Genomic DNA, 70294 nt, shown 5'->3' with positions numbered 1-70294 from the left:
GGCAGAAACAAGTTAAAGGAAAAGTCTGATGGAGATGAAGTCCCTCACGTCAATGGAATGTTAGGAACTCGTTCGTTAGGAACTCGTTCGTTAAGGAACTCGTTAGTTAAGGAACTCGTTCGTTAGGAACTCGTTCGTTAGGAGGAACTCGTTCGTTTGGAACTCGTTCGTTTGGAACTCGTTCGTTAGGAACTCGTTCGTTAGGAACTCGTTCGTTAGGAACTTGTTCGCCAGACTCTTCCCATTACGATCTGTGCACAATTAGCAGATCAACCCACAAAATAACATTGCAATTCCTCAGGAATAATTGTAACAATTCATTTCTTGAAAATTGGGGGCATGAAAAAAAAACAACAACACTTCAGTCTAATACAATGCTCCTATGTCCAATACCAATCCAGAAAATAATGAATATTACAGTACAAATCAAAGTTTATTTGTCACGTGTGCAGAATACAACAGGTGTAGTAGACCTTACTGTGAAATGCCAAATACAACAGGTGTAGTAGACCTTACAGTGAAATGCTGAATACAACATGCTTCTACACCTGCATTGCTTGCTGTTTGGGGTTTTAGGCTGGGTTTCTGTACAGCACTTTGAGATATCAGCTGATGTACGAAGGGCTATATAAATAAATTTGATTTGATTTGATTTGAACAGGTGTAGTAGACCTAACAGTGAAATGCTGAATACAACAGGTGTAGTAGACCTAACAGTGAAATGCTGAATACAACAGGTGTAGTAGACCTTACAGTGAAATGCTGAATACAACAGGTGTAGTAGACCTTACAGTGAAATGCTGAATACAACAGGTGTAGTAGACCTAACAGTGAAATGCCAAATACAACAGGTGTATTAGACCTTACAGTGAAATACTGAATACAACAGGTGTAGTAGACCTCACAGTGAAATGCCAAATACAACAGGTGTAGTAGACCTTACAGTGAAATGCTGAATACAACAGGTGTATTAGACCTTACAGTGAAATGCTGAATACAACAGGTGTATTAGACCTTACAGTGAAATGCCAAATACAACAGGTGTATTAGACCTTACAGTGAAATGCTTACTTACAGCCTCTAACCAATAGTGCAAAAAAGGTGAACAATAGGTAGGTAAAGAAATAAAACAACAGCTAAAAGACTAGGCTATAAAAGTAGCGAGGCCACATACAGACACTGGCTAGTCAGGCTGATTGAGGTAGTATGTACATATAGATATGGTTAAAGTGACTATGCATATATGATGAACAGAGAGTAGCAGTAGTGTAAAAGAGGGGTTGGCGGGTGGTGGGACACAATGCAGATAGCCCGGTTAGCCAATGTGCGGGAGCACTGGTTGGTCGGCCCAATTGAGATAGTATGTACATGGATGTATAGTTAAAGTGACTATGCATATAAGATAAACAGAGAGTAGCAGCAGCGTAAAAGAGGGGTTGGGGGGCACACAATGCAAATAAACCGGGTACCCATTTGATTACCTGTTCAGGAGTCTTATTGCTTGGGGGTAAAAACTGTTGAGAAGCCTTTTTGTCCTAGACTTGACACTCCGGTACCACTTGCCATGCAGTAGTACAGAGAACAGTCTATGACTGGGGTGGCTGAGGTCTTTGACAATGTTTAGGGCCTTCCTCTGACACTGCCTGGTTTAGAGGTCCTGGATGGCAGGCAGCTTAGCCCCAGTGATGTACTGGGCCGTACGCACTACCCTCTGAAGTGCCTTGCGGTCAGAAGCAGAACAATTGCCTTACCAGGCAGTGATGCAACCAGTCAGGATGCTCTCGATGGTGCAGCTGTCGAACCTTTTGAGGATCTCAGGACCCATGCCAAATCTTTTTAGTTTCCTGGGGGAGAATAGGCTTTGTCGTGCCCTCTTTACGACTGTCTTGGTGTGTTTGGACCATTCTAGTTTGTTGTTGATGTGGACACCAAGGAACTTGAAGCTCTCAACCTGCTCCACTACAACCTCGTCGATGAGAATGGGGGCGTGCTCGGTCCTCCTTTTCCTGTAGTCCACAATCATCTTCTTAGTCTTGGTTACGTTGAGGGATAGGTTGTTGTCCTGGCACCACACAGCCAGGTCTCTAACCTCCTCCCTATAGGCTGCCTCGTCGTTGTCGGTGATCAGGCCTACCACTGTTGTGTTGTCTGCACACTTAATGATGGTGTTGGAGTCGTGCCTAGCCATGCAGTCTTGGGTGAACAGGGAGTACAGGAGGGGACTGAGCACACACCCCTGGGGAGCTCCAGTGTTGAGGATCAGCGTGGCAGATGTGTTGCTACCTACCCTCACCACCTGGGGGTGGCCCATCAGGAAGTCCAGGATCCAGTTGCAGAGGGAGGTGTTTAGTCCCAGGATCCTTAGCTTAGTGATGAGCTTTGAGGGTACTATGGTGTTGAACACTGAGCTGTAGCCAATGAATAGCATTCTCACATAAGTGTTCCTTTTGTCCAGGTGGGAAAGGGCAGTGTGGAGTGCAATAGAGATTGTATCATCTGTGGATCTGTTTGGGCGGTATGCAAATTGGAGTGGGTCTAAGGTTTCTGGGATAATGGTGTTGATGTGAAAAATGTGGAGAAAGTCAAGGTGTCTGAATACTTTCCGAATGCACTGTAAGTACGCAAACATATTCCTGAGTGTGTACCCAACATTTTCATAGCAATGTGGCTTTTCTCAAGTGATTTATGCTCCAGGTCTTATTTGGACATTTTCTCCTGCAAATGCTATTGTTGCATTTACACAGGCAGCCCAATTCTGATGTTTTCCCACCAAATTGGTCTTTTGACCAATCACATCAGATATTTTCACATCAAATCTGTTCTGATTGCTCAAAAGACCAATTAGTTAAAACAAATATCAGAATTGGGCTGACGGTGTAAACACAGTCGATGTGATCTCTACTCAAGGATAAATATCGTGGAATATGGGATAAGCAAACTGACATTTGAAGACCTATATTCTTCACAATAAAAAAAATGTTGCTCATATTATTGAACGCCAGTAGCTATTAAAATACATATAATATTGAATGATGCTGGAGACAAATATAGTCAATCTCATTTGCATAGAATACCACATTTATTTTCCTTCTACTTTCAGTCGTCAAACAGTAACAATTCATTTTGTTGACACGTTTATTTTAAAGATAAAATTGAATTCATTGTAGATTTGGAAAAAACGAAGTATGCTGGTAAAACATTTTGGAACTCAGAATATTCTTACAGTGAAGAGAACTCAAGGATCAGTTTCTTGTCTTATTGATCAGTTTCGAGGAATCGTCGAAGGAATCCTAACGAGGAGAAAAAAAAAACATATCGAGATCAGATGTTCGTGTTCTTCGTCAAACCAGTCAACACTTCTTTCAGAATCTTCTTTGTGTGCAGCGGGCAACACAAGGGTGGTTTTCATTGGATGGCTTTGGGCAGTAGAATAGGTCATAGGTCATGCTCCGTGGTGGATGAATCGAGCAGAGCTGAGAGGGAATGGGAAGGACAGTGGATGTCCCCAATATAAGGGCACTACTTGAACAGGTCGCCGTTTGAGACTCAGCAGTCGGTTGGTGTCACATGAAGTCCTCGTAGTCTTGTGCGTAACCTCCATCGAACTCTCCGTAGTCCGCTAGGTCATCCTTCATCTTGGCCTTCATCCCTCCGGCAGCAACCACGCCTTTCTTTTTCTTCTTTCCTTTATTCAGCTGCTGTTGGAAATAAAGAGGGGATGATTAGCATTGACTTATATCACAGGGTTACAAATTTAATTAGGGTCGTGTTCATTTGGGCAAGCAATAGAAAACGTAACAAAACATTTTGCAATGGAGAAAAAAAAAGAAGAAAAATGAGTAGTAGCTCTTTCACTGTTCCAGTCCGTTTTCTTCTGTTTGATGCCTAATGAACAGGACCCAGATAAGACTGATTACAAGCCCAAAAAAAAGTGTACTTTTCTGTCATTTGAAAAGACCACCTACCTTTTCCTGTTTCTGTTTCTCACTTAGTAATACTGTAAGGGAGTTGCTGACCTTTTTAGGTCTTCTACCTCCACTGTAACATAAGAGGTGCACAGTTCAAAAAAATAATCATATTTCATATAATACAGTACCACTGACAGTTGATATGATTGACAAATAACATTGGTTAATTTCTAAATTTATATTATTACAATGGATTATAAAATGAATACTCACATGAGAGACAGAGGTCTCGAAACAAGGACTCTAGGAAACCGGAATAGTGTATGGAACTCTCAAAAGGTGTTATCTTGTCTTTTAGCAACTTTTCAAAATCTGTAAAGTCATCTTTAGAAGAGGGGCTTACAGCGTCAATTCCTTTTACATTGTTGACGACACCTGATTTGGGAAGAAAAAAATAATATTTCAGCACTATGATATTAAAAGTTTCCACTGACAACTTGTGTTGACAATATAAAAAAATTTTTTTTTTTTATACTTCTAGCAAAATGGCTGGTTTTAATCACAGATTCTCTGTAAAGCTTTTTATGGATCTGTAATGTGTAACCTGTCAACTTTAAAATGTTTAAAATGTTTATAATACATACAGAAAGTATTCACACCCCTTGACTTTTCCCATATTTTGTTGTGTTACAGCAAGAATTTAAAACAGATACCTCCATGTCAAAGTGAAATCATGTTTTTAAAAATGTTTACAAATATTTATTGTCACTACAAATATACAGGTATCCTTCCTAACTCAGTTGCCAGAGAGGAAGGAAACTGCTCAGGGATTTCACCATGAGGCAAATGGTGACTTTAAAACAGATAGAGTTTAATGGCTGTGATAGGAGAAAACTGAGGATGGATCAACAACATTGTAGTTACCCCACAATACTAACCTAATTGACAGAGTGAAAAGAAGGAAGCCTGTACAGAATAAAAATATTCCTAAACATGTATCCTGTTTGCAACAAGGCACTAAAGTAATAATGCAAAAAATTGTCAAAACAATTAACTTTTTGTCCTGAACACAGTCTTATGTTTGGGGCAAATCCAATACAACACAATGCTTTAAAAAAAAATGGAGCTAAGCACAGGCAAAATCCTAGAGGAAAACAAGGTTCAATCTGCTTTCCACCAGACACTAGGCAGGTTTCCATTGACCCAGGTCAATTCGACAAAAGCAATGGTGCAAAAAATATTTGGGATGTCTAACGGAAATTAGATTTTTTATTTTACCTTTATTTAACTAGGCAAGACTGTTAAGAACAAATTCTTATTTTCAATGTCGGCCTACTGGGGAACAGTGGGTTAACTGCCTTGTTCAGGGGCAGAACGACATATTTTTACCTTGTCAGCTCGGGGATTTGATATAAACAGACAAACAGGTTTTTATATAAAAGAGACAAGGCCAAACTTTTCCTTTTCCTGTAATACTGGGACCAGTTTCCCAAAGTCATCTTAAGGCTAAATTCATCATTGGAACTATAGGATCTATGGTTCAAATCATGAACTTAGCCTTAAGATGCTTTTGGGAAACCTGGCCCTGATCTCTTACCAAAAGCATCCTGAGCCAGTAGAAGACCAGTCTCTTCCTGTAGTTTCTCTGCTAGCTCTTCCTCTGGTGTGAGTTCCGTTTCCTCTTCCTGTAGTTTCTCTGCTAGCTCCTCCTCTGGTGTGAGTTCCTTTTTCTCTTCCTGTAGTTTCTCTGCTAGCTCCTCCTCTGGTGTGAGTTCTGTCTCATTAGATTCCTCTAACTACCAAGCAATAAATTAGAAATAGTATACTTTCAAATCCAGCAGACAATGACTTGTCAGTCATGGACACTTTAGGCTATACACTGAGTGTACAAAACATTAAGGACACCTTTCTAATACTAAGTTGCGCACGTCCCTTGGGTGGTGGACGATTCTTGATACACACGGGAAACTGTTGAGCATGAAACAACCAGCAGCGTTGCAGTTCTTGACACAAAACGGTGCTCCTGGTACCTACTACCATACCCCGTTCAAAGGCACTTAAATATTTTGTCTTGCCCATTCACCCTCTGAATGGCACACAATCCATGGCTCAATGGTCAAGGCTTAAAAATCCTTCTTTAACCTGTGACATCAACAAGGGATCATAGCTTTCACCTGGATTCACCTAGTCAGTCTATGTCATGGAAAGAGCAGGTGTCCTTAATGTTTTGTATACTCAGTGTATATATACACACACACACACACACACACACACACACACACACACACACACACACACACACACACACACACTGAAGCCCTTTGGGAGGATTTGAGGAAAACACTATTTTTTTTTTGTCTCTGGGAATACCGGATGTACAGTGTAATAATTTGTACCCAATCCAAATGATAAAGACAATTAAAATCATCAAGGCATCCCAAATTTGCTAATATTTATGGAAGCAAAGGTCAAGTTTCTGCTGAATGTTGAGAAGCAAACCAGCAGTCGCAGTAGCTGGATTGGTTACCGTGGCTACTATCATGTACTCCATAGCAACGACAAGCAGAAATCCCAGTATGCAAGGCACTTACCCTCTTTCTCAACTCTTCTTGTTTTTTTCGTTGTAAACTTTCTTTTTCTTTGATTTTTTCCGCTAATTTCTTCTTTTCTGAACGTTTTGTCTCTGCTACAAAAGAAAAGAAAAAACGGAAAAGAATATATGACTTAATTTGAACTTGTATTAATATAATAGGAACTCACTGGTTCAAGTCATGTGGTTTAAATACCTGCTTTTTTCTCTTCTGCGTTCTTCAATTCCTCCTCTTCATCATCCCAGTTATCCTACAAAGAGAACACAGGGTTATGGGAAAAATGGAATGTATGCTTCAGAATGTTGCGTCCAGTCATGGATCTAGCTTTTAGTTACAACCAAAGCCATAACTATTTAGCTTATTCATTGTTCACCATTGGTAAATGCAGTCTGAAACCGAATGACTGCAAAATCATGTAAAAAATGTTTCCTTTACAAGCAAGGAATGTTGACTAAAATTACATTTGAACTTACTCTTTCGGTTAGTCCTTCCGGATGGTCAATTTTAGACAGAATATCCATAGGAAAGTATTGTTAAACCAACTTTTTAAGAGTGCTGAAATTTAAACTGAAAGTTAAATGATCAGCAAACACCTGCTGACGTCAGTCTCGTGCACGTGCCTTCGGTCATGCGCAAACACACGTGTGTACGAGATGCACGCATAGTAAAACTGAAGTCAGTCGGTGTTTACATGGTTTTGAGCATTGTGACAGTTGATAGAAAATGTCAACTTCAGTACTGATGATCAAAAAAGTTGGGTAAACAAATACTGCAGTGGTTAAGGGCGCTGTACTGCAGCGCCAGCTGTGCCACCAGAGACTCTGGGTTCGCGCCCAGGCTCTGTCGCAACCGGCCGCGACCGGGAGGTCCGTGGGGCGACGCACAATTGGCCTAGCGTCGTCCGGGTTAGAGAGGGTTTGGCCGGTAGGGATATCCTTGTCTCATCGTGCACCAGCGACTCCTGTGGTGCTTGTAACCAGCGACAACCTTCTGGCTTGTAACTAACATTTACACGATTTTGCAGTCAGGACGTATATACCAACTCATTTTGTTATTGATTCAATCAGACTGATATGCTAGCACCATTTGGGCTATCTACTGATGTTAACCAGTACAGTAAATCAAAATTCACAAGGCACTCACACATGCGGCTTCCTTCTCTTTTTTCTTACCAGGACACTAATCTACCTACCTCATCCCCATTTTGTTTCTATTTACTTTTCTGCTCTTTTGCACACAAGTTTCACTACTTGCACATCATCATCTGCTCATTTATCACTCCGGTGTTAATCTGCTAAACTGTAATTAATCCGCTACTATGGTCTACTTATTGCCTTACCTCCTCACGCCATTTGCGCACACTGTATATAGACTTTCTTTTACCCCCTATTGCTTCATTGACTGTAAGCTTGTTTATTCCATGTGTAACTCTCTGTTGTTGTTTGTGTCTCACTGCTTTGCTTTATCTTTGCCAGGCAGCAGGGTAGGCTGGTGGTTAGAGCATTGAACTAGTAACCGGAAGGTTGCAAGTTCAAACCCCCGAGCTGACAAGGTACAAATCTGTCGTTCTGCCCCTGAACAGGCAGTTAACCCACTGTTCCTAGGCTGTCATTAAAAATAAGAATTTGTTCTAAACTAACTTGCCTGGTTAAATAAAGGTTTTTAAAAAAATGTAAATGAGAACTTGTTCTCAACTTGCCTATTTGGTAAAATTAAAAACGTGAACCTCAGTAACAGGTGTCACATACGGTGCTTATTCCTGACAAGCCAAAGCTAAATTACATAACTAGATAGCTTCTAAACTAGCAATAGAATGATAGACAGATGTAGCTAATCATTAGCAGGCCAATAGTGCATAGCTGTTGAGTAACGGTAGCCAACGGACTCATCAAGACCATCTAATCTACCTTGCTGTCATCCTAGGGTGGGTGGCTAGCTAGCTAACGCTGTCACAAGTAGAGCAACATTGTTAGCAAAGTCAGCGGGCCTGTCATGCCAAATAGAGTCCCCCCCTATTGGCACAGATAGAACAATGAGACATAGACACGGTTATTAACATGGGCTGCCAGTCTGTGGTATTCATATATTAGTGGATGATGGGTCGAGGTCACACCAGTCATTTATTATGGACAACGAGTCGAGGTCACACCAGTCATTTATTAGTGGATGACGGGTCGAGGTCACACCAGTCATTTATTAGTGGACGACGGGTCGAGGTCACACCAGTCATTTATTATGGATGAGGCCACACCGGTCATTTATTATAGACGAGGGTCGAGGCCACACCGGTCATTTATTATAGACGACGGGTCGAGGTCACACCAGTCATTTATTAGTGGATGACGGGTCGAGGTCACACCAGTCATTTATTGGTGGATGACGGGTCGAGGTCACACCAGTCATTTATTAGTGGACGACGGGTCGAGGTCACACCAGTCATTTATTATAGACGACGGGTCGAGGTCACACCGGTCATTTATTATGGACAACAGGTCAACCTAGTCTGAGACACCTACCTTCCCCAGACCTGGATCCCCATGATGTCCTCTAGGGGTTCTGCCATGCTCTGAGACACCTACCTTCCCCAGACCTGGGTCCCCGTGATGTCCTCTAGGGGTTCTGCCATGCTCTGAGACACCTACCGTATCCCTTCCCCAGACCTGGGTCCCCATGATGTCCTCCATGATCAACCACCCTCCAATATCCCACTTTTCATTACAATTACCTACAGCTACTGTTAATGTCATGTTGTATAATGTAATCTGCTAAGGGACCTGTGCTCGACATATCATCCTGGACACAGTGAGATGCACTACATACACTAGCACTGTAAACACTCCAAGAGGGAAGAGAACAGCTGTGCCTGGATTACAATCTCCCTCTTCAAGTCCACCTCCTGAGACTGGCTGCCTGTCGAGGGAAAGTGACCGGCAGAACAACCTGTAGCATCCACCTCTCCTCCGTCCCACACACCAGAACTGAGATAAAACCCATGCCCTACTTCTGCCAAGACCATCCCCCCAATTATATTATGTACATGTCATTCATACTTCTGTTTTTTCAACGAAATGGTATTGTATTGTTTGTGTTGATGTTAGCCTATATTTATTTATTTCAGTCTATAGCTGTATAATGGTATTGTATTGTTTGTGTTGATGTTAGCCTATATTTATTTATTTCAGTCTATAGCTGTATAATGGTATTGTATTGTTTGTGTTGATGTTAGCCTATATTTATTTATTTCAGTCTATAGCTGTATAATGGTATTGTATTGTTTGTGTTGATGTTAGCCTATATTTATTTATTTCAGTCTATAGCTGTATAATGGTATTGTATTGTTTGTTCTTTAGCTATTTTATTTATTTCAGTCTATAGCTGTATAATGGTATTGTATTGTTTGTGTTGATGTTAGCCTATATTTATTTATTTCAGTCTTACTTTTAATGTTGTTGAAATGTTAAGTTGTTGAAATGTTAAGGTACCCAAAAGTAGTTCAAAGTAATGTTTTCATTAAATAAGCTTTGTTTACATAGTAGGGATGAAAATAAAATCATTTTGGCTGGAATGCTCTCCAAAATTCGACACATTAGCGCATGCCTGGGCAATACCAGTCCTCTGGCCTGATTGGCGTCACCCCCCCACCTAGCAAACACACCTGATTTAAACTAATTGCATTTTTAAAAACTAAAGATCATGATTAGTTAATTATTGGAGTTAGGTGTGTTAGCTGGGGCTGGCGCAAAAGTGTGACACCAATCAGGCCCCACCCTAGAGGACTGGAGTTGCCCAGACCTGGATTCTCTCATCACGCCGTTGATATAGCAACGGAAGCGAATAGCTTCTCGAATGTCATTGTGACGCAGAGGGGGAACACTATTTGGCATGACAGGCCGAATGTTCTGGACACTTTTTCCGAGTCTGTCCTACTCCTGACTTGTCACTTTAGGCAAACTTTGGTTAGATAGCCACTGTTAGGTAGTTAACACTGCTATCATCATATGTACTGATCTAGTTTAGGATGCGAAGAGGTGATTAGATGCTCTTGAAATCAACTACGGTGTATGTGGTTGCTAGCTAACGTTAGCCTGCTATCGTTACCTTGATATCCTCATCCTCATCCTCGCCTTCCCATTTGTCTGCCACAACAGCCTTCTTGGCCCCGATTGCGGGCTCGTCCGGATCGAAAGTGTCAGCATCTAAGACAACAACAAAAAATACACATGTTACAAATGTCAACTATCATCTCTTGTATTTTTAATTGGCAATGTTTCGGTAAACTTGAAGAATGCTCCATTCCGACACAAGTGGATTGGATTCTTACCCCATGAATCTCCCTCCGCCATATTTGCCTGTGTATCTGATCAGAACGAATTCCGTGGGTGTACAATCGGTAACTGGCTCTTTGGTTCCGAGAGAGAACGACGCACACACCGATGTGCGCTGTCATGCTCCCATTATTATTCTTCAGTCATTGCTTTCCCATATTTAGTGGCAACATAGCATCATTCGTTCAAGCCAAAACATAATGTCAGTTATATCATTTCAGAATATCCATTAAAATAGTAATTTTTAGACCATTGAATATAGATGTCACCAATTAGCAGTGGTGTAAAGTACTTAAGTAAAAATAATTTAAAGTACTACTTAAGTAGTGTTTTGGGGTATCTGTACTTTACTATTTATATTTTTTGACAACTTTTATGTTTACTTCACCACATTCCTAAAGAAAATGGTGTAATTTTTACTCCATACATTTTCTCTGACACAAAAATTCTGGTTACATTTTGACAGGAAAATGGTCCAATTCACACACTTATCAAGAGAACATCCCTGGCCATCCCTTCTGCCTCTGATCTGACGGACTCACTAAACACGTGCTTTGTTTTTAAATTATGTCTGAGTGTTGGAGTGTGACCCAGGCTATCCATAAATAAATAAAAATACAAGATAATTGTGCCTTCTGGTTTGCTTAATATAAGGAGTTTTTTTTTAAATTATTCACACGTTTCCTTTTGAGACTTAAGTATATTTAAAACTAAATACTTTTCGACTTTTACTCAAGTAGTATTTTACTGGGTGACTTTCACTTTTAGTTGAGTCATTTTCTATTGACATCTTTACTTTTACTCAAGTATGAGATTGGAGTACTTTTTTCTGCCACTGCAAGTGAGGATGCTTGTAGTTTGTTCAGTTCAGTGTTTTGAATAGCAGGATATTGTAGTAGGCTACACATTACCGGTTGGCATGGCCAAGTTCATTTAAATTGTATGGTGTGCAGTGATGTAGAAATACATTAAGGTACCACTTAATTAGTTGTTTTTTTGGTATCTGTACTTTGCTATTTTTATATTTGACATTTACTTCACTACATTCCTAAAGAAAATAATATACTTCTTACTCCATACATTTTCCCTGACACCCAAAAGTACTTGTTATATTTTGAATGCTTAGCAGGACAGGAAAATGGTTCAATTCACACATTTATCAAGAGAACATCCCTGGTCATCTCTACTGCCTCTGATCTGGCGGACTCATGAAACACAAATGCTTCATTTGTAAATTATATCTAAGTGTTGGCTATCCGTTAAAAAAAAAAAGATTTAAAAAAGTAAAAAATATCTGACAATTACTCAAGTAGTATTTCACTGGGAGACTTTTACTTTTACTTGAGTAATTTTCTATTCAGCTATCTTTACTTTTACTCAGGTATGACAATGGGGTACTTTTTCCACCACTGCTGGTGTGTATGCGTAACCAGTGTGAAATGGCTAGCTAGTTTGTATTTATTATGGATCCCCATTAGCTGATGCCGAAGCAGCAGCTACTCTTCCTGGGGTCCATCAAAATTAAGGGAATTTATACAATTTAAAAAACATTACAATACATTCACAGATTTCACAACACATTGTGTGCCCTCAGGCCTCTACTCCACCACATATCTACAGTACTAAATCCGTGTGTATAGTGGGTATGTTATCATGTGTGTGTATATACATGTGTCTGTGCCAATGTTTGTCTTGCTTCACAGTCCATCAGGTGTTTTTAAATATTTTTTAATTGTTTATTTTACTGCTTGCGTCAGTTACTTGATGTGGAATAGAGTTCCATGTAGTCATGGTTCTATGTAGTACTGTGTGCATCCCATAGTCTGTTCTGGACTTGAGGACTGTGAAGAGCTGGTTTGTGGTGTTTCATTCGGTGACGCCACTCTCTCTGACACCTTGCTCTGACACCCGAATAAAAATACAAATGCAACATGCAATAATTTCAATGATTTGACCGTTTCAGTTCATATAAAGGAAATCAGTCAATTCATTAGGCCCTAATCTATGGATTTCACATGACCCGGGCACAGCCATGGATGGGCCTGGGAGGGCATAGGCCCACCCACTGGGAGCCAAGCCTAGCCAATCAGAATGAGTTTTTCCCCCACAAAAGGCTTTATTACAGCGAGAAACCCTCCTCGATGTGTGACTTAGCTAGCTGGACTTTGGTTTGAAGTGTGTGCAATGCACACTTGTGGAGTTGGAGGGCTGGAGCGAGCGAGGAATGGCATCCCTTGAGAGGGCAAGAACGAAATGTATGTAAGGAGAAGTGCAGTATTATCATAAGGAGATGTATACTTGGATTACGGAGGAGGAATGGGGGAAAAAGAGAGGCAGAGGAGGTTGAAGAGAGAAGAGGAGGAAGAGGTTGAGCTTGAATTGGATAAAAATGTCAGGAAAAAGGGAGATGGTTTGTTAAAGAAGACTGGTAGAAAGTGTAAGCAGAGGGTGCTGAAGACAGGAGGAGAAATGGAAGTGAATAAGGGCGAAGTATCAGAGGTGTTAGGTGTGGTGCAGTTCTCTGAGCCTGAAGCTTGCACCAAGGATCAGGATAAAAGATGAGTCTGTGACGGTAGGAGTGACATTTTTGGAAAAAGTGGACCCTTGCATTTTGGCTGATCCATTTGTGGTTTCAAGGATGGGTGAAAACGAACTTTAGGTGCTGTGGAATCGGTGAAGGTAACCCAAAGTCGTCTTGTGATAATGTTTGTGTTTCTGTTGGTCAGAGGGAGTTGGTGCTCCATGTTAAACGAATGGGGGCAATGTGAATTATTTTGCTCTCAAGAAAATGGCGCCATTGACAGAAGTGATTACTGGAGTAGCGGTGAAAGTGGACCAACGAAAAATCTAATCAAATTTTATTGGTCACTTACACATATTTAACAGATGCTATTGGTCACATACACATATTTATCAGATGTTATTGCGGGTGTAGCAAAATGCTTGTGTTCCTAGCTCCAACAGTGCAGTAGTATCTAACTAAATGCTTGTGTTCCTAGCTCCAGCAGTGCAGTAGTATCTAACTAAATGCTTGTGTTCCTAGCGCCAACAGTGCAGTAGTATCTAACTAAATGCTTGTGTTCCTAGCTCCAGCAGCGCAGTAGTATCTAACAATTCACAACTATACACACAAATCCAAAAGTAAAATAATGGAATTAAGAAATATCTAAATATTAGAATGAGCAATGTCGGAGTGGCACAGACTAAAATACAGTAGAAAAGAATACAGTATATACATATGAAATTAGTAAAGCAGTATGTAAACATTATTAAAGTGACAAGTGTTCCATTATTACAGGGACTAATGATTCCATGTCTATGTACATAGAGACTGTGGCTCTAAGGTGCAGGGCTGAGTAACCGGGTGGTAGCCGGCTAGTGTTTGGCTATTTAACACTCCGATGGCCTTGAGATAGAAGCTGTTTTTCAGTCTCCCGGTCCCAGCTTTGATGCACGTGTACTGACCTCGCCTTCTGAATGATAGTGGGGTGAACAGGCCGTGGCTCGGTGGTTGATGTCCTTGATCTTTTTGGCCTTCCTGTGACATCGGGTGCTGTGGTGTCCTGGGGGGCAGGCACTGTCCAATGCGTTGGGCAGACCGCACCACTCACTGGATAGCCCTGCGGTTGCGGTCGGCGCAGTTGCCGTACCAGGCGGTGATACAGCCTGACAGGATGCTCTCAATTGTGCATCTGTAAAAGTTTGTGAGTCTTATGGTGAGATTCACGGTGTTTGTGATGCTTGTCGTTTGGTGCGATGCAGACGGAGGCGTAAGTGATGAAAAAAAAAGTTGTCTGTTCTTTTGAGTTTTGTTGTTGAGTCTTTGCCCGACAAAGTGATGTTAGGATATCAGTTAGCTTTTGTAACCGAATACATTACATTGTTACATGTGTCAAGCTTACGGGCATGTGGCAGCAGTGTGTAGGAGGGAGGTTTCTAGGTGTGCAGAAGGGCATGAGACAAAGGAATGTGTAGCATTGGGGAAAGAAGTGGTATGAGTTAATTGTAGGGGTGCCCATGGGGCTGGGGTGCCAGGCATGTCCGGTGAGAGAGAGGCAGGTTGAGGTTATCAGGATTAGAGTAGTGCAGAAGTTGTCGTTTGCTGAGGCAGTGAAGAAAATAGAGGGAGATGGGTCAAGGGTGAGGGTTCCTGAGAGGAGTGGTGTGAGTAGTAGATCTGTACCAGTACAGAGATAAGCCAACAAGTTATATATGTTTCAGTAAGAATGGATTTTTTGACCACTACGCTTCTCAGGAGGCTGTTTGTGCTTTTCTAATAACCAATTTCTGTGTTCATTTAAGTGACTGATTTGAACAAATCCTCACTCTCAGTATCTGCAATTTGGCAGAACGCACAGAACCTTTTGTTTTAAGAATGAAAGGATCTCAGTTTCAAGGTTTCAGCTTGGAGAGAAGAAGCCTCGTGAGGTATTGGTCGGTCTCATGCATGAATCAAACGTTAATGAATTAATTATGCATGATGAATGAGCTAACTCATGCCTATGTAACGAGACCGTAAGTAGTAGATATCTAACGGGACTGCCGCGAACAGAGCTCCATATCTAACGGGACTGCCCCGATAGAGCTCCTGACAGACGTGCATGACGGTGTATTAAGTTTTGTTGGAACCTCTCCAGTTAACTGTTAATAAACAACGATTCATTTAAGATTGACTTTGAGTGTCCCTGTGTAGAATTTCCACGACAGATGCTTCGAGGGTGACTGTTGTCGATGTGTGCACTGGGTCCCTGGTTCAAGTCCCAAGTTGGGGAGAGGAGAGTAACGGAAAAAGTACTGTTTCAGTGCATTCGGAAAGTATTCAGACCCCTTCAATTTTTCCATTTTGATAGGTTACAGCCCTATTCAAAAATAGATTAGATAGCTTTTTTCCCCCTCATCAATCTACACACAATACCCCACAATGACAAAGCCAAAAAATGTTGACTTTAAACAAGTCTGCAAAAATGTATAAACTGAAATGACATTTACATAAGTTTTCAGCCCCTTTACTCAGTACTTTGTTGAAGCACCTTTGGCAGCCATTACAGCCTTCATGGGTATGATGCTACAAGCTTGGCACACCTGTATTTGCGGAGTTTCTCCCATTTTTCTCTGCAAACCCTCTCAAGCTCTGTCAGGTTGGATGGGGAGCATCTCTGCACAGCTATTTCCAGAGATGTTCTATCAGGTTCAAGTCTGGGCTCTGGCTGGGCCACTCAAGGACATTGAGACTTTTCCCGATGCCACTCCTGCATTGTCTTGGCTGTGTGCTTAGAGTTGTTGTCCTGTTGGAAGGTGAACCTTCACCCCAGTCTGAGGATCTGAGTGCTCTGAAGCAGGTTTTCAAAAAGGATCTTACTGTAATTTGTTCCGTTCATCTTTCCCCCGATCCTGACTAGTCTCACAGTCCCTGATGCTGAAAAACATCCCCACAGCATGATGCTGCCACCACCATGCTTCACCGTAGGGATGGTGCCAGGTTTCCTCCAGACGTGACACTTGGCATTCAGGTCAAAGTGTTCAATATTGGCTTCATCAGACCAGAGAATCTTGTTTCTCATGGTCCGAGAGTCCTTTAGGTGCCTTTTGGCAAACTCCAAGCAGGCGGGCATGGAAGCCATTCCTCATTAAAAGGCACGGCTTCCGTCTGGCCACTCTACCATAAAGGCCTGATTTGTGCAGTGCTGCAGAGATGGTTGTTCTTCTGGAAGGTTCTCCCATCTCCACAGAGGGGCTCTGTCACAGTGACCACTGCATTTTTGGTCACCTCCCTGACCAAGGCCCTTCTTCCCCGAACGCAGTTTGGCTTGGTTCAATTTCGAGTCTCATAGCAAAGGGTCTGAATACTTACGTAAGGTATTTAATTTGTTTTATTTTGAATACATTTGCAAAAATGTCTAAATACCAGTTTTTGCTTTGTCATTATGGGGTCTTGTGTGTAGACTGATGAGGGGGATAAAAGTAATTTAATCCATTAAAGTCTAATGTAAATTAGATTATTTTTAATCAAGGGGTCTGAATACTTTCTGCACTAGATGACCAAAAGGTATGTTGCTCTGTGCACGGGGGCTCAATTCATCCCAAAGGTGTTCGATAGGTTTGAGGTCAGGACTCTGTGCCGGCCAGTCTAGTTCTTCCACACAGATCGACAAACCATTTCTTCTGTATGGACCTCGTTTTGTGCACCGGGGGCATTGTCATGCTGAAACAGGAAAGGGCATTCCTCAAACTGTTGCCACAAAATTGGAAGCACAGAATCATCTAGAATTTCCATTCACTGGAATTAAGGGGCCTAGCTCGAACCATGAAAAACAGCCCCAGACCATTATTCCTCCTCCAAACTTTACAGTTGGCACTACGCATTGGGGCAGGTAGCGTTCTCCTGGCATTCACCAAACCCAGATTCATCCGTCGGACTGTCAGATGAATGTGATTCATCACTCCAGAGAACATGTTTCCACCGCTCCAGAGTCCAATGGAGGGGAGCTTTAACCCATTCCAGCCGAAACTTGGCATTGCGATCTTAGGTTTGTGTGCGGCTGCTCAGCCATCAAAACTTATTTCCTGAAGCTCACGATGAACAGTTCCGGTGCGGACTTTGCTTCCAGAGAAAATTTGGAACTCGGTAGTGAGCGTTGCAACCGAGGACAGACGTTCTGTGAGCGTGTGTGATCTACCACTTCACAGCTGAGCCATTGTTGCACCTAGACAATTCCACTTCAATCACAGCACTTACAGTTGACCAGGGCATATATTTGCCGAACTGACTTGTTGTAAAGGTGGAATCCTATGACGGTGCCACGTTGAAAGTCACTGAGCTTTTCAGTACAGGACATTCTACTGCCAATGTTTGTCTATGGAGATTGCATGGCTCGGCTCAATTGTATACACCTGTCAGCAACAGGTGTGGCTGAAATAGTCAAATCCCACTAATTTGTAGGGGTGTCCACATACTTTTGTATTTTTTTTGTGTGTATGTGACTAATTGACTAAGAGTATCTTGCTAAAAAATGTATGCGTCTCGGCTCATACTGATGCAGGTCAAAAACAAAACGTAAATCATTCATTTTCATTAATTGTATAAAAATGTATTTATGATCAAGGACACCATTGAGTAACACCGAGTACAACAGGAGTGACCGTCCAAGATGGTCAATGACAACATGGAGTCTTATCGGCCAAACTTTTAGACTCATACATAAGAGATTCCACACACACCCACGACTAAGAACAGCAATGAAAAACATGATTTAAAAGATAAAAACAAAATGTCAGCCGTTTTGCTGGTGCTACGATTTCAAAATAGTCCGGACATAACAATTGAGGTGATAACTTGTGTACAAAAAATGATTTTTTTTTTTTACATAGGGCTGCATTTAAAAGTATTTTTTTTTTTTTTTTTATACAAAAAGTGCAGGAGCTCCAAAGCCTTCCTTCCTCCTCAAACTCTTCATCACACCCTAAAAACAGAGCATCTTAAGGGTATTTTTAAACATCTTTACAAAAAAAAAAAAGGGGGTGAAATCTCAAATATACATTTTCTAAATGAATATCTGGGCCATCATTATGGCTTGTTGAATGGTCTTCCAAGTAAAACCTTATACTACATTAACATTACGACCTATACACATCATCATGATGATATCATAAACATTTCCTCTTAAAAGATTAAAACCTGCACCTTGTTAGAGACCACATAACTGCACTTAAAAATGGGACTAAAAAGCAGACTAGGAAGTAAGCATGCATACCAAATGACACCCTATTCTTTTGTATAGTGCACTATATAGGGAATTAGGTCCCATAGGACTGTGGTCAAACAGTGCACTATATAGGGACTAGGTCCCATAGGACTGTGGTCAAACAGTGTACTATATAGGGAATAGGTCCCATAGGACTGTGGTCAAACAGTGCACTATATAAGCAATAGGTCTCATAGGACTGTGGTCAAACAGTGCACTATATAAGGAATAGGTCCCATAGGACTGTGGTCAAACAGTGCACTATATAAGGAATAGGTCCCATAGGACTGTGGTCAAACAGTGCACTATATAAGGAATAGGTCCCATAGGACTGTGGTCAAACAGTACACTATATAAGGAATAGGTCCCATAGGACTGTGGTCAAACAGTGCACTATATACGGAATAGGTTGCCATTTGGGATGTAAAAATTGCAGGCAGACAACAGAAAAATCACCTATTTTTTTTCCAAAGGCGAAAAAAAAAAAAAGTAAAAGAAGCAGTCAGTTAAAAGAGGAACACATACTAAAATCAGAAGCACAGTGAAAAGTTGAAAAATATATACGTCATATGTACACATGTAATCGAGTGTGTATATTATACAGGTTTGACTGCCCATTCTTGTTAAAATGAGTCTGGAGCAGTCAGGTCCCCACACTCAAATACTGCATGACATTCAGTCCAAAAGTGTAGCTGCAGATGCGAAACAATCTCCCAGAAAGTCGCCACGGTCTTGTTCATTAGGCACCAAAAACGAAGAAAACAGTCCGAATTGGAGAGGTTCTGCCTGGACTTGTCCAATCAGAAACGCTTTATTTTCCTTAGTTGCAAAACGTTTGTGCCTTAACGAACACGGCCCTGCTTTCAAGAATAAACAAAGAGGTCCATCCGTCTAGGCAGAAGCCTTTTACAATACAAGGGGACTGCTCTACCCTGGGGGTACAGTTTAGTTTGAGTATACAAAACATATACAAATACTCAAACTGTACATAGCTTCAGGAATTATAAAGATTTGTGTTTTGTCGTTTTCTGTAACAAGAAAATCCTCTGTAATGGTGTTTTGTTGGTATTTTCATCAGTAATGAAAACGTTGTAGTTGTAGACAGAGATCCATTTAAAACAACATCCTCATTAGAGTCAGTTAAACTTGATTCTCCTCATCTCCACTGTGTTGAAGGGAAGGCATCCCTCTCCAAGTACTGCAGGGCTAATCCATAGAATTAGAACGAACATTCTAATATAAATATACATTCTATATTTCTATTGGTTAGCCTGCTGGGTCAACCAATCACAAATCAGTCTGGAGGAAGGAGATCGTGAAGACGAAACCGTTCTCTGACGTAAGGCCTTACGTCCTCATTCTGTGGAGGAGTGTAAGAACAGACAGCAGAGGTTGCATAAAATAGTACAGCAACACAAATGACCGAGGTGACGTTCGTGGAGGAAGAGAAAGAACAGAAACCGGTCTGTTTATGCAAGCCGGATACAGACAATCTAACAGGTACAAGGGCAAATGTTTGAGTGAGTACATAAGGACGTCGTTTGAGTTGGATGCACATTCAAAAATATATTTTTTTACATTTTCCCCCTTCTCCAGAATGAGTACATTCCATCTCTACTAGCTTCTCCAGAATGAGTACATTCCATCTCTACTAGCTTCTCCAGAATGAGTACATTCCATCTCTACTAGCTTCTCCAGAATGAGTACATTCCATCTCTACTAGCTTCTCCAGAATGAGTACATTCCATCTCTACTAGCTTCTCCAGAATGAGTACATTCCATCTCTACTAGCTTCTCCAGAATGAGTACATTCCATCTCTACTAGCTTCTCCAGAATGAGTACATTCCATCTCTACTAGCTTCTCCAGAATGAGTACATTCCATCTCTACTAGCTTCTCCAGAATGAGTACATTCCATCTCTATAGCTTCCCCAGAATGAGTACATTCCATCTCTACTAGCTTCCCCAGAATCATTCCATCTCTACTAGAGAATGAGTACATTCCATCTCTACTAGCTTCCCAGAATGAGTACATTCCATCTCTACTAGCTTCCCCAGAATGAGTACATTCCATCTCTACTAGAGAATGAGTACATTCCATCTCTACTAGCTTCTCCAGAATGAGTACATTCCATCTCTACTAGCTTCTCCAGAATGAGTACATTCCATCTCTACTAGCTTCTCCAGAATGAGTACATTCCATCTCTACTAGCTTCTCCAGAATGAGTACATACCATCTCTACTAGCTTCTCCAGGAAAGGAACCAGCTTGAGAAGCTCGTTATCGTTCCTGTCCATGAACCAGCTCTCGATGGGAATCCCATTGGAAAGCTGTGATGAAGAACCATGACGTTTTGAATCGTATATGCCACTTTGCCCTCACTTTTATCCAAAATACTTATTGTATATTGAGGGCATATAATTTAAGTGTGCGATTCCTGTGGGATAGAATGAGTAGCTGTACTGTAAAGGCTTACCTGATAGGCGAAGGCTTGAGGTGAATTGTCGATTATTATTGTTTTTGAAAGATCTCTTCCCAGAATGTTTAGGTCCTTGATGTAGTTTCCTTGAACACACACACAGTGCTCACGAAACAAACGATGCCTGTAGGAGAGGTAGAGAAATAACCCAAATGATTAGCCAAGTGTAGAAGTGGGTGTTAGGACATTAGCACAAGCTTTATACACGCACCCTAATCCCTACATAGGTGCACTACTTTTGGGGAATATTGTGCCATTTGGGATACAGGTCACAGTGCAACTCACCACGGGTTATTTGTAATCATTCAAAAGCAATAACTTTATTTAACTGACCTGACCAACTGTTTCTTAGGGTCCAGGATGTTCAGCAGCTTGTCTGCATACACCTTCTTAGAGGCAGTGAACAGAATGATCTGTGAATGACAAGAAACCCATAAGAATACTTTTTTTAAAGTATATATTTCCGTTCTGTTTGATTGTCTGTCCCAGTGAAGTCTACAGTAGAGGTTTACAAGAGAACGGGACCCCGCGGGAATCTGGCAGGGAATAGGAGTCAAGTTCGGGACAGGATCAACAGTCCACAGGAAAGGGCAGTGGAGTAATACGGGTGGAAATACAGTCATGTCAAAGACAGACAGGACAGAGAGGGGTTTTTCCTTTCACTATTTTCTACATTGTAGAATAAACATGAAAACTATGAAATAACACACATGGAATCATGTAGTAACCAAGAATGTGTTAAACAAATCAAAATAGATTTTATATTTGAGATTCTTCAAAGTAGCCACCCTTGATGCCAGCTTTGCACTCTTGACATTCTCACAGGCATTGCTTGTTGTTTGGTGTTTTAGGCTGGGTTACTGTATAGCACTTTGTGACATCTGCTGATGTAAAAAGGGCTTTAAAACAAATTAGATTGAATAGCCTACATACTTTTGCGCACAAAATTGAGCACAGTGATTTTTTTTGTTAAGGGACAAGATTGTTCTGGGGTTATAAAACTGTTGTAGGATCAGGATAGTACAGGTGGGGGAATTTTTTTTTATTGACAGAACAAGACAGGAATTAATTTTCACTCTAGTCTACAGTGGTCTGATGCCTATGTATTAAACACATAGGACCTCACCTCGTAAATTTGAGACATGCGCTCCAGGAACTCTCTGAAGAACGGCCTCAAACGCACATACACCTGCAGAGAAGAAAGAATCATATGGAAACCATATCATGTCAAGAGCGTTCCCTGTTCAGTGAAAGATATATGTTTTGCGTGATGAAAAATAGGGGTCTGTTGTAGAAAAATCAACGGACCATCAATGCAATAAGAAACCTTAGTTGCCGGTAGCAACCACTACAGAATGTCCGGTCAGAACAAGGACGAGACGGATGTCCAGGTTAACGGAAGATAGCCACATACATCTGACCACTCATGGTTCAGATAACCGAGAATCATGTCCAGTGAGAACTGACATTAACTATGGCTCAAATTGTTCCGCCCCGGCTGGAACAGCGGAGGTGTAACAGCAGAGGTGTCCGGGAATCCCCCCCCCCAGTGGCCGGAGGTGACCCTCCCCCGTGGCACAGCGGGGGTGTCCCCCGGTGGCACAGCGGAGATGACCTCCCCCCCGCCCCAGCGGAGGTGTCCGGGAATCCCTCCCCCCCAGCGGAGGTGTCCGGGAATCCCTCCGCCCCAGCGGAGGTGTCCGGGAATCCCCCGGTGGCCCAGCGGAGGTGTCCGGGAATCCCCCGCCCCAGCGGAGGTGTTTGGGAATCCCCCCGCCCCAGCGGAGGTGTCCGGGAATCCCCCCCCAGTGGCACAGCGGAGGTGTCCGGGAATCCCCCCCCAGTGGCACAGCGGAGGTGTCCGGGAACCCCCCCCCCAGTGGCACAGCGGAGGTGTCCGGGAATCCCTCCCCCCCCCCGTGGCAAGCGGAGGTGTCCGGGAATCCCCGGTCCCCCCAGTGGCACAGCGGAGGTGTTTGGGAATCCCCCCAGTGGCACAGCGGAGGTGTTTGGGAATCCCTCCCCCAGTGGCACAGCGGAGGTGTCCGGGAATCCCCCCCCAGTGGCACAGCGGAGGTGTCCGGGAATCCCCCCAGTCCACCCCCAGTGGCACAGCGGAGGTGTTTGGGAATCCCTCCCCCCAGTGGCACAGCGGAGGTGTTTGGGAATCCCTCCACCCCCAGTGGCACAGCGGAGGTGTTTGGGAATCCCTCCCCCCCAGTGGCACAGCGGAGGTTCCGGTTCTCAGGTCACTTATGTCATTTGATGTTGAAGACACTGACAAGTACCCCTGCATGGGGGGACCATCCAAGCGAAGAAAGAGGGACCCAACATGTACACTTAAACATCAGACAGACATGGATTTAGTCCCACGGAGGGAAAACGCTGGTAGTGCTCATCAGGATGGGGACGTTTCTGACCTTACGGTGTTCCCAGGGTCCAACACTAACTGAAGTCCAGGGAATCTAGGCCGAACGAGATGTGCTGATAAGTAATTGGCTGACCTTGACCAATAAGACACTAATAAAAGTGGGGGTCCCCTGAATGGGACACTAAGCTGCCTGACTAGAAGTAACCATGACTAGAAGTAACCATGACTAGAATCAGATGACTGAAACCGGCCATTTTAACACATGACAAATCACATAAAACCTAATGCCTTTTCTCGATTTGTCTTACCTTGATTCCTCATGTCCCACCCCCCTCTCCCCCCCCTCCTTCTCAAAACGCATAGAAGTAATCCATAGGAAAAAAGCCCTGGGATATTCTCTTACAATGTGGTTTGAGAATAAAGAGAGGAGAGAGAGGACACAAGGAAAGAAGAATTGAGAAAAAGCCCATTGACAATCACTTAACACCTGTGGATTTCTATAGTTTCCACAGCCTGTACCTGGTAGATGACGTCTTGGAACAGGACAGGGAAGGTCAGAGCTGCGTCATCCAACTCATTCAGACTACAGTGCACCAACGTCTCGTCCTGATAAAGACAGAAACAGTACACCTTCTGGTTAGCGGCTGTTCAACCTTCTTAAGTTGAATGCACCGACTAAGACGCTGTAGATGAGAGCTAGCCTAGTCGCAGATTGGTTTGTGCTTCTTCTGCCTAGTCCAATTGTCAAGCCAAATTTAACCTTTGCTTAGCCCCAGAATTTTGAGAAACCAATCGTAGGCGCTCCAATGGGAAAGCAACTGTCATAGACTGGCACCCAGGCTATATTAAAAGAGAGCAGAAACTCACCGGCACCCAGGCTAGACAAGAGCTTCTGCTAATGACTCAAATATATAAAAAAAGTGCTACTCACCAAATCTAGGACCAGGGAGAACTCTGGTGTGCTGCGTGTTTTGAGAGGCAGTGCTGGTTTCCTGGCTATCTGCTCCTCTGTCAACGGAGGCACATGTTTGATGAAGAAGTACCTGAAAACAGAGCAGGCACAGAAGATATTAGTTGGTTCAAGTAAAGAAAAAAAACAACCTTTGCACACACAATACTTTTCTTCAGTTGGTTTGATGGTGATGACGACACGCAGATGGGCGACCTATTTCTACTACTTATTATTCTACAGACATTTAAAAAGAGGGGCACCTAAAACATTGTTTGGTTGGTAAATAAACTAAGAGGTAGGTACTCACGGATCAAAGACTTCCCAGTCCTCCTCGTAGGTGCCGTCTGCAGGGGCCGTGGGAGGGGCGTGGGGGTAACAGCTGACTGGGGTGCATACCGGAGCTGGATGACGTATTCAAAAATGGCACGGAAATCCACAGGTTTTATTTATTTGCATGTACTTTTCTCCCCGGGTATTTCAACATAGCAAACAAAAAAAATTCCACTGAATATTCCAGATTACTAATCGCCACGGTGGCCTGTTAGAAGGGGCGTATCGCCACGGTGGCATGTTAGAAGGGGCGTATCGCCACGGTGGCCTGTTAGAAGGGGCGTATCGCCACGGTGGCCTGTTAGAAGGGGCGTATCGCCACGGTGGCCTGTTAGAAGGGGCGTATCGCCACGGTGGCCTGTTAGAAGGGGCGTATCGCCACGGTGGCCTGTTAGAAGGGGCGTATCGCCACGGTGGCCTGTTAAAAGGGGCGTATCGCCACGGTGGCCTGTTAAAAGGGGCGTATCGCCACGGTGGCCTGTTAAAAGGGGCGTATCGCCACGGTGGCCTGTTAAAAGGGGCGTATCGCCACGGTGGCCTGTTAAAAGGGGCGTATCGCCACGGTGGCCTGTTAAAAGGGGCGTATCGCCACGGTGGCCTGTTAAAAGGGGCGTATCGCCACGGTGGCCTGTTAAAAGGGGCGTATCGCCACGGTGGCCTGTTAAAAGGGGCGTATCGCCACGGTGGCCTGTTAAAAGGGGCGTATCGCCACGGTGGCCTGTTAAAAGGGGCGTATCGCCACGGTGGCCTGTTAAAAGGGGCGTATCGCCACGGTGGCCTGTTAAAAGGGGCGTATCGCCACGGTGGCCTGTTAAAAGGGGCGTATCGCCACGGTGGCCTGTTAAAGGGGCGTATCGCCACGGTGGCCTGTTAAAAGGCGTATCGCCACGGTGGCCTGTTAAAATCGGCCTGTTAAAGGGGCGTATCGCCACGGTGGCCTGTTAAAAGGGGCGTATCGCCACGGTGGCCTGTTAAAAGGGCGTATCGCCACGGTGGCCTGTTAAAAGGGGCGTATCGCCACGGTGGCCTGTTAAAAGGGGCGTATCGCCACGGTGGCCTGTTAAAAGGGGCGTATCGCCACGGTGGCCTGTTAAAAGGGGCGTGGGTGGCCTGTTAAAAGGGGCGTATCGCCACGGTGGCCTGTTAAAAGGGGCGTATCGCCACGGTGGCCTGTTAGAAGGGGCGTATCGCCACGGTGGCCTGTTAGAAGGGGCGTATCGCCACGGTGGCCTGTTAGAAGGGGCGTATCGCCACGGTGGCCTGTTAGAAGGGGCGTATCGCCACGGTTACCTGTTAGAAGGGGCGTATCTGTTTCTGTAACCATCTCTCCTTCCTCCACAGGTGGTTCTGGTGTAGCCAGAGGAGCCAGTGGTGGTGGTGGTGGTACTGGAGCAACAGGAGACAGGACGACGCCTTCTGTAGATGTGGGGGTACTGGTCGACATTTCCTCCACCTCCTTCACAATCTCCTCAGCCTCCAGCACCTGCCCAGGTGAGTCAGACCCAAGAGTGGCTGGATCGGGGAGATACAGGAGAGACACAGGGGGTTAATCTCAAAAAGTATTTTCTTTGATTCCTTGCATCTTCTCTCGTTAACGCCTGTTCACAGAGAGGAATAAGGCAATGAGAGAAGAGTGAACATGGATGAAAAAAAAAAAAGTGTGTGTAACCCACAGATATGTTTTACATTTAAAACCTCTGGCTGGACGAGGGGAATACACAGGAGCGATGTGGAGAAGAGGGAGGTATATAAGAAAATTCCTTTAGGACCGGTAAAAAAAATAAACCATGGGGTTGGTATCCCAGACAGATTACACCAAGTCATGGATCAGTAAAGCACGTTGGAGGAACTCCATTGAGTAAATGTGTTTCAGTCCAATAACAGCCTTAATCTGTAACCAATCACACTCTTAGACTGGTGTTCCTGGTTGAAAAAAAACCCCAAAACAACAAAAAACAAGACACAATGATGAGACTTGAGGCAGATTCTGTTACCCGTCTTGGTTGCAGGTGAGAAGAAGTTGAAGACGGGAGAGAAGATGGTGCCCAGGAGAGTAGTGCGAGGAGGGCTGATGGCCACCTCCACAGGCACCTCCAGTTTACCGTTGGGCTTCAGGGGCTTACTGTTCAACGTCATTGGATCTGAGGGGAAAAACAAGGGAACTTCACTGTTTCCAATGAAACCTGCAAAAATCCACCTGCTTTTTGGCAACGCAGGATATTTCCGATTTCCTGAGCATTAATGATCACCGCCTCCTTACAGCGGAGGGGAAGTGTTATCCAAGTGGTCCGTACAGCCAGAACTCTTACAATGGACACGACAACATCCACACTGTTACAGCAAAACAGAACATTTCGATCTCATGAACATTAATGACCAATTGACTCATTGCAACATTTCCAAAAGCAGATGTTCACAAAGATGACAGCGCGAAATGACAAACTGTTGTCACGACATGAACGACTCCATTATTATTACAGATTATAAAACCGGTTGGTTCCAGCCCTGAATTCTGATTGGCTGACAGTCGTGGTATATCAGACCGTATACCACAGGTATGGACAAAACATTTTTACTGTTCTGATTACATTGGTAACCAGTTTATAATAGCAATAAGGCACCTCAGGGATTTGTGATGTATGGCCAATATACAACGGACTCTGCGTTGCGTCGTGCATAAGAACAGCCCTTAGCCGTGGTATATTGGCCATATACCACACCACCTCTTGCCTCATTGCTTAATTATGCCAGAGGAATGTCTTGACTCACCAGGTTTGTTAGCGCTTCTCCTGCAGCCCCTGGGGATAGCTTTGTTAGGAGGATGAGGAGAAGACGTGATCAGGTTGCTGCTGTCCACTTTACAATCAACACGACTCCTCTTAGCTGGGAGGTCATGCTCCATCTGACAGAAAGGAAGCAGAGTAGAGGGACTAGTAGTTAGTGTCACAACTTGCTGAAAGCAACATTCAATATGGCACCCTTCTGACTTGTAGCTTTAATTTAGGATGCTACTCCTCTTCGACCGTTTTAAGATCAAAATGCCATTTTAACTTTAAAAAAGGTGAATTGGACCTGCAGATTTTGGCCTCTTTTGGGGGGGCTTGCTCCTCAAGAAACAGAAGCCAAATGTAACTTGGCTTGGGGGTTGATGTGGGTGTGTCCTTGCCACCACCAGGACACACCCATCTGTCAGAATCTCCCCCCCCCCCCCCCACCCTCGCCAAAATCGCAACAAACAAACCTCCTGCAGGTTATGTTGTACAACTACAGGCAGATGTATGGTGAGATGCCGTAAGAAGCTTTGAATAGGTCAATAGCCTGCAGTCATATGAGAAGAATTCAATTTCTGATTTTATGTAGACGCTCTAAACAAAGTGTTTTGATAACTTTAACATTGCAGTAACGGGTCAATGTAGAACAAACCACCCTTTACATAATACCATCGAAGCGGTGTTTTGCTAATATAACAATGTGCATATTTAATCTGTCATCGTCATTCCCAGGCGATACAGATGCTGCGCCCATCTGCATTGTTTCTTGTGGTAATGGGGCCGACCTTGGCAAACATGGCAATACCTTCCTGTTTGGTGTCCCATACACACACACACACAACAGGAGTTCCCTGATCCTGGTGCAGAATGCAAAGGGTTTCCCCCCCCCCTCCCCATATTGACTGATACCATTGAATTCAATAATAATAAAAGACAATACAAGTAAAAGTTGTCTAGTAAAATGTTTAATGCCGAGTGCCAGGTCTCTCTCCATTGAGAGACATCAGTACAGAGTGCCAGGTCTCTCTCCATTCAGAGACATCAGTACAGAGTGCCAGGTCTCTCTCCATTCAGAGACATCAGTACAGAGTGCCAGGTCTCTCTCCATTCAGAGACATCAGTACAGAGTGCCAGGTCTCTCTCCATTCAGAGACATCAGTACAGAGTGCCAGGTCTCTCTCCATTCAGAGACATCAGTACAGAGTGCCAGGTCTCTCTCCATTCAGAGACATCAGTACAGAGTGCCAGGTCTCTCTCCATTCAGAGACATCAGTACAGAGTGCCAGGTCTCTCTCCATTCAGAGACATCAGTACAGAGTGCCAGGTCTCTCTCCATTCAGAGACATCAGTACAGAGTGCCAGGTCTCTCTCCATTCAGAGACATCAGTATCAAGCCTGTCTGGACTTCATCACATCATCTTGCAAGTCTCCATGTGCTGGCTCCATGTTTCTGTGAACACAGTCACTGTTCTATTATCAATGGCAGTTAGGATGTCTTTACCAGTGGTTCATTAAAATGGTCACAGCAGCGTAGATCAGCTCCCGGCCCTTCCTCAAAGATACTAGACGGTCACACACACAAACAGAACACTGATCAGACACGATCAATACTGGTTATGATTATCCTGGTGGAACCAACCTGATCAATGGATTCGCCTTTCTATTTCTCTTCAGATATCAGAACATGTGAAGTGAAAAAGCATGGTGAACACAGTGATCAGGCTGGTTCCCACCAGGCTAGGTTATAGCCTGGAGATTATATGTTGAACACAATGATCAGGCTGGTTCCCACCAGGCTAGGTTATAGCCTGGACATTATATGGTGAACACAGTGATCGGGCTGGTTCCCACCAGGCTAGGTTATAGCCTGGAGATTATATGTTGAACACAATGATCAGGCTGGTTCCCACCAGGCTAGGTTATAGCCTGGACATTATATGGTGAACACAGTGATCGGGCTGGTTCCCACCAGGCTAGGTTATAGCCTGGAGATGATATGGTGAACACAGTGATCGGGCTGGTTCCCACCAGGCTAGGTTATAGCCTGGAGATTATATGTTGAACACAGTGATCAGGCTGGTTCTACCAGGCTAGGTTATAGCCTGGAGATGATATGTTGAACACAGTGATCAGGCTGGTTCTACCAGGCTAGGTTATAGCCTGGAGATGATATGTTGAACACAGTGATCAGGCTGGTTCTACCAGGCTAGGTTATAGCCTGGAGATTATATGTTGAACACAGTGATCAGGCTGGTTCTACCAGGCTAGGTTATAGCCTGGAGATTAGTAGAAAATAAGCAACAAATAATGACAGTTTACATAAATTGTTTTACAATTGGGTTATGAAGTGTATCAAAGTAATGAAGTGGGTTACCTTTGTGTGATATCTATCTATCTCTCTATATATATATATTTTTTATACAAATGATGAGCCACTGAAAGCTGTTGCAGGTGAAGGCCACGTCTTTGTGAGACGCAGAGTTGGTGAACGGATGATCTCAGTGATTTATTTGGAATTCAAGGCACACTTCAGCAGCATGGCTACCATACCATTCTGTAGCAAAAAGCCACCCCATCTGGTTTGCACTTAGTGGGACTATCATTTGTTTTTCAACAGGACAATGATCCAACACACCTCCAGGATGTGTAAGGGCTATTTGACCAAGGAGAGTGATGGGGCTGCATCAGATGACCTGGCATCACAATCACCCGACCTCAACCCAATTGAGATGGTTTGCGATAAGTTGGATGGCAAAGTGAAGGAAAAGCAGCCAACGAGTGCTGAGCATATGTGGGAACTCCTTCAAGACTGTTGGAAAAGCATTCCAGGTGAAGCTGGTTGAGAGAATGGCAAGAGTGTACAAAGCTGTCATCAAGATAAAGGTGGCTGCTTTGAAGAATATAAAATATATTTTAATTTGTTTAACACTTTTTTGGTTACTACATGATTCCATGTGTGTTATTTCATAGTTTTGATGTCTTTACTATGTAGAAAATAGTAAAAACAAAGAAAAACCCTTGAATGAGTAGGTGTCCATACTTTTGACTGGTACTGTATATACACAACGCAGTGTCAGATGAAGGCCCAAAGAAACTGTCAAAGACTCTGGTGACATACTGTTCTCTCTGCTACCGCACGGCAAGCAGTACCGGAGTGTCAAGTCTAGGTCCAAAAGGCACCTAACTACTTCTATAGCCAAGCTATAATAATTGCTGAACCATTCATCAAATGGCCACCCAGACCATTAACATTTATCCCCCTTTGTTTTTACACTTATCTATGCAGTCACTTTACCTCCACCTACCTGTACAAATTACCTTGACTAACCTGTACCCCCACACATTAATTCAGTACCGGTACCCCCTGTATATAGCCTTGTCATTGTATGTTATTGTTACTTTTTATTTATTTTTTAAATTTACTTTAGTTTATTTGGTAAATATTTTCCCAACTCTATTTCTTGATCTGCATTGTTGGTTAAGGGCTTGTAAGTAAGCATTTCACGTTAAAGTCCTGTTGTATTAGGTGCATGAGACAAATAAAATTTGATGACAGGAATCCATGCTTTGCTTTAGTTTCCCCTGGTACTGTTCCTAAATGCTAATGTTTTAGCATTTGAGGTACAAATCCCATTCAAGTCATGAGACCGATATTAGTATTTTTCCCGCATCATGTCCAAATCATTTGAAAGTATCTCAAATTGATTGTGAAGCTCAACAAAGTCATTTGGATTATTTGAACACGAAGCGTGTAAAACCACTAAATATCCATCCCGTGACATGAATGGGATGTGCCGCAATTTATTTTATATTTAACCTTTAACTAGGCAAGTCAATTAACAACAAATTCTTATTTACATTGCTCAAAAAAATAAAGGGAACACTAAAATATCTGAATGAATAAAATATTCTTATTAAATACTTTTTTCTTTACATAGTTGAATGTGCTGACAACAAAAAAAATCACAAAAATGATCAATGGAAATCAAATTGATCAACCCATGGAGGTCTGGATTTGGAGTCACACTCAAAATTAAAGTGGAAAACCACACTACAGGCGGATCCAACTTTGATGCAATGTCCTTAAAACAAGTCAAAATTAGGCTCAGTAGTGTGTGTGGCCTCCACGTGCCTGTATGACCTCCCTACAATGCCTGGGCATGGTCTCCTGAGGGATCTCCTCCCAGACCTGGACTAAAGCATCCACCAACTCCTGGACAGTCTGTGGTGCAACGTGGCGTTGGTGGATGGAGCGTGACATGACGTCCCAGATGTGCTCAATTGGATTCAGGTCTGGGGAAGGGGCGGGCCAGTCCATAGCATCAATGCCTTCCTCTTGCAGGAACTGCTGACACACTTCAGCCACATGAGGTCTAGCATTGTCTTGCATTAGGAGGAACCCAGGGCCAACCGCACCAGCATATGGTCTCACAAGGGGTCTGAGGATCTCATCTCGGTACCTAATGGCAGTCAGGCTACCTCTGGCGAGCACATGGAGGGCTGTGCGGCCCCCCAAAGAAATGCCACCCAACACCATGACTGACCCACCGCCAAACCGGTCATGCTGGAGGATGTTGCAGGCAGCAGAACGTTTTCCACGGCGTCTCCAGACTGTCACGTCTGTCACATGTGCTCAGTGTGAACCTGCTTTCATCTGTGAAGAGCACAGGGCGCCAGTGGCGAATTTGCCAATCTTGGTGTTCTCTGGCAAATGAAAAACGTCCTGCACGGTGTTGGGCTGTAAGCACAACCCCCACCTGTGGATGTCGGGCCCTCATACCACCCTCATGGAGTCTGTTTCTGACCTTTTGAGCAGACACGCACATTTGTGGCCTGCTGGAGGTCATTTTGCAGGGCTCTGGCAGTGCTCCTCCTTGCACAAAGGCGGAGGTAGCGGTCCTGCTGCTGGGTTGTTGCCCTCCTCCACGTCTCCTGATGTACTGGCCTGTCTCCTGGTAGCGCCTCCATGAACTGGACTCTACGCTGACAGACACAGCAAACCTTCTTGCCACAGCTCGCATTGATGTGCCATCCTGGATGAGCTGCACTACCTGAGCCACTTGTGTGGGTTGTAGACTCCGTCTCATGCTACCACGAGAGTGACAGCACCGCCAGCATTCAAAAGTGACCAAAACATCAGCCAGGAAGCATATGAACTGAGAAGTGGTCTGTGGTCCCCACCTGCAGAACGACTCCTTTATTTGGGGTGTCTTGCTAATTGCCTATAATTTCCACCTGTTGTCTATTCCATTTGCCCAAAAGCATGTGAAATTTATTGTCAATCAGTGTTGCTTCCTAAGTGGACAGTTTGATTTCACAGAAGTGTGATTGACTTGGAGTTACATTGTGTTGTTTAAGTGTTCCCTTTATTTTTTTGAGCAGTGTACAATGATGGCCTAGGAACAGTGGGTTAACTACTTTGTTCAGAGGGAGAACGACAGATATTTACCTCGTCAGCTCAGGGATTCAATCTAGCAACTTTTCCATTACTGGCCCAACACTCTAACCACTAGGCTACCTGCCACCCAAAATGTGAGCATTTGCAAACAGTTCACACAAACACACCTTGACAGCATTTCCCCTGATGAACTTCTTGATGGTGGAAAACAGGCCCGTCTCATTCTTCTGCATTCTGAGGCCTCTCCTGGTCGCAGCAGTGGGCTCCACCTCACAGTGTTTCCTCTTGGCCTGGGCTGGGCGGGGTGCCGAGGCTGGGGCTGGACGGCCGGGGCTGGATTTGGGACCAGGTTTTGGTTTGGGGCTGGTCTGCTGAGAAGCTTTCCGCACTCTCAACCTCATCATCCTACACGTTACATGGAAGACTGGTGTGGCAGCACAGCAAGCAGACAGGGCAATATATATATTACAAGTACAACAAAGAGAACACAGGAAACCAGTGAGGTGACATGTGGCCAAGTCAACGCTTTAACACAGCCACAAAACATTTATTTATTATAGCCCTAACAATATGTTTATTTTTACTTTGTTAGGATGTTTGGCATATTCTTGACATTTGTATTCCCCAAAAACGACTTTATCTAAAACAAAGAGTATTGAGAATTATAATTAACTATATAAATTAAGCTAATAATTATATGTCATTGCAATTATAATGTATAAATATTTCAGAATACAGATTTAAATTCACAATAACATATCCACAGTGGGATCTATGCTACAGTACTTGTAGTTATTTTATATACACTACCAAGAAAGTGGGCGGTGTTCGTTCAGCAAAGCTTTCCCCCCCTTCTAGCTGAAGTTGTTGGCAAACTTTTAACTAGTTGCTATTATGAGACCTAGGTAACTAGTTAAGACGACAATTCCCTTTCACAATATAAGTCACATAGGACGTTAAACCAAATAAATATGAGACTTGACTAAATGCCACCACATATATATATATAGGTCCAAACATTAGTAATGTGTTAGCTAATATCTAGCTAGCAGTTGTTAGCAAGCCAGTGAACAGCGAGTGACAAGCATGAACATTACATTAGCCAGTTAACTGTTATGTAACCAGTGTTTGGCTAGCTAACCAAAACAGTTAGCGACCCCAATTATTTTATTCCGGCCATTCTAAAACGAGATACGGGTATTACAGGTAGTAAAAAGGCAAAGCTAACCAACGAAATTGGGACTAACGATTTAACATTTTTTTTTTTTTGTAAAGTAACGGAATAGTTGTCTGGCGACTAGCTAACGGTATCCATCACTTAAGATTAGCAGGCTAGCTAGCCATTTTGATTTCACGATTGCCAACCAAACAACATGCATAACATCGGTCAGCAGTTTTAATATTAGTTTTAATAAATCAAATGACTAGTATCGTCGCTAGATATAGCTAGCTAGTCACGTTAGCTGGTAGCATTTTTAAAAGCTACATCAAGCTGGCTAGCTAGGTGCTCACTGGTGATATGGCAATCGTTTGAATCAAAAAAAATATATATATATGTTGACACAGCCATAAACAATTAACGTTACTTACCGATGGTGCAAATAAATTCGTAACCAAACTTGCCGCTTGCCTGTCCACACGGGTAGCCGCAACGGTGCGGCCACCGAGAGAGAGGTCTGTCCGTCGTTATCGCTGCCAGCTGTGTTCAGAACCACAGACCATCGACGGGCTCTTCGGACGCCATTTCCCGCCTCATCACAAATTCCCGAGAGGGTGCACTCGATAAAGCTACTCGGGACTCCAGCGCTACTTTGATGTCTAGGAATGTGGATTATATTACATGGAATTTACAGGTGTACCACCCCCATCGCAAAAGCAGCTAAAAGTAACCACTGAATAACGTCATAAAAGTATGCGGTAAAACGGTTTGTGAGAGATATATTATTTTCATGGCATGGTTTGACGGATCACGTGTTTCAATACGGAGCATTCATGTGGCTGCTGCACCGGAGTAAACCGAGTGTACCCACTGTAATGCGAATCTTAGCTAACTCGTCAGAAATCCCGGATGATTGATTCTCTCTCTCTCTCACACACACACACACACACACACACACACACACACATATATATAATATATTATATAAATAATACAACATATATATAATATATAAATATATATAAATAAATACATACATACATACATACATACATACATACATACATACATACATACATACATACATACATACAGTGCCTTGCGAAAGTATTCGGCCCCTTTGAACTTTGCGACCTTTTGCCACATTTCAGGCTTCAAACATAAAGATATAAAACTGTATTTTTTTTGTGAAGAATCAACAACAAGTGGGACACAATCATGAAGTGGAACGACATTTATTGGATATTTCAAACTTTTTTAACAAATCAAAAACTGAAAAATTGGGCGTGCAAAATTATTCAGCCCCCTTAAGTTAATACTTTGTAGTGCCACCTTTTGCTGCAATTACAGCTGTAAGTCGCTTGGGGTATGTCTCTATCAGTTTTGCACATCGAGAGACTGAAATTTTTTCCCCATTCCTCCTTGCAAAACAGCTCGAGCTCAGTGAGGTTGGATGGAGAGCATTTGTGAACAGCAGTTTTCAGTTCTTTCCACAGATTCTCGATTGGATTCAGGTCTGGACTTTGACTTGGCCATTCTAACACCTGGATATGTTTATTTTTGAACCATTCCATTGTAGATGTTGCTTTATGTTTTGGATCATTGTCTTGTTGGAAGACAAATCTCCGTCCCAGTCTCAGGTCTTTTGCAGACTCCATCAGGTTTTCTTCCAGAATGGTCCTGTATTTGGCTCCATCCATCTTCCCATCAATTTTAACCATCTTCCCTGTCCCTGCTGAAGAAAAGCAGGCCCAAACCATGATGCTGCCACCACCATGTTTGACAGTGGGGATGATGTGTTCAGGGTGATGCGCTGTGTTGCTTTTACGCCAAACATAACGTTTTGAATTGTTGCCAAAAAGTTCAATTTTGGTTTCATCTGACCAGAGCACCTTCTTCCACATGTTTGTTGTGTCTCCCAGGTGGCTTGTGGCAAACTTTAAACAACACTTTTTATGGATATCTTTAAGAAATGGCTTTCTTCTTGCCACTCTTCCATAAAGGCCAGATTTGTGCAATATAGGACTGATTGTTGTCCTATGGACAGAGTCTCCCACCTCAGCTGTAGATCTCTGCAGTTCATCCAGAGTGATCATGGGCCTCTTGGCTGCATCTCTGATCAGTCTTCTCCTTGTATGAGCTGAAAGTTTAGAGGGATGGCAAGGTCTTGGTAGATTTGCAGTGGTCTGATACTCCTTCCATTTCAATATTATCGCTTGCACAGTGCTCCTTGGGATGTTTAAAGCTTGGGAAATCTTTTTGTATCCAAATCCGGCTTTAAACTTCTTCACAACAGTATCTCGGACCTGCCTGGTGTGTTCCTTGTTCTTCATGATGCTCTCTGCGCTTTTAACGGACCTCTGAGACTATCACAGTGCAGGTGCATTTATACGGAGACTTGATTACACACAGGTGGATTGTATTTATCATCATTAGTCATTTAGGTCAACATTGGATCATTCAGAGATCCTCACTGAACTTCTGGAGAGAGTTTGCTGCACTGAAAGTAAAGGGGCTGAATAATTTTGCACGCCCAATTTTTCAGTTTTTGATTTGTTAAAAAAGTTTGAAATATCCAATAAACGTCGTTCCACTTCATGATTGTGTCCCACTTGTTGTTGATTCTTCACAAAAAAAATACAGTTTTATATCTTTATGTTTGAAGCCTGAAATGTGGCAAAAGGTCGCAAAGTTCAAGGGGGCCGAATACTTTCGCAAGGCACTGTACTTTAATGTATTTAACTAGGCAAATCAGTTAAGAACAAATTCTTATTTACAATGACGCCTACCCCAGCCAATACCTAACCCGGACGATGGGCCAATTGTGCGCCACCCTATGGGACTCCCAATCACAACCGGTTGTGATACAGCCTGGAATCGAACCAAGGTCTGTAGTGACTCCTCTACCACTGAGATGCAGTGCCTTTGACGCTGCTCCACACATATGACCTGCGCAGGCGCACCTCAGCATTACTGGTACACAATTTATTTTCAAAAATAGGTTTGGAAAGCAAAGTCTGACTCATATACTTCCTAAGCATAGTGAGTACCGGTATGTGTGGATGCCTTGTATGGTGTGGTCATTGTAAACAGAGAAGGACGTCATACTATAGAAGTTTAGGAGTAGCCCTTCAGTGGAGCTTATCAGCAAAATAGAACAAAAATAATACATGTGTTATTTTTTTTAAATTACTCAACTTTTATATTTATAATTTCCTATAGGAATGAAAGCAGGACAATCATATGTAATAAAATCATAGGTATATATATATATATATATATCTAATGTTTGGTTTGGAAATTCATATTTAAATACATGTTAGTATAAAGCTGGTAAATTCTCTCCTAATAATCCTCATGAGTTGTGAGAATCCCTGTTACTCCCATTTATAAGACATTTAATTATATACAAGCCATTATCATATACAGATAAACATATCTATGTGTTGCTACCATGTTGTTGTTATGTTATGTTGCTACCGTGCTGTGTTGTCATGTGTTGCTACCATGCTGTGTTGTCATCTTAGGTCTCTTTATGTCGTGTTGTCTCTCGTCGTGATGTGTGTTTTGTCCTATATTTATATTTTATTTGTTTTTAATCCCAGCACCTGTCCTGCAGGAGGCCTTCTGCCTTTTGGTAGGCCGTCAGTGTAAATAAGAATTTGTTCTTAACTGACTTGCTTAGTTAAATAAAATACAAAAATATAGCCTATATGTATGGCACTTTAGCCTATATGTATGGCACCTTCCTTATGGCACTTTAAACAATGTGTTTAAAAAAAAAAAAATTACCTTTATTTAACCAGGCAAGTCAGTTAAGAACAAATTCTTATTTACAATGACAGCCTAGGAACAGTGGGTTAACTGCCTGTTCAGGGGCAGAACGACAGATTTGTACCTTGTCAGCTCAGGGATTTGAAATTGCAACCTTCCGGTTACTAGTCCAACACTCTAACCACTAGGCTACTCTGCCGCCCCAGTATGCAGTGCTTAATTTGTTACATCGGGAGGTCCCGGAACACTCAGCGCGAGAGGGGGCATAGACTATATGCCCACATTCTCAAATGTAACTGTGGTGTTTACACAAGTAAATTTCTTGCAGCTTAATTTTCAAGACAAATGTACAGCTTTTTTAAATTTTAAGTCACTGCAGATGTCCTGCCATATGCACGCACACATACTCAGTTTACAATAACCGTATTTCATATCATTATCAAGACTAACAGTAGAACACACATCACAATACAACTTGAGATTTTTCTTATTTTATGTTGGTTGCAGCAGAGCACATGAGAATATATAGGCCCCCTGTCTATAACATGAAGCACATATTCAGATTAAAGAAAAAACTTTCCTACCTTGGTTTTCAAAACCTCCCGTAATGACTTTCCATGTCAGTAAATGTCTTGCTCAAAGCCATGAGCAGGCCTGTATCTGTGATGTTTAGCCTCCTTGTAAGGCTGTTCAGAAGAATCTGGCAGTAGTGCCTATTTGTTTTCCTCATTTTGAATGTTACCGGTAACTTGGGTGTCCTCTTTAGCCTCGTCTACAATGCTTGCTTCCACTAAATGCTCCTTGGTTCGGGCATGATAAAAAAAAACTTTTCAGAGGGCTTTGTTTTGTTTTTCCATCGGAGGCAGAGGACATTACACCCAATCTTTTGTTAGTTTAATCCATCCAGTCGTTTCTAGACCAAAGCTCACTACATTTTTGCATGTTGTGCACCCCAGTTTTTTTATTTCACATGACAAGCCATGGGTTATACCTTTGCTTGTTCTTGAACTGAGCCTCCCTTCAGTGGATCAACCTGGTCTCAGAGCATTTCGTATTATTCTGTACGTAAATCTGAGATGTTCCTTTAAGTATGATATGTGACATTTTGTATGGTATGTGTTAATTTGTGAATGTCCATCACCCATTTCGTGTGGTATGTTACGATTTACAATTCGTATTATATGATACAAATTTGAAAAACGTACAATATGTTACGAATTTTAGCTTGGTGGCTAACGTAAGCGAATGGTTGGGGTTAAGTTTAGGAGTTAGGTTTTAAGGTTAGAGGAATCGTTAGCTAACATGCTAAGTAGTTGAAAAGTAGATGAAATACTAAAGTTGTCTGTGAAGAGATTTGAAGGCCTACTTGGTAGTGGAGGTGGCAGGGTTAGCAGCGCTGCTAGCTAAGGCATCGCCATCAGGGTCAGTTTTTCCCCACTCCTCTCTTCCGGCACTGACAGTTCTCTGGCTCGTTTCGGGATTGATTTTCTCTGGATTTTTTTACTTGAAAAACATCATCATTGCTTCTTCTTATCCATTTTTAAAAAATTGTCTTTTGCACATTTCAAATTCAGTAGGGAGATGACTAGCCTAGGCTACATGACTACAGACAGTAGGGACCACTTCCCTAGCTGACCACCACTACCAAGACCTGTGTCAAGATCAGTTACTTACCCCCCACTGACCCTACCCATAACCTTTAAGTACAAATAAGAAAGCAGGTCTGGAATCAGTGTGGGAGGATAGGATGATTACACAGGTTCCTCACGCTTTTACCTGATGGTTTTTTCCGGGGGTCGGGAGAAATAACAAGTAGGCAATTTGATTTGACTGTGATAGCTTTTATTAGAATGTTTATAGTGCGAACAGTGAAACAATTAATAAATCATGCCGCAACAGGTACCAGATCCCGGAAAATAGGTGATCTGGCTCAAATTAAGCACTGACAGTATTACTAGAGGTTTTATGGATATATCTTATATATATATATATATATATATAAAAATAAAAAATCTAATGGTATTTTCAATACCATGCTTAATTGTATTATGAAATTATGGTTATTGAAATAGTGGTCTGGGAATAGTGTTGTAACGTTCTAGGAACTTTCCAAAAATTACCAGGTTTTCCAGAAATCCTTAGAATTTTGGGAAAGTCACAGGAATTTTGCAACCCTATCTGGGAATCAAAGATCTGAGAAAAAGTGGATTACATTGTAACAGTGAAACAGCTGAATTGGTTGTATACGCTTCTATTTCATCCCAAGGTGCATGATTTTCCTGTATGGTCCTGGTCCACCCCAAAACCCCCTATGGGAAAAATATCAGATGTATGTTTGGACTAATATTAGCAACAAAAAGCTCTGTAAAACATGTATTTGCTGTTTAGTCTACATAAAAGGTTGTGTTTATTAGGGCACACAACAGAAAACATTTAGCGATGGAAAATAAAAATGTGCATTTCTTATTGGTCAAATTAAGTAAATCCAGCCCCCCCCCACACACACACACACACTTGGTGCCTTACGAATACGACCCAGTAATTCTCTTTGACAGCTACTTACTTGAGAAGTCCATGCCAGTACAGATGAGGCATCACGTCAGCTTTCATGTGGTACATGGTCCATCTCTCCTTGCTTTGGTCAATAGGGAATGTCTCCAATGGCTGCCCACTATAGTCAAACTCAGCCAGGATGACGGTGTTGTAGTTCGTCACCAAAGGGCAGGATGTGTAGCCATCATACTGTAAACACAAGTATTTTAGCGCTATATTTAAGCAATAAGGCACGAGGGGGTGTGGTATATGGCCAATATACCACGGCTAAGGGATGTTCTTAGGCGGAGTGCCTGGATACAGCCCTTAGCCGTGCCCCCAAGGTGCCTTAATGATATTATAAACTTGTTACCAACGTAATTAGAGCAGTAAAAAATCAATGTTTTGTCATACCCGTGGTTTGCGGTCAGATATACCACGACTGTCAACCAATCAGCATTCAGGGCTCAAACCACCCAGTTTATAATCATGTGGATATGTCCCAAAAGGTACCCTATTCAAACCATAGTGCACTACTTTTGACCAGGGCCCTGGTCATAAGTAGTGCAATATAAAGTGTGTCATTTGGGACATATCCTGTGTTATCTTGAAGATTCTAAAAATACTAATAATAATAGTAGGTTAAGTGTAATTAGTGTTATGTAAGGTAACGTACCTTACTATCCGGCTTTTCATTCTTCAACACTTTTGAAATGGTTCTGTCCAGAATACTAGACTGGGCAGCTGGAAATAAAACACACCATATTCTTACTGATGCCCTTTCCCCATGCTCAACAACAAACGTAGGTAGGTACAGGTTTTCAACCTCGGCAGGTAAATACCACAGCAAAAGTTTTGCAAGAGCCGTTTCCCCTGGTGTTTAGTTGTGGTATTATATTTTTTTTTACAAGTGGCAAAACAGAAAAAACAAAATGACTTTACCCACGGCAGCAGCTGTTTTGGATGTCGGCAGGTTGGTGCAGTCTCCAATCCCGAACACGTTGGGATACTTGTTATGTTGAAGGGTCTCTTTGTTGACGTCCAGCCAGCCAGCCTCATCAGCCAATAAGGATCCTTTAACCTCCGGGTTGGGTCCCATCGGAGGAGTGACATGAAGCATCTCATACTAAAAAAGAAAGAAAAGCTCGATTCCCTGACTGAAAATTAGCACAAACAAATCAAACTATTACTGTCTTGTTGTTGCCCAGCAAATGCTCCGATAGTTAGTAAGTTAAGCTTCAGACAAGTAAGCCTCGTCTGAGCCAGAATGACCCATAGGTTCCTGCCCTATCTCCGAATCAAATCAAAATCAAATCTAATTTTATTTGTCACATACACATGGTTAGCAGATGTTAATGCGAGTGTAGCGAAATGCTTGTGCTTCTAGTTCTGACAATGCAGTAATAACCAACAAGTAATCTAGCTAACAATTCCAAAACTACTACCTTATACACATAAGTGTAAAGGGATAAAGAATATGTACATAAAGATATATGAATGAGTGATGGTACAGAGCGGCATAGGCAAGATGCAGTAGATGGTATCGAGTACAGTATATACATATGAGATGAGTATGTAAACAAAGTGGCAAAGTTTAAAGTGGCTAGTGATACATGTAGTGAGGCAGCTTGATGTACCAGTACACCCCCTGGACAGGATGCTAGTCTATCACAGGGCCTTACCCCCAATCTATCTCCTTAATGCTGAGTGCCAAAAAGAGGGACATCAGGAACCATTTTTTAGAGTCTTTGGTATGACTCAACCAGGGATCGAACTCCCAACCTTCTTATCTTCGGGGAGAAACACCAACCACAAGACCACTGAGGTAATGAATGCTACAATAACTATGAATGCTACAATAACTATGAATGCTGCAATAACTATGACTACATCTGCATACTACGTTACTTAGCATCAGTTTTCTATGTCAACTTAAATAATATGTTAGAAATATGTGAACAAACCCCTCGGCTACATTCTGTGTTTTCCATTAGCAAATTACCTCAAACACTTTGGTTTCTCCAGGATTGTCGAGGTTTTCAAACACAGCTTCCTGCTTGTCGGCCCGGACCTCGATGAGATTTTGTCTGAGATTCACCTGCATGTCGCGACTCTTCACAATCTCCCACAATGCATCTGCATATTTCTTGACCCCAAACAGCACTGGCAGTGATGTGTTGTACACAATGTTGGCCTTGGCCCTTTTTCCTGTCTTCGAGAGGGATCAGATCAGAATAAACCTGTTATAATATTGAGGAAGGGTATGACACAGATGAGAGCTGGGTTGTGTTCATTAGGTACCAGTAAGAAATACACAATTTCAAAACGTTTTGCTACGATGTGCACGAATGAACACAAGTCAACCCAGATACAAAAATGTAGATTCAGAATACCTTTTTACAACAGTTTATCTGATGCATTTTATGTCAAAATACCTTCCTGAGATAAGCGTCGGTCAGGTACATGATCTTCTGTGGTGCTCCTGCACACTTCACCGGAGTGTTGGGGAAAGAGAATACAGCATTTCCCTCCTTGAAGTTCTGCAGTGCACTCCACGTCTTCTCCACAGTTAGTACGGAATAGTTTGAACCAATCTTAAATTTGACCCAATCTTCAATCTCAGGAAGACCCTTGATCTAGAGAGTGATTGTGAGAGACAAAAATAGATGTATGAGTCAGTCTCTGCCAATGATCAATAAAAGGACTTATGTTAAAGGCCCAGTGCAGTAAAAAACGTGATTTACTTGTATTTTATATACATATTTCCACACGAAGGTTGGAATAATACTGTGAAATAAAAAATTAAAAAATGATAATGCCCTTTTAGTGTCAGAGCTGTTTGAAAAGGCCACCTGAAATTTCTGCCTGTTTTGGTAGAATGGAGTTTTGGCCTGCTTGGTGACATCACCAGGCAATAAATTCATCAATAGACCAATAAGAGAGTTCCAAACCTCCCCACTCAGACAGTCTGCTAAGAAGCTATTTTTGTTTATTTTCAAACATTTTAATTGAAAACAAATCACAGTAAAGTTATTTCATTGTTCCCCAGAAATGATTCGATATTGAGATAAACATGTCTGCGTTAGACCTTTAAAACAATATTGAGGGAGTGGTGAAAGGCATAAAATAAACAATATGGTGCTTATTACCTTTTCATAGTGTAGCTGTAAACCTAAAGCCACTATCAGATATTGGTAGGAGATCTGTTACAGGGAAGACAATACAAGTTACAGTCAGTTGTAAGGTCAAATTATTGTAGGCCTACTTCCTTGTTATTAACAAACATACACTGAGCATACAAAACAATGAAGAACTTTGCTCTTTCCATGATTTAGACTGACCAGGTGAAAGCTATGATCCCTTATTGATGTCACTTGTTAAATCCATTTCAAATCAGTGTAGATGAAGGGAAGGAGACAGGTTAAAGAAGGATTTTTTAAGCCTTGAGACAATTGAGAATGTGAGCCATTTAGAGGGTGAATTAGAGAAAAACAAAAACAATGTTCCCTCAAAACATTGTCAGCACGGAGCACATTTCAGGTCTGCTGAGCGCAAACTTGAACGTTGTGAAAATTCTGTGCAACTTCCAGAGCGGGTGGGTTTACTGTGAACACTGAGGCTGTACCTGCTTTAAGTTACACTTTTACTGTGAACACTGAGGCTGTAGCTGCTTTAGGTTACAGTTTTACTGTCAACACTGAGGCTGTAGCCGCTTTAAGTTACAGTTTTACTGTGAACACTGAGGCTGTAGCTGCTTTAGGTTACAGTTTTACTGTGAACACTGAGGCTGCTGTAGCCGCTTTAGGTTACAGGTTTACTGTCAACACTGAGGCTGTACCTGCTTTAAGTTACACTTTTACTGTGAACACTGAGGCTGTAGCTGCTTTAGGTTACAGTTTTACTGTCAACACTGAGGCTGTAGCCGCTTTAGGTTACAGTTTTACTGTGAACACTGAGGCTGTAGCCGCTTTAGGTTACAGTTTTACTGTGAACACTGAGGCTGTAGCTGCTTTAGGTTACAGTTTTACTGTGAACACTGAGGCTGTAGCTGCTTTAGGTTACAGTTTTACTGTGAACACTGAGGCTGTAGCCGCTTTAGGTTACAGTTTTACTGTGAACACTGAGGCTGTAGCCGCTTTAGGTTACAGTTTTACTGTGAACACTGAGGCTGTAGCCGCTTTAGGTTACAGTTTTAACAGTGGCCAAGTAGGCTACAGTGTGTTAGAGGAATTCTAAATTCCTCTGTATTTTTCCCAATCAGAATTCAATACTCTGTCAATGCTTTCTAAAGGGATTATAAGACCCAGTATTTTTATAAGAATGGACAGAGCCCCGGTCTTAAAAGTCAGGTAACAGCGTTTAATTCAAGAGTACTGGTACATACACATTTTACCACAGGTTATAAACTGAAAATGACGTCAGCGTTTTCCAAATGTTCTATCTCTTTATGACACTAGTAGAGAGGCCCTATAGTTTGAGCCTTCCCTCCTCGCCTGAAGCCAAGGTCAGTCATTGTAAATCAGCATTCTAGACAGTCTGGAGATAGTCCGTCCCTGCCATCTGGAGATAGTTCATTCATTTGTACAAAGGAACAGACCGTCATTGTTACTCAACTCCTGACTATATTATATACAATTGGGAATGGGAGCAAGAGAGAAAATTCATATATGTACAGTACATAATAGCATTTGGACTAGTCAGTCCTGATTGAAATGTATACATAATTAGTCATCATTGATAAAAATTCCCTTAACACAGTGGCTATTTGATCATAATCTAGGCCTACCAGAATGGCCTACCATTTTTTTTAAATTGAGAAAATGCATCCCATAACATTTTAACATGGAAAAAGTTGTTCCATCATTGAGCCTACAGTAGAAGTCAATGTGTGGTGTTCAATGTAGGCCTACATTCCATGAGACTTTTGAAAAAACATCAACCTGTTCATCCACTTGTCCTTCAGACCAGGTGACTGAAAATGTTGTTTGATGCAAGAAACCACTTTACAAAATAAAATGCATTATTATTCCGATACCATTATTACAGAGAATCAGACACATTATGCTACCCTTTGCCTATTCACTACTTAGCTTACTCAATCTAGTCTCAAAATACAACACTGCCCCTTTAAGACAAAAAAAGCTTGTTACCTGACTCGCTTTTCAAAGATGTCTAGAAATGTACACGTTTTGTGCTCTTGTAGGAAGCAATCACTCCACTATTGCGGACTACAAATGATCTACAACTGGGCTAATAACTCACTAAGTGGCAAAGGATATGAACAAAATGTGCACACGTGGCTACATGCAGCTCTCCCTTTAATCTCAAAACAAGTGCATCTACTCACGACCGCTCATGCTGTACATACGGTCCAGTTCAAAGTAAATTCCACAGATCCATATGGCAATGGTCTACTTGCATATAGGCCTACTGCAGCTCTGATTGGTTATGCCGCACCGGTCTGTGTCGTGCGTGTCAATGCAATAGAATTCTACTACGTTGCATTCTGTCAACATCAAAATCTCTTGCATAGTTAGTTTTGTTTCGGTATGTTGCATTGAAAGTGGATAATATTGTGTTGATTTTTATCAATTGCCACAGTAAAAGGGAAACGTTGATAATGTTAACTAACAGGGAAAAACTCTAGATAGTTGAGTAAAGTTCAATCTCGTGCTTCTCTACGTGGGCCAATGTTTCTCCTGGGCGGCAGTCCCGAGGCAAGCATGCAGTTTAGAGGGAACATGGGGTGGAACTCACTGTTAGGAAGGCGTTCCTAATGTTTGGTATACTCAGTGTAAAGGACATGTGAAGCTGAATGATTTCATTGTCATTTGTCCAGTTGCATATCAAGATGATCTATATTGCAGGCCTCTCCAGCCCTGTTCCTAATTTAGTGAACCTGATTCTAATAATTAGCTGGTTGATAAACTGAATCATGTCAGTTACAACTGGGGTTGGAGTGAAAACCTACAGGAGAGTAGCTCTCCGGGAACAGGGTTGGAGTGAAAACCTACAGGAGAGTAGCTCTCCGGGAACAGGGTTGGAGAGCCCTGGTGTAAACCTACAGGAGGGTAGCTCCCCTGGGAACAGGGTTGGAGAGCCCTGGTGTAAACCTACAGGAGGGTAGCTCCCCTGGGAACAGGGTTGGAGAGCCCTGGTGTAAACCTACAGGAGGGTAGCTCTCCAGAAACAGGGTTGGAGGACCCTGGTGTAAACCTACAGGAGGGTAGCTCCCCTGGGAACAGGGTTGGAGAGCCCTGGTGTAAACCTACAGGAGGGTAGCTCTCTGGGAACAGGGTTGGAGAGCCCTGGTGTAAACCTACAGGAGGGTAGCTCTCCGGGAACAGGGTTGGAAGGCCCTGGTGTAAACCTACAGGAGGGTTCTTCTCCAGGAACAGGGTTGGAGGGCCCTGGTGTAAACCTACAGGAGGGTAGCTCTCTGGGAACAGGGTTGGAGAGCCCTGGTGTAAACCTACAGGAGGGTTCTTCTCCAGGAACAGGGTTGGAGGGCCCTGGTGTAAACCTACAGGAGGGTAGCTCCCCTGGGAACAGGGTTGGAGAGCCCTGGTGTAAACTTACAGGAGGGTAGCTCTCTGGGAACAGGGTTGGAGAGCCCTGGTGTAAACCTACAGGAGGGTTCTTCTCCAGGAACAGGGTTGGAGGGCCCTGGTGTAAACCTACAGGAGGGTAGCTCCCCTGGGAACAGGGTTGGAGAGCCCTGGTGTAAACTTACAGGAGGGTAGCTCTCTGGGAACAGGGTTGGAGAGCCCTGGTGTAAACCTACAGGAGGGTTCTTCTCCAGGAACAGGGCTGGAGGGCCCTGGTGTAAACCTACAGGAGGGTAGCTCTCTGGGAACAGGGTTGGAGAGCCCTGGTGTAAACCTACAGGAGGGTTCTTCTCCAGGAACAGGGTTGGAGGGCCCTGGTGTAAACCTACAGGAGGGTAGCTCCCCTGGGAACAGGGTTGGAGAGCCCTGGTGTAAACTTACAGGAGGGTAGCTCTCTGGGAACAGGGTTGGAGAGCCCTGGTGTAAACCTACAGGAGGGTAGCTCTCCGGGAACAGGGTTGGAAGGCCCTGGTGTAAACCTACAGGAGGGTAGCTCCACTGGGAACAGGGTTGGAGAGCCCTGGTGTAAACTTACAGGAGGGTAGCTCTCTGGGAACAGGGTTGGAGAGCCCTGGTGTAAACCTACAGGAGGGTAGCTCTCCGGGAACAGGGTTGGAAGGCCCTGGTGTAAACCTACAGGAGGGTTCTTCTCCAGGAACAGGGTTGGAGGGCCCTGGTGTAAACCTACAGGAGGGTAGCTCTCTGGGAACAGGGTTGGAGAGCCCTGGTGTAAACCTACAGGAGGGTAGCTCTCCGGGAACAGGGTTGGAAGGCCCTGGTGTAAACCTACAGGAGGGTTCTTCTCCAGGAACAGGGTTGGAGGGCCCTGGTGTAAACCTACAGGAGGGTAGCTCCCCTGGGAACAGGGTTGGAGAGCCCTGGTGTAAACTTACAGGAGGGTAGCTCTCTGGGAACAGGGTTGGAGAGCCCTGGTGTAAACCTACAGGAGGGTAGCTCCCCTGGGAACAGGGTTGGAGAGCCCTGGTGTAAACTTACAGGAGGGTAGCTCTCTGGGAACAGGGTTGGAGAGACCTGGTGTAAACCTACAGGAGGGTAGCTCTCCGGGAACAGGGTTGGAAGGCCCTGGTGTAAACCTACAGGAGGGTAGCTCCACTGGGAACAGGGTTGGAGAGCCCTGGTGTAAACCTACAGGAGGGTAGCTCTCCGGGAACAGGGTTGGAAGGCCCTGGTGTAAACCTACAGGAGGGTAGCTCCCTGGGAACAGGGTTGGAGTGAAAACCTACAGGAGGGTAGCTCTCTGGGAACAGGGTTGGAGAGCCCTGGTGTAAACCTACAGGAGGGTAGCTCTCTGGGAACAGGGTTGGAGAGCCCTGGTGTAAACCTACAGGAGGGTAGCTCTCTGGGAACAGGGTTGGAGAGCCCTGGTGTAAACCTACAGGAGTGTAGCTCTCTGGGAACAGGGTTGGAGAGCCCTGGTGTAAACCTACGAGAACAGGGTTTGAGAACAGGATTGGAGAGCCCTGCTCTATAGCCTTTTATCTCTTAAGTGTAATGGCTTTTTCTGTTTGTTTTTTCTCCAGTTTAGCATTTTGCCTGCAGCACCTTCACTAATCGGTTTTGCTGTGTGTGGTAGATTCAGCCTATTATCCACAGGAAGGAGGAGCAACACAGATTATGACAACACTTGACTGACCTTTGCCTTCAGATGGAGACCAAGCCCTATAATTACATTTTTTTAACTTCAAATCAATGTGTATTAAATCAAATAAACGATATGGAAAGTAAACAGCCATACCTACCTCCATGCCATTTCCTGTGCGCACAGTGTTTGTGTCTGGGTTGATCTCCTGAACCTTGGATCTAACCCACTTGACACCAGACGGCACAACACTGGCGGTAGGTCGACCGGAAGAGGCCACACCTTTAGCCCCAGCGCCAACCAATGTCCAGATGGGCTGATAGTAGTGCATCTATGGGAATAATGTTGCTTATTATAAACTGGGAGGTTCGAGCCCCGAATGCTGATTGGCTGACAGCCGTGGTATATCAGACCGTATACCACAGGTATGACAAAACATCGATTTTTACTGCTCTAATTACGTTGGTAACAAGTTTATAATATCATTAAGGCACCTTGGGGGTTTGTGATATGGCCAATATACCACGGCTAAGGGCTGTATCCAGGCACTCCGCCTAATGCTTAAATATATACTCTTGTGCACGAGACTACATGTTCCACATCCAAAATGGCCCCCTATTCCTTATGTAATGCACTACGGGCCCCTGGTCAAGTAGTGGACTGTATAGGAATAGGGGGCCATTTGAGACCCACCCACTGTCTTTAATACCTCACTGGGTTCCACTATGGCCACGTTCTCCGCCCCTAGCCTCCTCTTCATCCGAGCACTCATTGTGATGCCACCACTTCCTCCTCCCAGCACTAGGACCTTGTAATGCTCTTTGGAGGAGGAGGCATGGCTGCTGCTGCTGCTGGTGGTGGTGTGGAGATGACAGATGCCAATAGCAGCAGTCCTATGGCACTGCCTCCACAGGGCTCGCTGCCGATGCACCACTCTGACTGTAGCCATGTTTTCCTTTCTGTATGATCTCTAGAATGGATTCAAAGTCAGGATTCAGTTCCAGTGATTCCATAGGGCCTAGTGACTGACAGAATGACAAGAAGTGATTACATAGGGCCTAGTGACTGACAGATTGACAGAAAGTGATTCCATAGGGCCTAGTGACTGACAGAATGACAGGAAGTGATTCCATAGGGCCTAGTGACTGACAGAATGACAGGAAGTGATTCCATAGGGCCTAGTGACTGACAGATTGACAGAAAGTGATTCCATAGGGCCTAGTGACTGACAGAATGACAAGAAGTGATTCCATAGGGCCTAGTGACTGACAGAATGACAGGAAGTGATTCCATAGGGCCTAGTGACTGACAGAATGACAGGAAGTGATTCCATAGGGCCTAGTGACTGACAGAATGACAGGAAGTGATTCCATAGGGCCTAGTGACTGACAGAATGACAGGAAGTGATTCCATAGGGCCTAGTGACTGACAGAATGACATTAAGTGATTCCATAGGGCCTAGTGACTGACAGATTGACAAGAAGTGATTCCATAGGGCCTAGTGACTGACAGAATGACAGGAAGTGATTCCATAGGGCCTAGTGACTGACAGATTGACAGAAAGTGATTCCATAGGGCCTAGTGACTGACAGAATGACAAGAAGTGATTCCATAGGGCCTAGTGACTGACAGAATGACAGGAAGTGATTCCATAGGGCCTAGTGACTGACAGAATGACAGGAAGTGATTCCATAGGGCCTAGTGACTGACAGATTGACAGAAAGTGATTCCATAGGGCCTAGTGACTGACAGAATGACAAGAAGTGATTCCATAGGGCCTAGTGACTGACAGAATGACAGGAAGTGATTCCATAGGGCCTAGTGACTGACAGAATGACAGGAAGTGATTCCATAGGGCCTAGTGACTGACAGAATGACAGGAAGTGATTCCATAGGGCCTAGTAACTGACAGAATGACAGGAAGTGATTCCATAGGGCCTAGTGACTGACAGAATGACAGGAAGTGATTCCATAGGGCCTAGTGACTGACAGAATGACATTAAGTGATTCCATAGGGCCTAGTGACTGACAGATTGACAAGAAGTGATTCCATAGGGCCTAGTGACTGACAGAATGACAGGAAGTGATTCCATAGGGCCTAGTGACTGACAGAATGACAGGAAGTGATTCCATAGGGCCTAGTGACTGACAGATTATTGACAGGTAGTGAATACATAGGGCCCAGTAACTGACAGATTATTGACAGGAAGTGATTCCATAGGGCCTAGTAACTGACAGACTATTGACAGGAAGTGATTCCATAGGGCCTAGGTCGAGTGACTGACAGATTATTGACAGGCAGTATAGTCAAAGGAAAAAACAGCAGAAGGTGCATGTGTGCAAGCATAAAACGCACACTTACAATTATCAGGTTATTGAGGCTACTGGTTATATTCGTCTTATGTGTAGGGGTAACCGTTCTAGCAATCGGACTTCTGTAACCTAGCTAGTTCAGGTTAGCCTAGTGGTTAGAGCGTTGGACTAGTAACCGAGAGTTTGCAAGATGGAATCCCCGAACCGACAAGGTAAAAATCTGACGTTCTGCATCTGAACAAGGCAATTAACCCACTGTTCCTAGGCCCTCATTGAAATTAAGAATTTGTTCTTAACTGACTTGCCTAGTTAGTTTTAAAAAAATGCCAACCCACATATGCATATTTCATAGCCCCCATGTCAAAAAATAATAACAACATTGAGCAAAGTGATTTGAAGTCTATGCAGAGCAGCCAATTCACATCACTCTACCAAGACCTCTACTAGCTTGGGTTAAATAAATGCAGAAGACACATTTCAGTTAAATATATTCAGTTGGACAACTGACTAGCTATTCCCCCTTTCCCTTTCAATGCAACTTATTCTGGGAGTCTGTCGGGACATTGGGCTGGGACCACTCTAAACACTAGTCAACAGTTAAATGGTGAATGACGTCACCCCATGGGTTTCATATGAGGATGCTCAGTGGCATATTTGATGATCAGGAAGTGTGATTTCAGTGTGTCGAAATCTTGCGACATGGAGTTTTTTTTGGGAAACATTGCATGCGTAGTTTGAGCTACTCTAGGGTATTATGTTGCAGGTTAGCTCAGTGCTGTCCTTATGGAGTTTCTCAAATTGAAGGCAGACCGAGGTACTGCAGGTGCAGGCTGCCATTAGCAACTAAATGATCCTCATTACTTCGTCTGTATGTTCATTTTTTATTTTATCTTTATTTCACTAGGCAAGTCATTTGATTGAAATGCCCCCAATAATCTGACATCCCAGTTAAGGATACAATGATTTATCTGGGAATAGCAATAACTAAGAAACAAAAGCTAGATGTTTTCTGAACTTTAACCCTATCATAGAGAGAACTCAAAATAAATTTAACCCAGCTAGCAATGAGGAATCAGCCCAGCTCCACTGTGCTAGCAGGGAATCATGGTTACAAGGGATGCATCTCTTTGGTTACTCTCTTTCTCAGAAGTTTCTTTTTAACTAATAACATTACATTCGTTTCATAAAAATTAATACTAAAGTGCTACCCTACTAAACATGAACTTAAAACGTTTTTTAAAGACATTGATGTTTATTGTACCTTCTGTAATGAACAACCGGACTGTTTTACATGTATTTTATACCCGGAAGTTGTGGAAAGATATGTAGATGTTTTTAGATGATATACGTGCATATTTTTCCCTTCTAGTTGAAAATGTTATATTTGTTGTTGTTTTTTTTTACAAAGTATAGCAAAAGCTATGCGAAGCCTTCTTAATCAAAATCATTGTTATTTTAGCTCAATTCCAAATTCGTAAATGTAAGAGTTGAAAACCTCTATTATTTGAGAATGAAATTAAACAAACATTTTCTTCTCAGAACATAAAACGCTATTAAAACTTTGAATGCTTGTACGTTTTACAAGGTGTTTATTTAAATATATTGTATGTATTCCATGACTGTCTTTGTATTGTTTGTATACTTTTTTTTTCTACTATATTTTATATTTTGAATTGCTTAAAAATACATTGGGCTGGGACTGAGTCGAGGCCCAATGTCCCAACAGACTCCCAGAGTGAGTTGCGTCGAAGCTAGAAACCTACCTTATTTAAGAAGAAAGTTGTGAAAACAGGATATGATCCTTGCAGGCTGGCGATCTATGACTGGGTACTCAGACTCCTTGCTCTGGTCAAACTTACTGTCGATCTATCTTCAGTCTTAAACACACCTCGAGAGCGTGTCACCGATTGCGTAATATAGTTTTCGTAGTAAACCACTACATACAGTAAGTACAAATTGGCCTCGTTTCACAAAACCCAGACGACATGACGCTTGAAAAAAACATTCCGCCCACAATAAAGACATGCACGACTGCTAGATCAAACCTCTTCAAACGGAAGCTGTGCAGAAACATGAGTTGTAAACATAAATGACTGCGTAAGCTCATCGACCTGTTGAACGTCTATCAGCTGCTGAGTGCATTACTCGAAATGTCCACATGATGGCACCATTGTCAAAAGAAATGCCTGATAATGGGTCACTGCCAATGATGAACAGTATATAAACCCTTAAGGTCCTTGTGTAATGTGATATTGTACCCTCTAGCCCAATTGTCCATTGTATATTATTTATATACTTGTGTTCCCACATGTACTTCCTGTATTGACTTGTTGTTAATAAAAAAATATTTTAAAAAAACACTGGATTGCAGTTGCTATCTATTGGCCAATGAGAGACGGTTTGAAAGGCTTTGATGCCACCATTCGGCCATATTGGCAGTCCTCCATAGGAAGAATGGAATTCTACAGTATTTAAAGTAAATGTTTCAAGGACAAAATGACATGTATTTAAGCATGATTTGTGTTTTAGTGGTGACATTTACATTAGTTATCTAAAAAATGGCGTTTAACTAACATAATATAATTTAGAGGTATGCATTAAGCTGTCTGAAATATAATACATTTGGCAAAAACTAATGTAGATATTAATAAATACTTTTTACAACGGGGGGAGTGCCAAGATGGAGGTTGTCACTAGCTATCACAGCCAAAGTCAAAGTCAAAATTAGCTATATCGTCAAAATTCCTGAAAACAAACATTTGCTTTAAGGTTAGGCATAAGATTAGCAGTGTGGATAAGGTTAGGGTTCCGTTTAAAATATGATTTCACAAGAGAAATCGTAGAAATAGGCGGGGTTTTTGACTTTCTGGCTGTGGCAACTAGTGATGACCGAAGTTAGTATGTGTGTGTGTGTGTGTGTGTGTGTGTGTGTGTGTGTGTGTGTGTGTGTGTGTAATCAAATAAAATGTTATTAGTCACGTGCGCCGAATACAACAGGTGGAAACCATAAGAAATAAACGTTACAAATAGTTAAAGAGCAGCAGTAAAACAACAATAGCGAGACTACAAACAGGGGGTACCGGTACCGGTTAGTCGAGGTAATTGAGGTAATATGTACATGTAGGTAGAGTTATTAAAGTGACTATGCATAGATAATAACAGAGAGTAGCAGCAATGTAAAAGAGGTGGTGGGGGGGGTTGATGCAAATAGTCTGGGTAGCCATTTGATTAGATGTTCAGGAGTCTTATGGCTTGGGGGGGTAGAAGCTGTTTAGTAGCCTCTTGGACCTTGACCAGGCACTCCGGTACCGCTTGCCATGCGGTAGCAGAGAGAACAGTCTATGACTAGGGTAGCTGGGGTCTTTGACAATTTTTAGGGCCTTCCTCTGACACCGCCTGGTGTAGAGGTACTGGATGGCAGGCAGCTTATCCCCAGTGATGTACTGGGCCATACGTACTACCCTCTGAAGTGCCTTGCGGTCAGATGCCGAGCAGTTGCTGTACCAGGCAGTGATGCAACCAGTCAGAATGCTCTCGATGTTGCAGCTTTTGAGGATCTGGGGACCCCTGCCAAATCTTTTTAGTTTCCTGAGGTGGAATAGGCTTTGTTGTGCCCTCTTCACGACTGTCTTGGTGTGTTTGGACCATCTCCGGCCACTAGGAGCACCGCCTCTGGGTGAGCGGTTTCCTGTTTGCTTATTTCCTTTTATACAGCTGACTGAGTGCGGTCTTAGTGCCAGCATCCACCTGTTGTGGTAAATAAAAAGTCACAAAAAGTAAAAAACTGAAAACTCTCTAGAGGCAAATAGTGTGGTCTGCATTTCATCACGAGATACTCTACAGGCGAGCAAAATCTAGAGACTTCCTTAGATTTTGTGCACCAGCTGTTGTTTACAAATATGCACAGACCCCCCCCCCCTATCTTGCCGGTGCAGCGTATATCACGCTACCTGAATATCCATGTCATCATTCAGCTACGATTCCGTGAAACATAAGATATTACAGTTTTTGATATCCCATTGGTAGGATATTCGTGATCGTACCTCATCTAATTTATTGTCCAATGATTGCACGTTGGCGAGTAATATTGCCGATAAACGGCAGCTTTCCCACTCTCCTGCGGATCCTTACGAGGCACCCCGCTCTGTGTCCTCAGTACCTGTGTCACTTCCTCTTGCAAATAACTGGGATGTTGGCCTTGTCGGGCGTTCGGAGAATGCCCTGTGCATCCTGCTTGTTGAAGAAAAAATCTTTGTCAACAGATGTTCCTACAACATCTCAAGGATGAGCAATGGAAACAGGATGCACCTGAACTTTATTTTAAGTCTCATAGCAAAGGGTCTGAATATTTATGTAAATAAGGTACTTCTGTTTTTATTTTTAATAAATTAGCAAAAATGTCTAAACCTGTTTTCGCTTTGTCATTATGGGGTGTAGATTGTTGAGGAATTGTATTTTATTTTATACATTTTAGAATAAGGCTGTAACGTAACAAAATGTGGAAAAAGTGAAGGGGTCTGAATACATTCCAAAAATACAATATATTACCGTTACACTACATGGCCAAAAGTATGTGGACACCATTTCAAATCAGTTGATTTGGCAATTTCACCTGCACCCGTCGCTAACAGGTGTATAAAATCGAGCACACAGCCATGCAATCTCCATAGACAAACATTGGCAGTAGAATAGCCTTACTGAAGAGCTCAGTGACTTTTAATGTGGCACCGTCATAGGATGCTACCTTTCCAACAAGTCAGTTCGTCAAATTTCTGCCCTGCTAGAGCTGCCCCCGGTCAACTGTCAGTACTGTTATCGTGAAGTGGAAACGTTTTGGCGCAACAACGGCTCAGTTACAAAGCGGTAGGCCACACAAGCTCACAGAATGGGACCCTTTACAAAGATGTGCTAAACCTTGGGGATGTGGATTTATTTTGTACTCTTGTGCAGTACAACTGTTTGCAACCACCTTTAAAAGAATGTATGGATAATTGAACATACTTATATTTTTTATTATTGTATTATGTGTACCAGCATTTCTTTAGAAAATACACTTTTAATGCAAATATATAGTCTACAAAACGTACATTGGTCTATTGTGCATGGCAACGGGTTTCATACAGAGTGCGTGTGACTCCTTACTCCACTCACTCCATTTCCTGCAATGCAATATACTGCATATGCATTGCATAATGGCTTATAGAAGGAAAAAAAACGCATCTAGTTGCAGATGCCAGTCTACTCACTAAAATCCCTAGAATACAAAACAGATGAGTTAGGACAAAACGCTAGGTCATGTTGCTACTGTAGCTTTAGGTTGACGTTTGAACAGTGGCACACATATCAGAACCATGGACAGCTGCCATTTTAGAATGGAACGTTGTCAGCCTTTCTACAAATACGTTGCCCAAAAGCATATAAATGTGATTTCATCTTTTAGTCCACAACACTGTTCCAGTAAGATCTTAGATAAAAACGTGAGAAGTGAGGGGAATTAAGGTTTGAAATGATCACTCGGAGGGGTCTGGAGTCATCGTGCTCTTGTGCAGGGTGGCTAGATGGGCGGTTAAGAGCTTTGGGCTAGTAACCGAAAGGTTGCTGTGTTCGATTCCCTAAACCGACTAGGTGAAAAATGTCCCCATGTTTACTTGAGCAGGGCCCTGATTGCATCAAAGTACTAAAAATGTAGTTTTGACCCAAATACCAATATCAACATGAGACGCAAAAAACACAATGGAAAGCTGGTTTGTCATTACATGAAGTGCTAACAGACAGACATACCTGTTTTAGGCCTTTGTCTAGATTAAAGTACTGCTGACCTTTTGCTCTGTCCATTCCATTGGCACCACTGCATTCCACTGTAAAGGCATTACTCTTGCCCTAATGGAGATGCCAAGTGGGCCTACAAGTAGGTGTTTAAGTTGAAAAGCAAATTGCTTCAATGTAAACGATGATAGACTGGCATATCTCATAACAACCTAGATTAACCTGATGTCTGATGTTGCTGGCCGTGCCTTGGCTTTACACATCCCTAGACCAGCCTTGACATATTCCAAAAAATTGTAATCAGGTCAACCTCTTGACCTGACAAATACAATATTTGCCTCTAGGACTTGGATTTTGGGACTTGGAGAAATGTACCACTTTCAAATTCATAGACAGAGCTATGGATGCAAGGACTGACCATCCGTGATATCAAAATGATAGTTTTAACCATGTTTTTTTTTTTTAGCTTTACAGTATTTGTTTACATTTACTTTGTTTACAAAAATTTGTAGTAAAACAAGCTTATATGTTGGGTTTTGATGGGCTATCGACAGTTGAACTAAGCTCATGAAGCCTTTACTGTGTAAGGAATATTCAGTTTGCTTTATCAGGTAATTCATTTGGAGAACATCTCACCACACCCAGTGATGGTGAGGAATCACGTTTGGTGTGACAGGAACTATCAAAGCAATTAACATACAAGTAAAACATGCACATGCTATTGATTAGATTGGTTCTTCAGGTTGGGGCAGAGATCAAAGAGTTAAAACACTACCCAGAGCTGAGGGCAAACTCAGAACATGGTTGCACTGCTTCATTGCTGCTGCTGTCTTCTGCTCTGCTGCCTGGATGGATACCAAAGTAAAGATTCCTCAAATCAAGAAGTTTTTGCTGTCCTTCATTGTCTTACAACCGTATACGTTTGGAACAATATACTCCACAAGCACTACACATTTCCATTTTGAAGTTCTGATACATTTTATGAGCACCACCAACACAGTGAATGGGAAAATTAATTGAAAAGCCAGCAACACTCTGTATTATTCAGTGCCCCATGAAATGACACCATATCTAGATTCTACAGACCCTACAGACTACTCCCAACCCCACTTTTACATCAGCACAAATAATCGTTTTTTTTTTCACTATAAGCCCAATATTGTTAACATACCAGTCTGAACGTTGTATTTTTCCATGTCTGATTTTTTTTTTAAACTAAAATTCCTTCTTGCATTTGCTTATAAGCACAATACGAATTGACATTGATTAAAATGTAATATACTGTATTTTGAATGCGTTATTCACCTTGCAATGTTTTGAAATGGGGGCTTTTATTTTGAAGGGCTCCTCATTACCATAGGAAAGTGAAGCTATCGTTAGTTCTGCTAGCAGTAGTGAGAGAAATGCACAGATTCTCCAGAACTGCAGATGAGTCGACATCTTCCTCCTTCACTTTAATGATGAGGGATGGTAAAACAAAACAAAAACAGCTTGAATGCCATAGCAACATCAGGAAAACTGGGCAGTCGTGCTTCAAATACAGCAGTTTGGTAACATCTTTCAATTGAGCCTCTCATTCTCCTTAATTGCCGGTGTGGTGAGATAAATCGATCAGTTGGTATATGACGATACTAGACGACCTAGATTATTGGCATCATCTTGTTATCGTTAGTGTTTGGAATAGATTAAGCTCGATGACAAAACAGACCATGGGATGCCTTTTTCACACAGAGATTTATTTGTCAAAGGTCCGCGGTAGGTACGCTATTAGATTATTAGAGACAGCTTTATCGTAGTGAATGTCTCTATTCATTTACTGTTATAGTATTTCTCAGTAGAAAAAAAAAGAACACTTTTTTACTCCCACAAAAGTAGTGCACTGGGCCTTTACTAGTCCCGTGTTAGAGGATCGATATATCGCCTTCTGTAGCACAGCCAATGGGGGAAAAAGTACTCAATTGTCATACTTGAGTAAAAGTAAAGATGCCTAAATAGAAAATGACTCAAGTAAAAGTGAAAGTCACCCAGTAAAATACTACTTGAGTAAAAGTCTAAAAGTATTTGGTTTTAAATATATTTAAGTACCAAAAGTAAATGTAATTGCTAAAATATACTGAAGTATCAAAGGTAATTTAAAAAATCCTTATATTAAGTAAACCAGACGCACAATTGTATTTTTTATTTATTTACTGATAGCCAGGGTCACAGTCCAACACTCAGACACCGTGTCTGCCAGATCAGAGGACATGCCGTTTCCACAATCAAAAGAGGAATTATGTTTTTTTTCCCCCTTAGGCCGATACGGTGTGCGCTATAATTCTATTCAATAATTTATCATGTACATTTGTTAACATTGAAAATATTTGTTTAATTTTATTTTTTAGTTAAATAAATTAATTGTTTTCTTTTATTGCAGATGTATCGTTTTATTTTACATTTGTTTCTACCGACAAACTGAAACTCCATCATTTTATTTATTAATGTTTGGAAATCTGCTGCTTTGGAAATCATGTTTTTCAATGGCAGTGCATTTTTATACAACTATACAGCTGTTCATATTGTGTTCATGGTCTATTTCCGTGGAAACAAGACAAATAGAACAGCCAGACAAAGTAAACAATATCCCTTTACTTCTTAATCCCTTCAAACATACAACATACACAGAAATGGAAGGAATGTAGTGGGAAATCATTGTATGTATCTATAGCACAGTCCCTTACTAAATGAAAACATCCCCACACTCACAGTACAAAGCAAATTCCCCTTCTTGTAAAAAAAAGTTAGTTCCTAGTTACAACTCTAGTTCCTAGTTACAACCCTCTATTTATTCTGTTTTCAAAATAGAAGGCTTTGATTTAGCCTGAGAGCCAGACTGTTTGTGCTATCATGCCAACTCCTCAAGTTTGGCTTGATAATGAACCTGGCAAGAGCACAAACAGATCTGGGACCAGGCTATTGTAGGAGACAACAGATCTGAGACCAGGCTATAGAAGGAGACAACAGATCTGAGACCAGGCTACAGAAGGGGACAACAGATCTGGGACCAGGCTATAGAAGGAGACAACAGGTCTGGGACCTGGCTAGCTTTGATTATCATTGCTATTGAAACTCCAGAATCATCAAAGTGTAATTTTTGCATGCCAATACTGAAAAGGTGAAACCTGAAGAAACACATTTCACGTCAAATTGTAAATACCTCCCCAGCCTGCTCCGGTCAGCCACCCCAGCCTCCCCAGCCTGCTCCGGTCAGCCTCACAGCCTGCTCTGGTCAGCCTCCCCAGCCTGCTCCGATCAGCCTCCCCAGCCTGCTCTGGTCAGCCTCCCCAGCCTGCTCCGGTCAGCCTCCCCAGCCTGCTCCGATCAGCCTCCCCAGCCTGCTCTGGTCAGCCTCCCCAGCCTGCTCCGGTCAGCCTCCCCAGCCTGCTCCGGTTAGCCTCCCCAGCCTGCTCCGGTCAGCCTCCCCAGCCTGCTCCGGTCAGCCTCCCAGCCTGCTCTGGTCAGCCTCCCCAGCCTGCTCCGGTCAGCCTCCCCAGCCTGCTCCGGTCAGCCTCCCCAGCCTGCTCTGGTCAGCCTCCCCAGCCTGCTCTGGTCAGCCTCCCCAGCCTACTCCGGTTAGCCTCCCCAGCCTGCTCCGGTTAGCCACGACCCCACCGCGCCTGACTGCCTGGAGTGGAGAGAGAGAGGAGACAGGAAGTACCATAAGGTTCCAGCAAGCCGGCTACATCCGTGTCATCAGTGTATGTCAATCAATCAATAATTGAACGAAGTTGTATGCATAAAGCCCATTTATCATCAACAGTTGTCACAAAGTGCTTTTACAGTAATGTTATGCACAATGCATATAAGTTGGTAGCATTCATTTGGCAAACAACTACGGGATAGATAGCCTGTGAAATCTGCAACATTTTCATTGTAATAACTACCCAGTGAAAACTAGTTGACATGACGTTGTTACAGCTAGAAACTGTCACATCATTTGGTTGACATGACGTCGTTACACCTAGAAACTGTCACATTATTTGGTTGAAAGGACGTTGTTGTAATGTCAACCGGTTTTGCCTGTTTGCTAAGATAATGAAGTCATTCCCGCTGATGCTGGACTCCCAGACATATCTTCACCAGCTAGTCCAGCTCTGGACAGCTGCACTCGTACAGGTCTCTGCAGCTAGCATGGCTCTGCTTCATTAGGTCTCCTAGACTCTGCACGCCGTTCGGGGCGGTGGGAGTTTCATCACACACGCTCTTGAACCGCAGCACCACGCCACATCGCCGTATACATGCCTGGCCCACTGGTACAGCTTGAACTGGGTCACTGGGAGGAGAGGACAGGTATACCAGGTCAAACCTGTTATTTAATTGGTCATTTACCTTTAGTAGACAGTATGAAAATATATGGAGGAGACGGTTCGCGAGGAGGGACAGCAGGAAAGGCAGATGTGGAGAATGAACTGTTGGGAAAATAACATATCCCAGTCTGCACACACAGTACGGTTTGGGTTCTAAGGGCTAAGGTCTGTCCAGAGCTGTTCTGTGGTGATTCCCAGGGCCTTGCAGACCTCCTCTTTGCTCGTCTACCAGTTACACTGTACTAGTTATACAGTAGTAATACTGGTGTCTTACTGTGCTGTGTGTTGGGGCCAAGGAGGTCTGTACAAAGCTGTTCTATGGTCATTCCCAGGGCCTTACAGACCTCCTCTCTGCTGTAGACTTCAGGGTGCAGCACCTCAATCACCAGATGCAGAATCTTCTCCAGAGAGGCCTCCAGCTCTGCCTGCACCTGGAACAGCTTCAGCAGCTGCCCCCATTCCAGCCCACGCACCTTGGCCAGCATCTGAGGGCCACCATAGAGTCATAACATAGAGTTAAATAAAGCCTAGAGAGAAACATTTCTAGAGTGGAGGTCACACCATAGAGTTAAATAAAACCTAGAGAGAAACATTTCTAGAGTGGAGGTCACACCATAGAGTTAAATAAAGCCTAGAAGGAAACAATTCTAGAGTGGAGATCACACCATAGAGTTAAATAAATCCTAGAGAGAAACATTTCTAGAGTGGAGGTCACACCATAGAGTTAAATAAAGCCTAGAAGGAAACAATTCTAGAGTGGAGATCACACCATAGAGTTAAATAAATCCTAGAGAGAAACATTTCTAGAGTGGGGGTCACACCATAGAGTTAAATAAAACCTAGAGAGAAACATTTCTAGAGTGGAGGTCACACCATAGAGTTAAATAAAGCCTAGAAGGAAACAATTCTAGAGTGGAGATCACACCATAGAGTTAAATAAATCCTAGAGAGAAACATTTCTAGAGTGGGGGTCACACCATAGAGTTAAATAAAGCCTAGAAGGAAACATAAAGCACACCATAGAGTTAAATAAAGCCTAGAAGGAAACATGTAAAGCCTGTAGAGCAGATAAATAAAACCTAGAAAAACATGGAGGTCACACCATAGAGTTAAATAAAGCCTAGCCTTGTGGTTAGAGCATTCCGGGGGGAGTGACAATAAAACATACATCTAATTTAAATAAATCTAGAGTGGAGGTAACATCATAAAGTTATACGGTGCCTTCAAAAAGTATTCATACTCCTCGACTTATTCCACATTTTGTTGTTTCAGCCTGAATGAACATAAAAAAAATAAAAAAATTAGACTAATTTATTGAAATTGAAATACAGATCTCATGTACGTGCATTAAGATACCGTCTGTTGTCACTTTTCATGATAACCTCGAAAGAACAGATCAGAACAACAGTTTAGTTCAGTTCATTAACTACATGATAAATTATTACTTTTACCAATTATTCTTAATACACATATCTAAACATATTTCACAGAGAATATCAACACATTCTATTGAAACTATTCTTTCAAATTGGTTTATACTCCCCATCTCACTGTCAACTCCATCGTAGAGCCAAGGATCAAGAAGTTAGACCTCTACCCCTCGGGAATAGAACAAAACAAACACAACAATACAATACACTCAACAATACAATACACTCCTTCACATATCACTTAAAGTGTATAACTTCAAACCCTCAAAAAATTGAATCCTCCCCCATGTTTTACACACATCTCTCCGTATGAGAGTAATGTAAAACAACACTGAAAAAAATAGAAAACAAAATTTCAACGAACCTAATCAAATTAAAATCACTAAACTGAAAAACACTCCACAAAGAAAAATGATTTAACCCCTATGGTCATAGGGAAATAGACTTAAAGCAGCATACCCTTAGTTAATAAAAGCAATGCCATCTCCTTCTTCACAGTGGTCCAAATTACAAATATGGCTAAGAACTATAAACTCAAACATATTTACCAATTACACAAATGATCATGAAAGCAGTATTACAAATGACCATAAATTCATTATCCAAATGGCTTTCCAATGCGGGTGATCAAGCCACAACGGAAGGTCATCAGAAGGTCATAGGTCATACAAAACCCTTCAAAGCAGTGTTTTTCACTATATTAAACAAATTGCAAACAATAGTCAAATAGTTCCTACATGTTGTATCCCAGGTTCCCAGGGCATTCCTTTATCAAAAGAATTAGTGTGTGTAATTAAAACTCATTAAAATAAAAACTCATTAAAATCCCATGTGCATGAGTGCCCCTTTAAGATACATTTGCACTAAAACAAAAACTTCCAGGCCCTTTTCAATGTGGTAGTTTTTGGCCTCAATCTCACTCACTCTCCCCAAGAGTATAGTCCCTGGAAACATTCCAGAGAGAGACAATGAAACACCCATTTTCCCAGAAAAAAACACAAAACACTTAGTTGGTATTCATTACACTACTTCGATTCAGAAACTCAAAAGTGAACTATAAACCAAACCTAATGATAATTCCACTGTACCTCAAATCATTAATCATAAGTTTTAATCAACATCAATGTGTATGTATGCTTAATTGAACATGTTAGTTACCCTTAGATACAATTATCCTTACTATCTAAATATTTTTTCCTCTGTCGCAAACGTAGTACATTTCTCAGCGTAAGAAATCAGTCATTTAATCCCAGGCATTAAATAAAAATGTAGACGTGTTCTCCCATGTCTCCTTCAACTTACATATTTAGATCATTTCCATCCATCCCGGAAGAAAGAATCCTCCTCAAACACATCAGAATACAATGTTTAATCAAGTTAAATCAACTCATAAAACAAACAATAAACAAATAAACAAACCACTTTAATCAGCAATCTAATTAATTTCAACCTGTTGATGTACATTTCAGTAACAACTATTCGGATTTTTAACAAATCTAAAATCTTTCAAAAGTTGGCGCTGTCTCATCAGCGTAAAAATCAAAACAAACCTTTTTCCACTCATATCCACAAAGTTTTCATTCCCCAAAGGTCAATACTGTTCAGCACGTCCATTAACGATCTTCCTTTAGTCTGTACAGGGTCTGAAGTTCCAATGTATGCAGATGATACAGTGAGAAATTCATGCAAATAACAAACTACACAAGAACTCACTACTATAATGGCTCAGATGACCAAATTGCTCAGAGACTCATGTTTACATCTCAATAAAATAAAACACAGTCTGCATGTTCCTCAAAAAACAACTACTGACGCCCCTGAGACAGATGTCTATGTATCAGGGGAAAAGCTCCCGGTGGTATCTGATGTTAAGTACCACGGCATCAGCTCCTGGTGGTATCTGATGTTAAGTACCACGGCATCAGCTCCTGGTGGTATCTGATGTTAAGTTCCACGGCATCAGCTCCTGGTGCAATCTGATGTTAGTACAAATCAGCTCCTGGTGGTATCTGATGTTGTACCCATCAGCTTCTGGTGGTATCTGATGTTATACCAAGGCATCAGCTCCTGGTGGTATCTGATGTTAAAACATCAGCTCCTGGTGGTATCTGATGTTAAATACCAAGGCATCAGCTCCTGGTGGTATCTGATCTTAAGTTTTGCACTAAAACAAAAACTACCACGGCATCAGCTCCAATGGTGGTATCTGATGTTAAGTACCAAGGCATCAGCTCCTGGTGGTATCTGATGTTAGTCCACGGCATCAGCTCCTGGTGGTATCTGATGTTAACACCCATTTTCCCGGTGGTAAAATTTTAAACACGGCATCAGCTCCCGGTGGTATCTGATGTTAACTACCAAGGCATCAGCTCCTGGTGGTATCTGATGTTAAACCAAAGCTCCCGGTGGTAATCTGATGTTAAGTGCCAAATCAGCTTGGTATCTGATGTTAATGCCAAGGCATCAGCTCCTGGTGGTATCTGATGTTAAGTGCCAAGGCATCAGCTCCTGGTGGTATCTGATGTTATACCACTATCAGCTCCTGGTTTATCTGATGTTAAGTACCACGGCATCAGCTCCTGGTGGTATCTGATGTTAAGTACCACGGCATCAGCTCCCGGTGGTATCTGATTTTAAGTACCACGGCATCAGCTCCTGGTGGTATCTGATGTTAAAAATGTACCACGGCATCAGCTCCTGGTGGTATCTGATGTTAAGTACCACGGCATCAGCTCCTGGTGGTATCTGATGTTAAACCACGGCATCAGCTCCTGGTGGTATCTGATGTTAAATGCCAAGGCATCAGCTCCTGGTGGTATCTGATGTTAAACCAAGGCATCAGCTTTGGTGGTATCTGATGTTAATTACCACGGCATCAGCTTGGTGGTATCTGATTTTAGTAACGGCATCAGCTCCTGGTGGTATCTGATTTAACCAATCAGCTCTGGTGGTATCTGATGTTAAACCACGGCATCAGCTCCTGGTGGTATCTGATGTTAAAACCAAAACATCAGCTCTGGTGGTTCTGATGTTATACCACAAAGCATCAGCTCCCCAAAGGTATCTGACGTTAAGTTCCAAGGCATCAGCTCCCGGTGGTATCTGATGTTAAGTACCAGGCATCAGCTCCCGGTGGTATCTGACGTTAAGTACCAGGCATCAGCTCCCGGTGGTATCTGATGTTAAGTACCAAATCAGCTCCTGCAAATATCTGATGTTACTACCAAGGCATCAGCTCCTGGTGGTATCTGATGTTACCAAATTGCATCAGCTCCTGGTGGTATCTGATGTTAAGTACCAAGGCATCAGCTCCTGGTGGTATCTGATGTTAAGTACCACGGCATCAGCTCCTGGTGGTATCTGATGTTAAGTACCACGGCATCAGCTCCTGGTGGTATCTGATGTTAAGTACCACGGCATCACACTTGATTCCAACCTCTCTTTTAAAAAGCAAATAAAAAAGGAACTCAAATAACCAAATTCAACCGAGCTAATTTACCAAAACATATGCAATTGTTTTGACTATAGCGGTAACAACACTATAATTAAAATCTATGATACTCCCCAATTTAACATACTAGATTACTAGTTTGGCCCAAGCTTGCTTTTCAACATTCATACCCATTCAGTCTTATGCCAACAGGCTCTCAAACTACTCAACCTGCAATCAACTTTAATGACCTGACATTGTTCCACATAATGGAAACATACTATACTGTTAGACTACATGAACTTTCCTGCTCAAATTAACTGGTGTTACTTAAACAATCAAACCAATAATCAATAACCATCAGAATCCATTATCACAATGTTTTACAATTCAAACATCCCGATCTCGTTATTCTACAACAACTTACCCTACAACAATCTTGCGCAATGACTGGGAAAGGGACCCGGGCCTCCCGCGTGGCAGGCGAGAATCCTACCACTGAACCACCAATGCTATGTAAATGACTAAGATTCTCCAGAAATAAACCCACTTTACAAGTAAAATCAAGACACGTCACTATCGGCAATTCCCAGAAAAATAATAGCCCAAGTTTAATAGTACAAACGTTACTCCAGCTATGATTCTCAAATGCCAAATGAATATCAAATCAAATTTTATTTGTCACATACACATGGTTAGCAGATGTTAATGCGAGTGTAGAGAAATGCTTGTGCTTCTAGTTCCGACAATGCAGTAATAACCAACAACTAACTAACAATTCCAAAACTACTGTCTTATACACACAAGTGTAGGGGGATAAAGAATATATACATAAAGATATATGAATGAGTGATGGTACAGAGCGGCATAGGCAAGATACAGTAGATGATATCGAGTACAGTATATACATATGAGATGAGTATGTAAACAAAGTGGCATAGTTAAAGTGGCTAGTGATACATGTATTACATAAAGATGCAGTAGATGATATAGAGTACAGTATATACGTATACATATGAGATGAATAATGTAGGGTATGTAAACATTATATTAGGTAGCATTGTTTAAAGTGGCTAGTGAATAGATTAGCAATCAAAGAATAAAATCGGCATTTAATGACTAGGAAACAGATATTGCGCCTTTTAATAAAAGCAGATTATGTTTACTTATGCAACGTCTTTCAATTACTTTACTACATCACATTAATCATGCAATGACAATTAGTTTGATGGAAAACCGTAGGCTTTGTATGACATTATAAATTACATCGAGAGTCCTTCGAATTCTATTTAACTTTATGGAAAACAGTTTATTCAATAAATCCCGCAACTTCTCTCATACTGGGAAGAAAAAATGTAACATGTTCAGACTTTAAGGGCAGTTTAATTTCAAATGTTTCACCCAGAAGGAGATAATCCAATATGCGTTTTATAGTTACATCGTTAGGGTAAGATAACCAAAAGTGGACACACTCTAATCAGTTTCTAGAGCTCAATTTCCCAGATTTTGTAGACTAGTTTAATAGTGCTTAAACCCTCATCTTTATCAAATTATCCATTTTTAAGATACCAACTCAAAACCTACATACGTCTACGAATGGGTGGTTTAAATAGTATCTAATTATTCTCAGCATTACTTTATCAAATCTCTAGTAATTGATTATACACACATACAATTTATCATAATTTCAAATAATTCACAGAATCCATATTAAACTTAAAAAATCTTAGGTACTCACACAGAACTTTAAGGATCACCCACACAGGATTGGTCAGATGTTCACACAGAACTGGTCAGACGTCCACACAGAACATCAGAACATAAAAAGGTTACCCACACAGAGTCAACCTACCCCGCTCACACAAAACGGTCCGACAACTATTACCTAGTGATCCCATAACAAAATACTCACACAGAGTAACCCAGGGCATACCTGGCTAGCACATTTAAAATAATTGGAATTCACCACCTCTGAGGGTCACTTAGACAATCACACAGATGCACAGAATGAGGTTCTTCTTCCAATAGGGCTTCACCAAATACCATGTTTCACTCGGAACACACAGTCACCTGGCCCCTCACCCCTACAGACTGCACCAATCCACACTGTGATCAATTCAGTGTCAGGACAGCTCTTGGTCACTCGCAACCGGACAGTGGCAGAGTATCTTTTGAGTCCACAAACTCTCAGATTCCTCTCCTCTGACTCGGCCCTGCTTACGCCTCCAAGGTGCCTTCCTTACAAAGGAATTCACGCTCAGAATATACGTAACAGGCATATTTTTAAAAAACTCGACTTCAAATCTGTGTGTGGTTCGCTCACCTTTTTCTTAAAAAAAAAAAACTCAGTTCGAGACGTGGTATCCACTCGGCTCACTTCCTCTCAGATCAAAGGTTGGTTCATCTGCTTCGTTCCCGAAGTGTGGTTTCCCTAAGATCCCAAGTTTGGGGGATCCCTCGTGCACAATTTATTTACCTAGATCGTCAGGAACGGTCACCGAGTGAAGATTCACATCCCATCCTTGTCGCCAACTGTAGTGGACATTTCCTGTATTACCAAATCATGAGAGCAAACCACACACAAGTCAGAGTTATCATAAAGTCCATCTTTAATTATATGAGCTCCATCACAACCCTGTGACTCTCAGATTAATTCAGTGTCTATAAATGAATTCTCTGAGAGTCCTTACAAAACAGTTCTTAGTATAATTTATATCCAAGACACACCCATCTCAACTCACATGACGAATAACAGATCTTAGGAACATTACAAAGGAAGACTTTACTTGAGAGAGGAGTATCCCATAGCCAGACAGCATTAGCTATAAATTATCATTCAGTTTGCTCTCCTAAAACGAGGTTCTACTTCTCGTTCTTGGTACAACATAGTACCAAGACATTACCTCATCCACTAGCATATATCAAATACACCCCTCCTGGACAAGCTCACATAGACACAGTGACTGGCACACAGACATTGTGGAGCCAATAGATAATTGGTTCCCCCTCAATCATCCCTTCACATGGTTTAAAAGATATGTTTACATATGAAGACGAGCTTGACCCCTCCCCTCTCTGCGGCCCAAGTAACTGACCCCAGGACAGAGAAAGGATAACTGCAAATGTCCACCACTATAGTACAACAAGATACATTCTATATGAGAAGTAACTCACAAGCATATAATGAATATAAAACATCTTATCAATGTTACCCAACTATTCTGATTCATTCCCAACAACAGTCAGTATCTGGTGTGGCCACCAGCTGCATTAAGTACTGCAGTGCATCTCCTCCTCATGGATTGCACCAGATTTGCCAGTTCTTGCTCAAATCAAATCAAATCAAATTAATTTATATAGCCCTTCGTACATCAGCTGATATCTCAAAGTGCTGTATAGAAACCCAGCCTAAAACCCCAAACAGCAAGCAATGCAGGTGTAGAAGCACGGTGGCTAGGAAAAACTCCCTAGAAAGGCCAAAACCTAGGAAGAAACCTAGAGAGGAACCAGGCTATGTGGGGTGGCCAGTCCTCTTCTGGCTGTGCCGGGTGGAGATTATAACAGAACATGGCCAAGATGTTCAAATGTTCATAAATGACCAGCATGGTCGAATAATAATAAGGCAGAACAGTTGAAACTGGAGCAGCAGCACGGCCAGGTGGACTGGGGACAGCAAGGAGTCATCATGTCAGGTAGTCCTTGGGCATGGTCCTAGGGCTCAGGTCCTCCGAGAGAGAGAAAGAAAGAGAGAAGGAGAGAATTAGAGAACGCACACTTAGATTCACACAGGACACCGAATAGGACAGAAGTACTCCAGATATAACAAGCTGACCCCAGCCCCCCGACACATAAACTACTGCAGCATAAATACTGGAGGCTGAGACAGGAGGGAGCTGTGAGATGTTATCCAACTCTTCCACCAAGGGACCTGCAAAGTTCCCGGGCACTTCTGGGGGGGGAATGGCCCTAGCTCTCACCCTCCGATCCAACAGGTCCCAGACGTGCTCATTGGGATTGAGATCCGGACTCTTCGATGGCCATGGCAGAACACTGACATTCCTGTCTTGTAGGAAATCACTCACAGAACGAGCAGTATGGCTGGTGGCATTGTCATGCTGGAGGGTCATGTCAGGATGAACCTGCAGGAAGGGTACCACATGAGGAAGGAGGATGTCTTTCTTGTAACGCACAGCATTGAGATTGCCTACAATGACAACAAGCTCAGTCCGATGATGCTGTGACACACCGCCAAAGACCATGACGGGCCCTGCACCTCCAAACCGATCCCGCTCCAGAGTACAGGCCTCGGTGTAACGCTCATTCCTTCGACGATAAACGCGAATCCGACCATCACCCCTGTTGAGACAAAACCGCATCTCGTCAGTGAAGAGCACTTTTTGCCAGTCCTGTCTGGTACAGCGACGGTGGGTTTGTGCCTATAGGTGACATTGTTGCCGGTGATGTCTGGT

At 42.6% G+C, this 70294-nt stretch overlaps 3 protein-coding genes across 5 annotated transcripts; all 3 read right to left on the bottom strand.

The window, feature by feature from the left end:
- Positions 1 to 3057: 3057 nt before the first annotated feature.
- LOC112266163 (eukaryotic translation initiation factor 3 subunit J-A) lies at positions 3058 to 10931 on the bottom strand. The gene is given in 9 exon segments (XM_024443650.2): positions 3058 to 3698; positions 3966 to 4024; positions 4027 to 4038; positions 4182 to 4343; positions 5506 to 5704; positions 6500 to 6594; positions 6695 to 6749; positions 10598 to 10695; positions 10821 to 10931. Coding segments are annotated over 9 exon segments (837 nt in total). The 5' UTR covers positions 10843 to 10931; the 3' UTR covers positions 3058 to 3563.
- Positions 10932 to 17896: 6965 nt separating this feature from the next.
- On the bottom strand, positions 17897 to 34744 carry LOC112266059 (CTD small phosphatase-like protein 2-A). 2 transcript variants are annotated; one of them, XM_042324737.1, is made up of 13 exons: positions 34458 to 34744; positions 33035 to 33272; positions 27468 to 27600; positions 26693 to 26839; positions 25989 to 26210; positions 24676 to 24769; positions 24348 to 24459; positions 23936 to 24022; positions 22172 to 22234; positions 21379 to 21458; positions 21043 to 21169; positions 20801 to 20896; positions 17897 to 19926 (listed from the first exon to the last, which is right to left on the bottom strand). In XM_042324737.1, the coding sequence occupies exons 2-13, from the start codon at positions 33269 to 33271 to the stop codon at positions 19861 to 19863; spliced, it is 1464 nt and encodes a 487-aa protein (XP_042180671.1). In that variant the 5' UTR covers position 33272; positions 34458 to 34744; the 3' UTR covers positions 17897 to 19860. The 2 variants fall into 2 exon arrangements, with proteins under 2 accessions (XP_042180671.1, XP_042180617.1); XM_042324683.1 differs by having other exon boundaries at positions 33035 to 33291; positions 34458 to 34739.
- A 4876-nt stretch (positions 34745 to 39620) lies between these two features.
- On the bottom strand, positions 39621 to 52959 carry LOC112265884 (sulfide:quinone oxidoreductase, mitochondrial). Of its 2 annotated transcripts, none has more exons than XM_024443495.2 (10): positions 52617 to 52959; positions 49250 to 49565; positions 48701 to 48871; positions 43482 to 43535; positions 42768 to 42968; positions 42335 to 42544; positions 41275 to 41458; positions 41009 to 41076; positions 40364 to 40542; positions 39621 to 40109 (listed from the first exon to the last, which is right to left on the bottom strand). In XM_024443495.2, the coding sequence occupies exons 2-10, from the start codon at positions 49487 to 49489 to the stop codon at positions 40052 to 40054; spliced, it is 1365 nt and encodes a 454-aa protein (XP_024299263.1). In that variant the 5' UTR covers positions 49490 to 49565; positions 52617 to 52959; the 3' UTR covers positions 39621 to 40051. The 2 variants fall into 2 exon arrangements, with proteins under 2 accessions (XP_024299263.1, XP_024299214.1); XM_024443446.2 differs by having other exon boundaries at positions 49250 to 49510; positions 52617 to 52958.
- Positions 52960 to 70294: the final 17335 nt, after the last annotated feature.

Source organism: Oncorhynchus tshawytscha, linkage group LG01 (assembly GCF_018296145.1).
Source record: "Oncorhynchus tshawytscha isolate Ot180627B linkage group LG01, Otsh_v2.0, whole genome shotgun sequence".
Lineage (NCBI taxonomy): Eukaryota > Metazoa > Chordata > Actinopteri > Salmoniformes > Salmonidae > Oncorhynchus > Oncorhynchus tshawytscha.
The sequence above is the reverse complement of the archived record's forward strand: the minus strand, read 5'-3'. Positions and strand labels throughout refer to the sequence as shown.

What these genes read in the sequence shown, in the direction of transcription:
- LOC112266059 (XM_042324737.1), bottom strand. Translation starts at nt 33,271, where the DNA reads ATGATGAGGTTGAGAGTGCGGAAAGCTTCTCAGCAGACCAGCCCCAAA. An exon ending in GCATGTCTCAAATTTACGAG is followed by an intron (nt 21,459 to 22,171) that starts GTGAGGTCCTAT and finishes TGTCATTCACAG; the next exon opens with ATCATTCTGTTCACTGCCTC. An exon ending in TGGAGAAGCTAGTAGAGATG is followed by an intron (nt 19,927 to 20,800) that starts GTATGTACTCAT and finishes ACTCCTCCACAG; the next exon opens with AATGAGGACGTAAGGCCTTA.
- LOC112265884 (XM_024443495.2), bottom strand. Translation starts at nt 49,489, where the DNA reads ATGGCTACAGTCAGAGTGGTGCATCGGCAGCGAGCCCTGTGGAGGCAG. An exon ending in GAGAAACCAAAGTGTTTGAG is followed by an intron (nt 41,459 to 42,334) that starts GTAATTTGCTAA and finishes TTTCTTTTTTAG; the next exon opens with TATGAGATGCTTCATGTCAC. An exon ending in ATGAAAAGCCGGATAGTAAG is followed by an intron (nt 40,543 to 41,008) that starts GTACGTTACCTT and finishes TTGTGTTTACAG; the next exon opens with TATGATGGCTACACATCCTG.